The sequence below is a fragment of the Phyllopteryx taeniolatus genome, chromosome 3 (genome assembly GCF_024500385.1).
Source record: "Phyllopteryx taeniolatus isolate TA_2022b chromosome 3, UOR_Ptae_1.2, whole genome shotgun sequence".
In the NCBI taxonomy this organism is placed as follows: domain Eukaryota; kingdom Metazoa; phylum Chordata; class Actinopteri; order Syngnathiformes; family Syngnathidae; genus Phyllopteryx; species Phyllopteryx taeniolatus.
The window spans coordinates 27874183-27929205 of record NC_084504.1 but is presented as its reverse complement, the minus strand read 5'-3'; the positions used below and the strand labels follow the sequence as shown (position 1 = coordinate 27929205).

Genomic DNA, 55023 nt, shown 5'->3' with positions numbered 1-55023 from the left:
ATGAAGTTGGAAGGACGTTGTGTTAAACATAAATAAAAACAGAAGACAATGATTAGCTAATCATGTTCAACATTGAATACACTGCAAAGACAAGATATTTCATGTTCAAACTGATCAACTTGATTGTTTTTTAGCAAGTAATCATTAACATAGACTTTTATGGTTGCAACACGTTCCAAAAAAGCTGGGACAGGCTCATGTTTACCACGGTGTTACGTCACCTTTTCTTTGAACAACATTCAATAAACGTTTGGGAACTGAGGACGCTCATTGTTGAAGCTTCGTCGGTGGAATTCTTTCCCATTCTTGCTCGATGGACAGCTTCAGCCGTTCAACAGTCCGGGGTCTCCGTTGTCGTATTTTACGCTTCATAATGCGGTGCACATTTTCAATTGGAGAGAGGTCTGGACTGCATGCCGGCCAGTCTAGTACACGCCCTCTTTTACTACGAAGCCACGCTGTTGTAACACGTGCAGAATGTGCTTTGGCATTGTCTTGCTGAAATAAGCAAGGACGTCCGTGAAAAAGACGCTGCTTGGATGGCAGCATATGTTTCTCCAAAACCTGTATGTACCTTTCAGCATGAATGGTGCCTTCACAGATGTGTAAGTTACCCATGCCATTGGCACTAACACAGCCCCATACCATCACAGATGGACGCTTTTGAACTTTGCGTCCATAACACTCTTTTCCTCTTTGGACACGACGGAGGACACGACGTCCACAATTTCCAAAAACAATTTGAAATGTGGACTCGTCGGACCACAGAACACTTTTCCACTTTTCATCAGTCCCTCTTAGATGAGCTCGGGCCCAGAGTAGCCGGCGGCGTTTCTGGGTGTTGTTGATAAATAGCTTTTGCTTTGCATAGTAGAGTTTCAAGTTGCACTTCCGGATGTAGCGCCGAACTGAATTTACTGACATTGGTTTTCTGAAGTGTTCCTGAGCCCATGCGGTGATATCCTTGACACATCGATGTCGCTTTTTGATGCGGTGCCGCCTGAGGGATCGAAGGTCACGGGCATTCAATGTCGGTTTTTGGCCTTGCCGCTTACATGCGGTGATTTCTCCAGATTCTCTGAACCCTTTGATGATATTATGGACCGTAGATGATGAAACCCCTAAATTCCTTGCAATTGTACGTTGAGGAACATTGTCCTTAAGCTGTTGGACTATTTTCTCCCGCACTTGTTCACAAAGAGGTGAACCTCGCCCCATCGTTGCTTGTGAATGACTGAGCCATTCAGGGAAGCAATCATGGCAGCCACCTGTTCCCACCTGCGGGATGTTCCAAACACGTGTTTGATGAGCATTCCTCAACTTTCTCAGTCCCAGCTTTTTTTGGAACGTGTTACAGCCATAAAATTCTAAACTCATGATTACTTGCTAAAAAACAATCGAGTTGATCAGTTTGAAGATGAAATATCTTGTCTTTGTAGTGTATTCAGTTAAATATAGGTTGAACATGATTTGCAAATCATTGTATTGTGTTTTTATTTGTTGGAATTGGGGTTGTAATTCATACAGTACATATTTTATGTGTCATAATATACTGTATGTTATGTATACTGTAAATAATATAAAGACATTTTGAGAAATGCAAACGTAGTTCAATGTCCGAAATGACTCTCAGTCATACAAGCATATCTGATGTTGTAAATGTATTGCTTCGAATGCTAGATTAGAATTCCAGATGAGGCTCAATCCCAACAAGTTTGCACTCATGGCGAATATTTGTCATTAATATCGCTATGACAACTTCTTACGGTCCGATGCCACTTTTGTGAGTCATCAAGTTCAATTGAGGAATTAAGGGTTTCGTTTTGCAAAAAACAAACAAACATTTCCTACGGAAGGAGAACTCTGTTCTGATTGGTGACAAAAGAGATTTAAAGCATTGCAGAGAGTTGCGCACGTGCGCTTCTTGTTGTCCACTTTGGCCAATTGCATTCAAAGAGACTTGGCCTGAGTGCATAGAACACTGTCAGCAAATCCTGCAAAAAGTATGGCTTCTGTCTTAATAGAATCATTTAAGATGGGTTCATTTACAAAAAAAATAAAAACCTGTGTGTCCTTGATACGGTGCTAAACCAGCCAGGATGCCGTTGCCAGCATCCAAAGGTCAAAAGGGTCATGTGAGGAGCAGAATTGTGGAGGCCAACATATGGTGGAGTTGTGTGTTCTAAGACGAATATGCTTACCTGCGTCGCCGTAAAAATAGCAAAAACTGCGACGAAGCAGCGCGGCAGAAGGGGCTCGCGTGGAACTCATCTGCTTTATTCAAACAATCATACGGAACGGAGGAGGAGACGTCCAGTCAATAGCGAACTTCCACAACTTCTGCACTGCAGTCCTGAGATTGACGAAAAGTAAAGCAGAGCACATCTCGGGGACGGGGGGCAGTTGGAAAGTAAAGCAGAGCACATCTCGGGACGGGGGGCAGTTGGAGGAAATCCAAGATGACGATTGGAAGAAAGAGAAATTGCACAACTGCGGAAGGAGCAAAGGGAAGCAATCATTGGGATGCACAGGCACATTGAAAAGTGGAAACGGCCCTGTGACCAAAAAAAAAAAAAAAAGGCTTGACAGCTTTGTTACATATTAACACCTCTTATCCCCCCCCCCAAGATATATAATTTCCCCCCAAAAAAGAGGGGTATTCTTTCCATGTTTTCATCCTGAGGAGGCACAAATGTGAATATATCACTGCAGGAAGAACAATAAGAGAGATGCTTGCTATATATCCCATTTCCATATATATTATTTTCTCAAGGTTGCCGCGCCCTCGCACGTGGACATTGTTTGTGCATTTGAGATCACCCGGGAAAGGAAACAGCCCCGTTTGCCCATACAGGGAACATTCTGGAAAAAAACAACAAAACCATAAAGGAAAGACTTTGAAGTTTGGATTGGATATAAACATCTCCATGAAAATATTTGGAGGAAATAAGCTTCTTAGTTTTGAAGCACAATTTTCACGCCGTCCTAAGCCCCTGCTGTGACATGATTGTACATTGTACAGCACTTATTTCTTATGAAATCTGATTGGAAGGCGGTGCAGATATTTCCCCATCATTGATGAAAGTATTTTCTTGCTTGGCGGGAGCCAAAGAGGTGCCTTTCTCTGCTCCTTGTCACGTACTGGAGCCTGCTCTTGGGTTCAGCGACTCCCCACACCTGACACTCCTGCCGGTAAGAGACATTGAGAGGGGGTTTCAGGAAGGAGCCCTAGAGGCCCATGCCTCTAGGGCGAATCACACTTCACCATGTGTAGGCCAGAGAAGCGGCGCCAAGACTCTAGCGAGTGAGCAGCTGCCACTGTTTTCTTCAACGTTGCGTCCCTTATGGTCCATCGTTTTGAAGCGGCCCCGCTTCCCTCTCAGGTGCATCAAATGCACCAAGTAAATGATCTTCGTGTGATTTCCTCAAGGATCTTAAGTCACTTTCTCCCCTCGCTGCCCTTGAAAACAGGTTAGCAATCTAAATGTCCTCATTCACGTGGCGCTCACATCTGTCCTTTCCCGAGCAGCGTAATTGGCTTCCAACATTTAAAGCGTAATTGATTGACACACTGAGGCCCCATTTGTCTTTGGGGGATGATTTCAATGGCGCTTGGATTTGAATATGAGGCTAGTGAGCTGAGCCAAAGCCACGCAGCTGATAGGAGCACCGTGCAGGAACACGGCAATTACCCCGATTACTGATGCTTCGAGGCTTTTCTGACCCCCAAAATCCCTCCCCGCATCTCGCTCCCCTCTGAGCTCTGTCACACATAGCACAGGGGCCCCCTCAGCCAAGCGGGGAGCAACCATGTATAATCCAACGGAAAACAAATAACCCCCCCCGCCCCTTCCCCGATCAAACACAGCCAAGCTTTCAAAGCGGGCCGACGAGCCCGGGCGCCGCGCTGCGCTGCCCAGGCTTTCGCCTTCCGCGCCGGCAGTCGTAACCTCTCGGTTTGTTTTAAGTACCGCTGAACCCCGTTGGCCTCGGACGGGGCGGGGGGGATAATGACGTGCCATATGCCGCTCTGCCTCTGCAGCTGAGTGCGCCACGCACGGATCAGCTCAGGCACAAATCAATTTGAAATGTAATTCCATTATCCTAATATGGCCTAAGCGCGCCTTGTCCAAATTGGGAACCTGGATTACAGCACAGGCAAAATGCATTTTATCAACAGGACCTCGTTAATAGTCTGACACGTATAGCCACAAAAGCCAAGTAACTACTTTTTTTTCTAAGTGACTCTTTCCTCTCTAATTACTGTACTCCTCTCCGCACCTTACAGGAAATCCATGACTATTTGAAAAGTCTGTGTGAGCGAATACGCTCCACTGGCACCGTCACCCAATACTCCCATTAGCCTCGAGGACGGCCGCACTGGTGGGAAAGGCCAGACGGCAGAATCTCCGCCGCCTCGGGTGTCGGCTCTTGACTTCAACGTCACGCGACAGGGTTTAGTGCTCGGATGCAGAAGCCAAACGGAGGGGATTTCGGGACGACATGTATCTGTAAATCTGTCCAAATATTTCGACAAGACCGAAAATATGGCAGAATCAGACCACGGCTGGGGCATTAAGCTGTGGAAACAACACGATTTGCTTTTTATTGCAATGTTACGGAGGTTTACTGTGCAAAATACAAGCTGAGGGGCTTGGTGTTCTTTCGGCCATCAGGACCTCAATGACAGCGGTTAGGGTCTATAAGCACCAGAAACTCACATTTGAAGGCTCAGAGTCAAGAATTAGGTCGACATCTCCTTTTTTATTTAGAAGCGATTGGGGATCGTGACTTGAAGACTTTTCTTTGCTATTGCTATTATTAAGTCCATTGCGTGGATCCCTGAGGGATTAAAGAAGACAACTGGAGACTTTTTGTTTTCTGATTGAAAGCATCACCCGTCAAGCCTCTGCTCGAGGTCCCACAAGCTCCAACTTCCCCGTTGACAAAATAACGACGGACGTCAAAGCCAAGATGTGGCCTCTGGATATATTCTTAAAGAAATTTATTTTACACCTCAAAACAAAACAAAACAAAACAAAAAGGATAGGGATTAGGGATGTGGTACATTGGGAATGTATTGACAACTGTAGTTTACATTTTTTTTTTGTGTGTTTTTTTTTTTTTGGTGTAAGCTCAGAGAAAAAAAAAATGTTCATACAGTCATAATAATTGCACTTCATAAATCTAGACTGATGCCAGTATTTTCCCACAACAAAGCTCCGGCTCTCACTTTATTTAATAAATTGAATTTAGCATTGAAATTCCACTGACAAAAGAAATGCTAATCAAGACCATAGGTCTGCCGCACTGATCCAATTGTTTTCTCTTTCACTTGAATCCCACAAGGCAATAACACATCGCAGTAATTTAAGTGCAGTACATTCAAGGGAATCTCACAGTCATAATAAATATTTCACCGCTCTGAATCATCTAGTTAAGACGGGCCTGAGCTAAATGCATCCCGACCGGGGGCTAAAATGAACAAGGAAAAAGTCATGACCCTTCTCTCATTTCTCATCTGATGCCAGAGGAGAGCAAATGATTGTTTTTGGTTTTTTTGCCCCATATCATCTCTCTCAAAATAGGACTCCCTCGTATCCAAGCTTCCTCTATCGGTAAGATGACACCTGACAGAGAAGGCAGATTTCACAACAACACTTGAAAAGGAGCCAACTACGTCCTCCCGTTAAAAAGGAAGCGAAATCTGCTCAAGAATTCCTGCACATTACTCGGATAGGATTTTATGGGGACTGTCGTCGAAATCTTCAAATGACGCATGGGAAAATAAAAAGTCGGAGGCTTCCGAAGAGCTCCAATGCATACGCAAACACACACATACATTTATCGTCAGGTCGATAACCTCGCAATTCACATTCTTCACTGTAACATTTCATTTTCTGTTTGTTAGGAAAGATTTATTGTTAGGAAGGAGTATTAGGAAGACACAGAAAGACAAAGTCACAATATTACAAAGATGTGCCCTGCCATTGGCCATTGGGCGACCAGTTCCGGGTGTACGCCCGAAGATTGCCGGGATAGGCCCCAGCGGCGCCCGCGACCCGTGTGAGGATAAGCGGAACGCAAGAGACTCTTATTACAAAGGTACCTTCTACAAATATTCAAATGAAATATACATTTCAATCAGTAACTGTGAAAATCTGCCATATATTAGTCAGGCCATAGCAGTCAATATTTGTTAACTTTGGTGATTATTGTCATAATATTATAACTTAACTCTCACAACGTTACGACTTTCTTGTCCTAAAAGCAAGGATTTTCTTTTCTGTGTGGGCCTGATACTCCTTCGTAATTGTGCAGGGTGGGTGAAAAGTCAATTGCTTTGACAATTCTCGGAAATCATTTTAAAACGGATAACATGTTGTTTTGATTTTTGATTTTCCCATTGTCTTATTTCTGGCCAATTTTTCAGATGGCCAGTTACTTGGTCGATGCGGCGGACGCCACCGGTGTTCAAATATGAAGATTTACTTTCATTTTCCCATGTAATAAAGAACAAGTATCATTTGAAGAAGAATAGGGATGACATCACTTTTCGAGTTACATTTCACCCACCCGGCGGTTTCCAGTGTTGGTGAGGAAAAGGAGCGCTCACCAAGCAGGTTCTTACAGAACCAAAGCAGTGACGACGCCTCCGATCAGAACATAAAAAAAAAAAACTGCACATTTTGCTTGAAAAGGAAAAGATTGAAATCATCGAAAACCAAGTTGAAATAAACAAAGCATCAGAGACACTTTGCCCCCATAGCAGCCAATGCATATAATATACCTACAAATATAGAAAACAACACAAAATAGGTTCAAGTTTTTCAAGTTTCTTAAATATATCATATCCAAACTACCCAATTCCAAACTTCAAAGTTAACAAGATTCAAGCAGTGCAATTTATGTATCAATTATAATTATAACAGCAATCATCAATAATAATGTACTATCCTTTCCTAATCAGATGTGATGATTCTTGCGCAGAACACTAGCGTCCTGGCTCTGATTTCACTGAGTCTGTCTTCATCCATCTGCATGTGGTTTTGGATGTGGTGAGCAGCCCTAAACTTTGGTCCCGTGAAGACCGTTGATTTCAGTGACAACCTACACAGTCGCTTCAGTCTTCGTATTTGAAGCGGGGGGGGGGTACATGAAGTGGCGGAAGCACTTCAGAAAGAAAAGAAAACCAAAAAAGAGAGCGAAAAGTGAAACGTTCAGGCAAGTAAAACATAAGCAACACAAAAGGAAACAGGAAGTACAAATAAATCAATGCAAAATTCCTATTGGCAAAGCGCACAATGGATCATCGGGAGAATCTGGAAATTACTACTGCCTTTTCTTATTTGGAATTCTTGAAACCAACCACCGTCGATCGACGACAGCTCTTCTCGCTAAGCTCGCGCGAGCAGCACCTGTTAAAGCCAATCGTCACCCCCACAAAAATGGAATCTGTCCTTTCACTTTCGCAGATTTTCTTTACAAATTCACAACTTGATTCTTGTGATACGGTCGCGCCTCTATCTGTAAACGGGGAGGCGGATGTGTGCGTGCTGGTGGTCCAACAGACGTGGCACCGACACAGTCTCGTAGCCTTTGCCAAGCATCTGCTCCTTTATGCACGGCGGGTGGATGTCGTTGATCAGGTATTCCAGAGACTGCAAGCTGCTGCTCAGCACTGACGTGTTGCACAAGCTCTTGCTGGGCAGGCTGCAACACAGACGGCCTCCGCTGTCGACGGCAGGGTGGTGGTGGTGGTGATAGGGATGGTGCGGGTAGCCCACTTCTCTGTGGCCTGTGGCTGGCCCACCCGTGGAGGAGACCAGAAGCTCCTGAGGGTTGTAGCAGTCACTGTCAGGTGTCACCAGGACACTGTTCCACGGTGGGGCAAAGTACTGACCCACTGAGAAATTCCCATGCATGGCCATGCAGTTCAACGGGGAGGAGCTGACTTTGTCCAGCCCGCTCGCCGTCAGGTGGTAAGGTCTGGACGAGGAGGAGGAGACTTGCCCCGCCAAGATTCCGCCGACCGGAATGCAGCTTTCAGGGGACTTGCTGATGGCCCCTCCCCCTCCGCTGCCCCCGCTGTACATTCGTAGCACTGCCTGTTGTTGCTGCTGCTGTTGTTGCTGCTGCTGCTGCTGCTTCTGCCAGAGGATGTAATCCATACCGTCTGCGTAAACCCCGTTCTTCACCGCCTCGGTGTTTTGAGCCGGCAGCCCTTGGCCCGCGTACACCATGTTGGCCTGCGGACCAAGTCCCACCAGGTAACCGCCGCCCGAGGAGCTAGAGGAGACCCCCATGACAGTGGTGCCCTGCTTGGAGGGACTGGAATTGGAAGGTGGCGCCCCTTGACACACCTGCTGCAGAGCCTGGGCTTGGCAATGCTGGTTGATCTGGTAAATGATGCTCTGGATGGAGGGGAGGTTGGACTGTGCGGGGAGAGGCAGGCCACGCCCCCCTGTTACAGGAATCACTGAGCCAGCTACAGTGACATTGGGGGGTACTGACAACCCAGGGCCTTCTGGAGGCTTTGCGGGCCCCGTTTGATATCCCATCTGGCTCAGGCCAGTGACTAAAGTGCTACTACTAGGTGGGTATGGGGCAACCGCAATGTGGGCCGGAGAGAGCTTAGTCCGTCTGCCTTCGGAGTTCTTGAGAACACCTTTTGCTGAGACAAAGGTGGCGGTGGACGATGATGACGGGGAGGAAGAGGACTTGACAATGGCAAGCAGGCCATGGTAGCCCCCAGTGTGGAAGTGTGGATAGGGGCTGTAGCGTTGGCCGGTGGTGTCATATCCATTTACAGTCCGGTTAAGGTGCTTGTGCTGGGGAACCCTGATGTTGGTCGGGAAGATCTTGATGGACAGAGGGCTGTTGGCCGTCTTCTGAGCGTAGGCATCGAGTTCTGCCGCGGTGGGGTAGCGAGGCGAATGTGTAGGCACCACCAGGTCACCTGTGGGTTGGAAAAAAAGAGAGGAAACAATGAGTGAGATTTAACTCCACGGTGACCATTTTGAATTACTGCACTAGGGCAAACTAGAAATGAGTTCCAACCGAAGAAAAAAACCCCACCGTCATTTGCATATTATGATCAATGTTTTCCATGTTCCGTCGCAACACTCCTCCATTGGAGATTTCTTTCTTTCCATCTTATTTGAACTCCCTAGCCGAGTGGATCTTTTTAAAAACTAATTCTGTCAAAAGCCCGGAACCTTAGGCGGTGTTAAATCTGTGCATTGTGAAATTAATTTGAACTCTCTTTAGCAATGAATTAGGTTAGCCTCGGATACTAAGCATGGAGGGAGTGGATCAAAGCTTATTTAATTGGAGTAGCACATTTGAGAATTGTAAGTGGTTCACTTCTGAACGATATGAACAGGCCCAGTTGGAACTTCTATGGTGTGTCATTCTGGCAGATGACACTCGCTGGCCACAACTTTAGGTACACATGCGCAATCGAATAAGATTCAATATCCCGTATCAAAATCTTTGCCTTTAGACATAATTAGCGATTTTGATTTGTACCGTCGCTAATAAAACACAATTGTATATTGCTGTGGTTGTAGTGTAATTTGCAGTGGTGTAGAACTGAGACCAAGCACCCATTTTTGGACTACTTAAGGGCCATCTTCTCCCCTGTGCGGTAGTCAGAAAAGACGGGCAGCTGCGCGTTTTTCTGGCTCTGCACATTCTACCGTCACATCAAATCTGACATTTACGCACCCTCGTGCCAGCTACGCACTCTAGTGTGGTATATTTTCCAAATGGAACTATATGTGCCCTGCAATTGGCTGGAAACCAGTTCAGGGTGTACCCCGCCTCTGGCCCAAGTCAGCCGAGGTAGGTGCCAGCACGCCCGCAACCTGAGTGAGCAGAAGCTGTGCCTAAAATGGTTGGTTGGTTGGTTGGATGGATGGATGGATGGATGGATGGATGGATTTCCATGGCATTCAGATGTCTCAGAAAAACTCCAGGTTCCAGGAACTACAACTAGCCTCAGACTTCAACGAGTCATGCCTCTTTGGTGGTTGGGAGCCTCTTGCGCAAGGTGCCAGAAGTCGTTGCTGGAGAATGCACAGACCTTGAAGGTGCGCTAGCACCTTATGCAAAATATTAGAAACTGATAGGATGGAGTACAGTGACACCACAGCAAATTAAAACCATAAAAAAAGTGACAAAAATTGAACAAACAAAAAATAAGACCGAAATTGCCACAATGAAATACAACAAATAGAAATATAAAGACTAGAAAAGAAAACTGCCTGGCGGAGCGTCTTCAGTAAATGCTCCGTGGTGTTTGCAATATGAAACGCTCCAATTCCAGAAATTCAATTCAGCAGCCAAGGCGGTGACTGTGAATAGCAATGACCCTTGTTCAATGAGGCACAGCTCAAGGTGGCAAACAGGAAAATGGCAATTTTTCAGGGAAAAAAAACAAAAACACAAAAAACGTCACATGCCATTGTTTGGGGGCTGGTCAAGGAGGTGAGGGGCCATGTTGAGATTGGTTTTAAACAACATTATTCAGGCAATTTCATGGCTACTTAGCCCGGTGCAACAAAAAGTGTGTGCGTGTGCGTGTGCGTGTGCGTTTGGGGGAGGGGAACTGAATTTACAAGTGATACATCAGCTGCCACAAATGACTTGCGACCCCTTCATAAATATATATATTTTTGATGCAAAAGGCAAGCAGACACACATACAAATCAAGTGGCATGACTGCGCTGTCAGCAACCCAAAGAGTGCGTTGCGTGCAGGTTGCAGACTGTGACTACGACTCACAGTCCATTTCCTTTCCAATTGCAAAATCATTTAACAAAAGATTCCACAGCCAAATAGCCTCAATCCTCATTCCTGGGCTTCCATTACAGATAGCGCGGGGAGTTCATTTCAACGACCCAATAGGTCTGCAACTGTGACAATGATTCAATCTACAAGATCCAAGTCATAAAAGAAATACATTTGGAACTGAACTGTGAACATCCCGAGCTGAATTTAGTGCATGACCCAATCCTCCTTCTAATCTGGAATCCCGATATTCAAATTACGTTGTGTCAAATCTGCTTTTTTGTTTTTGTTTTTGTTTTTTTCCCCCCATAATGATTAGAAATCTAAAAGTAATAGCGCCATCTGAAGGGGCGGAGTCCAGTGTGCCAGGCCGGCCCGGCTTGGACCGACCTCGATGAGGTAGCGCTCGGCTTCCCGGGCGACGTCGCCGCCAGACGCTTTGATGCTCTCGCTCACAGTGGAAAACTGACAAGACTTGTTTGCTTTGCTCTGAAGAGGAAAAACACGCTCATTTCAAAGCCCGTTGCTGGGCCACATGCAAATGGGAGGCAGCCCTTTTTTTCTGATCTTCTTTACATGAGGGGGGGGAACCCATCTTTGATCACCACATGGTCCAAATGAGGAAAGATTCTTGGCTTTCAGGCATATCAAGGGCCTCGTGTCCTGCTGCCCTGACGAGCCCCGAGCTGCATTATGCCCATCATTCCGCCTAATTACTGCCTCGTGAGAGGAAAAAGTATATTTAAAAAAAAATGGTGGCTAATAGCAAGGGTGGCTAATTCTTTGCCTTCACACAGACAGACCGAGTTTGCGTTTCTTCCAAAAGTGAGCCTAAAGCCCCCTCTCCCTCTGTCTTTTCCCAGCCTGGCCCTTGTTTGTCAATAGGCAGAGACTTTGGCACACCAAGCTGGCATCAAAGGGCTTCACACTTCACGGGCCACAGGGATTAGAGGCCTTTCAGGCCTACAAAAGCCATCTCGGCTCCACAAAGGCTTCCGGTTATTAGAAATCACAGGCAGAGAGGAAGAAGAGGGGCTGGGGGAGCTAAATGAGCATCTGGATGCTTCTGATTCCAGCGACCTTTTTTGGTTTTTGCCTTCCGAAAAGTCGATTAGCCTGGGTCGTAATGTCGCTCGCCTAGGCACAGTTTCATAGGTCCGCGTGTCTCTTTTCTCCAGCGGCAGGAAGTCTGTTGTTATGTTGGCGCCGTGTGACTTATGGGTTCAGTTTGCAGCGGATCCTAGCGAAGAGCAGCAGCAGCCGCCCCGCAGATGGTGCTTGCTGATAAAAACCCCCTCCGAGTGGCAGCTTGCACCTCCTTTGTGTGCACCCTCACCTCGTCGCAACAAGGTAGGGGCTTTTCCCGCACCTGTGCATGCAAATACCACGCGTGAAAGCAGGAAAACAAGTCGCGCAAACAACACTCACCCACTCACACGCACAAACCTGCATCTGCTCTTGTGTGTGTGTGTGTCTCATTTGACATCAGTGAAGCATGTTGTTATCCTCCGCTCTGCGCTCTCTCATGAAATGTAGGGCAGGGACAACAACAGGTGCCTGCAATGCCTCCTGGGCTAAATGCTTCACACTCGCTTCATTTCGACATGCGACAGCCTTGTAAGGATTAATTATTTCCCTTGAGGATGAAAAAGAATGTGCCTTTTTCCCCCCTTCCTGAGATGATGTGCCTTCAAAATGCTTACAGGAAAAGGAGTAAGAAACTTTAAAAAGTAGTGTAAATAAACAAAGAATATGAGCAAACTGCATAGAAGCTCAGATACAAGTGCAGGCAGACACGCATGTATTAGGGGCAATCACGTGCCGGGGAGCCGAGAGGGCAAGAGAGGCAATTAACGGGCTGACCTTCGTCCTTAATAATCCGATGGCTGGCACACAATGCCCGTGTGTCAGGGCAGCACATCTCTAAATGCCACCCCTCATTAGCACGACGCACGCGGCGAGCGCGGCTATCTGTGCAGCGTTCTACTCTGCAGCTGTCAGACAGGCACACGGAGAGCGGGCTTGGGGTAACGTGGCAGCACGGGGCTGCGATATGATCTGGAAGTCCCATTCCACCGGGAGGACGGCCACTCTCATTTCTCTCCCTTTTTGATTGGCATGGAGCTCCCCAAGCGCAACGTCCTCGGTGTACCCGGTGCTGTCACCGTGATTGCCCGTGTGTGCGTGTGTGTCCGTGTGTGTCTGGAGAAGAGGGTGCTCGATTCTTAACACTCAATTAACACTCCTTTAATTAGCCGGCAGTACATTTTGAATTCTGATGAACTAATTTTCTCGGCGTGTGCGTGCAGGGGGGAGGCCTGCTAAAGACGAGGTCCATTGGGTGCAAAACAGCAATAAAGAGGGAACTGCTTAGATTAGACTGTGACCAAAAAAAAAAAGCCATTCAATTCTTTGGAGCGAGGGGTCAAATTGTGTTGATCACACCAAGACGAAAGCAGATGGCGAGTGTGTGAGGGAGGGGGGGCAGTCGGCTAAGGTGGAGAGGGGGAGGCAGGTATGGCAGATAGGGAGCTGCATCCGATCCAGAGGAGCACCAGAATGCCTTGCATTTTCATTCAGAGGTTGAAATAAGCAACTACCTAAAATGCCCTCGCTGAAAAGGATTGAAGTTTAGGGTGTTCAACAATTCTGGAAAAGTTTCTTCTTGTTAGCATTTCCTTCCTCGCTTCTGCAAAGGCGATCTCTTCACACACTTTGATCCCAGTGGCCCAAATTGCTTGCTTAGATGAAGGGAGGAGACTGTTTGCTTGACTTGCAATTAAGATTTGACAGGAAAGATGATGGCTAACAGCACTCTACTGGCAGAAATGATTAGCACTACTACTAAGAACAACAACCAATGACTCAAGAATATTGCTGATTACATTTGTTTTAACAGGCATTGCTGTGTGCTGTGTGTGTATATTGGAATATTTTGAAGCGTAGCACGGTGTCACTCTTCTGTCTTCCATTTCTTTGGTTTGTGTTAGCCCGGAAAGCACGATTTGGCAATTTATCAACATTTTATAAAAAAATACGTCAATCATACAATGATTTTCGCTGTTTGCTGCCCGGTCCCCTATCTCCAGCAAATAGCCGGGGGCCATTGTAGTTCATTGTCCGGCAACATCGTAAACCGAGGAACTCCTGCATTATTATACATTTTTGTTTTCATGGCTGTTTGCAACCCACCCAAAATGGGTCACCACCCGCCACTTCACTGATTTAAAGGACTGCTAGGACCGAATAGGGATCGTTCACTTTACGTCTTCCGCTGGAGTCCATCCCAAATTGAGCGAGTGTCATGACAATGACTTATTTAAAATGTGGCTTTTCACGGCGACTGTAGCCAAGGTGACACATTTGGCTGATAGGATTATGGTCTGTACGACACTCCGGCCTCGCCTCGTTTGCTGCTGGGAGGAAGAGGCAGAGGCAGCGTGGCATCCTGAACAATACCTGCCTTGTGCTAATGGAGGTGTCATCTGGCACAGGCCTGATTAGTCAGCGATTACAGCGAGGCCTCGATTGCCGTGACAACTGCCGCAAACACAATGGCCTTGATAGAGCCAGCTGTTTGGTCCTCTGCAATTAACCTCACATCCCACTCGTCTCCGGCAGTGCGCTGCCTCTAATTGACTATTGCGCATACAAAGCAGGGGCTGCGGGGCCAGACCCCTGGACGCCGACCCCCCCCGCGCCCCACCCCTCGGCCGCGACGGAGATGATAATAATAGAGGCGTCACGTGGACTCCAGTCAGTCAATCAAAGCCTCAGAGCCCCACAGGAGCTTCCTGAGGAGTGGGAGAGCAGAGGAAGCACATGTATGAGGCCGAGATAGAGCGCCCTCCTAGGAAGGGTGGGGGGGGGGGGGGTGGGTGTTGGGGCTTGGGGGGTGCTTATAGTATGTGTGTGTGTGTTGTAGACAAGTTGAATATGCCTTCAGTCAAAGTACTAATCAATTCAAGTGCATGTGAGGAAACCCTGCTGCTTGCGATATATCAGAAAAGCCATTTTTGGGAGCACTCATCTCTCCCACTGTTCATCTCAAGGTTGATTTTCTGGAAGAAAAAAAAAAATCAAGGCAATTATTTGTCAGGCCTCTGTTATCTATAATTGCAAAGATAAAAATCAAACCGCAATGATTTCTCTGTGGATAGAGCTGTCTGAATTCACAGCTGCTTATGTCATCATAATCTTCATTGTCTGCACCTTACTCCACTCTGCCTGCGCTCAGTTGGGAATATTCATTATTGAGGAGGCTGAATTATCGATGGAATGTTTCTGCCGCACGCCTAATAAGAGGAATATTAAGCATGTTATGTGAATGCATCTACATGTGGATGGAAATGGGAGCTTACTTTTCAGAAAGTGAGTGTCAAACTGTAATCATATCGTTCTTTCCGACTATGTTTCCAGCATGTTACACGGTGCAAAGAGGATCGTGACAATGTTAAAGTGACTTGCACACTGCTCGTCACAAGCGCGCACACACATGGCATGATGTCAAAATTGGATTGAATAATTAACAGAGATTTTGTTCTTTTTTTTGTGGTTTAAATCTTGGACAAAACATCCAAATCTAATCTTTCATTTCGCTGAAGCCCCTCTCATATCAGATGTAATCTATTTCCTGCACAAACAGAGAGAAGAGAAGAACAAAACAAACAGGGAGCCTAATTATGGCGCTCCTTTAAAACAGACTCCATCCAACGTGAGGTCCGAGAAGCGGTCGTTATTAATAGTGACTGAGAGGAGGACTACAGTACCAGTGAGGTATTGCACAAGAAAATATGCACAGGTTCTACGCTGATGCTCCCACATGAACCAGAGGGACACAAGTATGAAGACATCCCTAATAATCAAGGGCCGGACGAGCCTCCTCAAGACTCCCCGTGACCGGAAAAGTCATGCAAATCCTTTTGGTCGAGTCCAATATAGCGGGCAGCTTTCTCTGAATTTGGTGTGCAAGCCTTAAAAAGATTCCCCAGACACGTACTCCAACACCTTGCGGCTCATTAACTCATACAGGTTCCCTCCGAGGACAAGCGAAACCAATAGGAGGCTGCCATGTCGAAATGTTCTCTCCAGAATTTCTCTCTGAAGCCAGATGTCGCTGGATCAGCCATAGAAATGAATGAGTTTGGCTCACGCACCTTCCTGACTGACCTGTCAGGCAAATTGCTGGGAAAGGACCGTTGTGGCTCCCACATCCCCTTGTTTGGGAATTGCTGATAACCTTCAAAAGCTAAATACAGTACACATTCTCCCAAGCTAAACGTCCAGTGGATTAGAGGAGAAAAGCAGGTGGCTCCAAAGAGGGACAAATCTCAGTGCAGTTGCCCTCTCTGACCCAAAAAGCTTTGTAATTACAAACAGTGGAAATTCTTCCTTCACGTCTCTTGATCGTCTCAGTTCTCTCTCTCTCTGTTTTCATCCTTTTTGCTTTCCTCTATCCGTCTCTTCTCTGCTTGTCTCTCCAGGCTCCATCCCTTCTCCTCTGTCTTTTCCATCTCGCTCTCTGAGTAAGTGAGTTTCATCCGGGGTGCTTGCCGGGCAAAATCACCCCGGGGTGAACACTTTATTATCTGTAGTCAAAGCGTCACCGCAAATACCATTCTACACACACAAGTGTCACTTTCCATTTGTCCACACTCTGGCTGCATTAGCCGGCCCAGGGCCTTGTGTCTCCAGCAGAAGAAAGCTAACAGCGTGGGAAAGCACTCGTCCTGCATTCCTGCCCCGTTGACAGCCCCCACGGCCGACCTGCTGCCGCTCTCTTGAGAATTAAAACAGTAACCACAACACAAATCTGACATTGAGCGAGATAGTTTGTGAAATGACAAATAGGGGAGGATAGTTTGCCATCTTGTGATCTTTGTTATCATGAATGAGCTCACGGCAGGTGTGAAAGAGGGCTAAACAAAGGAGGCCCTCTGGTTGAAGCCGCAAGGGTTAATTAGTGATGATCACGAAAAACCGCAGCAGTCGTTTGAGCCACGGCGGAATGCGGCACCCGCGTCGGGGCCTTTTGTGGCACACCCGTGTGCGAAATCAACTAAGGACTGGAACATTACGTGTTTACCACAAAATACACACCGAGCTTAGTAAACACGTGGGTAAAATAGTGAGGGTGGCTTAAAAAAAAGCTCTTTCCGTGTCCGATAGTTGAGCCAGAATAGTTCACGGATGAGAAAAAACATGTTCTCCACTAAAAAGCGCTCTGTTTAATAATGAGGTCTGGCTTTAGATGCGGTTTGCCCTCCGGCCTGCCCGGGCCACCCTCATTGTGCACATTGCACGGCTTTATCAGCAAATACCCCGAGTCAGCACGAGCAGCAGGGTGGTTATGCGTTGCGACTGGCGCACCAGCCGATATTGTCATGTGCGATTAGGCCCGCGCTCGTGAGCCTGTGAACTCATTCCTGTGGCGTCCAAGTCAAACGCGCCCCCTTTATTTCCCGACACTTCTATCCGCCGCTCCTGTGCACTTTCCCGTTTAACGCGATATAACGTCTCTAAACCCGGCGAAGAGCTGAGCTGAAGTGATAAAGACTCCGCAACAGGTCAGAGTGATGCAATTTTAAACAATATTTCCTTCAAAATAGTCAGACAAAGTCAAAGCTAGCCTCTGAAGGTTCATTTGTCACCTCGGCAGATGACAGGGTGGCTGACAGGTGGCAATGAGGTGATATTCAACCTTATGAGCACGGCACAGAGTTTTAGATAGCTTTCCTGCTGCCCTTTCTTTCGGAAAATATACTATAGTGTGACACGGTTCTCTCAAAGGGCTCCATGTACCGCCAAGAGCAGTAGCATTTACAACACAAACACACAAACACAGAGGTCTGGAATAAAAGACCCGAGAGATAGCCGTTGTACGCGCCCAGAAAAATAAGAAAGGAAGCAGAGCTGAGGAAAAAAAGGCAAAGGAGTTGAGAGTATGATGGGGGGGGGAGGCGAAGGGGGGCTGTGCCGGCCTGTCAAAGCCCAGAAAGTGCTGCTGCGCAGGCCTGCAGGTAAATGGGAGAAGAAAGGCGCCTGCAGGCTGCCTGAGGCAAGCCCGGGCCCTTCTGTTCTATCATTTAACAGACAAGTCGTTCACTGATGCCCAATTAATATTTAACACTGCGCAGACAACGAGGCACTCCACTGCGGTACACATGCCAGGAGGAGGCGGAGAGGAGAGCAGCGGAAAAGAGCCCCTTTTTGACCTTTAACAGTCCTTTATGGCTTCTACTTTGGATTTCAGTTCAAATTGGTCAGGACGAGACGAGACGAGACGAGACGCTCTGCATTTGATGCAGACTGGAAATACAACACAATTGTACGAGTACAATCACATCAAGCCAGGCAGCATGTGAACACTGGACGCTGGATGAGATTACAATGATATATATATATATATTCTTTACAAATAGGGAGCTCAGTTTTGCCAGAGTTAATGTTATGATATTTTACCATTTTCTAAACAATATATGTGTATTACTTCCTAATGAACGCCGTTTGCAATGAACTGTATTACATCCAACGAAGCGTTTTTTTCTAATAATACGGTTACATGAGTTAGTTACCAGATACCGTACAGACTTATACCACCGCGAACTCCAACCACAATAATCACCCGAGTGGAAAATGAGTACGTCTCAGACAGTGTCAATCTTGATACAGCTATTATTTATTGGATCTCATTCGATTATTGAGGCGTACCAAATAATGTGTATCCTGGAACACTAAGATTTAATCACAGTAGGTATCTACTCTGCAATGCCCACAACTCTGGTCTTCATAACACGTGGCAACAAAACCAAAAAACCAAAAGAACAACGAAGGAAAAAAAAAACCCCAGATCCGATTGTCACATTGTGCTGGGGCCCTGTGCGTTTCCGCTCACAACGTCAAACAATACGAAACAAAAGAGTGGAAAGAGATGCCAAAGTGCCCTCCGGTCTCGATCACACATGCGCTCACGTCTGGGCTGCTCTCCCCACGCAATGGCCAGACCTCTTGCAACAACATATCCATCAATATTTACCATGTGTGCGTTTCAATCGAGGCTGCTAGGTTAAATGCACGGCATTACTTACTGAAGTGGAAATAAAGATGTGCAGCTTGAACAACCAAACGGACGTGCTGCTGTGTGCCTTTAATGAAAAACCCCTTCTTTTAAGTTTGGATCTTAAAGTAGTGGCAAGTCCTTTGTATCATTGTATCAATGCAATCATTTTGAAATGATATGTCAGGCATCAACATAGCCGGATCTGGTCATCTCCTGCCACAGAGCCATGTCAAACTCAAGGCCCGCGGGCCAGATCTGACCTGCCACATCATTTCACGTGGCCCGCAAAAGCAAATCATGAGTGCCTGCCTCATGTTTTTCTGTACGCAAATTGCAAATTGAGATATATTACAAGCACGTGACCAAACCGCTTTTTCAAATAACATTGACTTCTGATTTCCAAACTAATTATCCATTCATTTGTTGCGTATTACGTAATAGTATAAGGACGCTTCCATGGTTTACGTGGTTCAATTTGACACCCCTGCCATCGCTGAATGGAGGATATGTCGTGATCATTTTCCTTTGTGGCATTTCAGAATTGTTACCACCAGCATAAAAGATAGATCTCTCCCCGTTGCTTCTCATTTTGCCTGCGCCTCCTCGTCACGGTTACGCGCAGCGGCGCCTTTTAGACGTGCTGCTTAAAGATGCAAAATCAGCCATCGCAACTCATCTCAGGTTTGCTAAATCACATTGCACGTGCCAACTTCATCTAGGCAGACGCAATCCTGGGTGTGCCCGGTTAGTAGGGCGGCTTCTGCATCCGTTTGCACGAGCAGTCAACTTTGCCCTTGTTTTTACACGCGCGAACCTTTAGTGACGTCTCAGTGTATCGTTTACCGTGTGAAAGCAAAGGACTGGGGACACTCTGCCCTCTCACTTCCCACCAGCCTCTCTGGCAGGCACAGACAGAGGGCGGTGATGCCTGTACCTGCAAGGATGCCCAAATGCCAGCTCGCTTTGGAACTAGCGCGCTCTTTTTTCAATCCAGTTCCCGCCGTGAGCACAGCGACAGCAGAGCCCCTCTTCCTCGAGCTCACCTCCCATGGCAGTAAGATTGCTTCACCCCCTGCGCTCACAGCAGAAGGCAAGAGGGCAGAGCGAAGGCAAAGCGCGGTGGGTCACCACCAGCCGGAAACGCTCCTCTGTGCGCCAGCGCTGAGATGGCGAGAGGCTACACGGGGCGTGACGGACGACTACGGCCGGTCACGTGGCTGCTCCTCTAAATGCTCAGAATTTTTTAATCCATCCATCCATCCATCCATTTTCTGAGCCGCTTCTCCTCACTAGGGTCGCGGGCGTGCTGGAGCCTATCCCAGCTGTCATCGGGCAGGAGGCGGGGTACACCCTGAACTGGTTGCCAGCCAATCGCAGGGCACATCGAAACAAACAACCATTCGCACTCACAGTCATGCCTACGGGCAATTTAGAGTCTCCAATTAATGCATGTTTTTGGGATGTGGGAGGAAACCGGAGTGCCCGGAGAAAACCCACGCAGGCACGGGGAGAACATGCAAACTCCACACAGGCGGGGACGGGGATTGAACCCCGCACCTCAGAACTGTGAGGCTGACGCTCTAACCAGTCGGCCACCGTGCCGCCCAGAATTTTTTAATATGATGAAATTGTGATAGACACATACGAAACGCTCGAGCAAGCACAGAGATTCCCCCGCAATGAGATTGCATAAGTAGGCGTCCAAGAAAAGAGGTCGTCCGTGGATAGCTGTCAATCACCTTTCACAATGAAAAATACTTCATGACCTGCTGCAATAATCAGAATGCCTACGCGGACACTCTGTAGAATTCCAAATGGGACGTGGAAAGAGGATGGTTCAGTCAGTGGGAAAAGGTCAAGTACATGCAGATTTTTTTTGGAACCCTTTCCCTCAATTCTGCATAGGAGACAGGAAGGAGCGAGAAAAGGGGCCGCTGCAGCGTGTGTAGAATGAAGCAGAGGCAATCGACGATACTGGAACGTGCGCACCGAACAGGCTAGGCTAATGCTAGCGTGCGTGTTGATTTTGTCATTTCCAGCTATCGACCCTTAATTGTTACAATAGTTGCAGGGCTGTCAAATGAACGGCACGCGGGTCAGAAACGGCCCGTCGGTGGGGACAACTGCTGTTGTTGTTGTTGCTAAATTTGTCTACTGGAGGGCGTAATGACGACCCGTCACCAAAATCGGAGGAAGCCTTGTGACTCTGAGCTCACCACGCTGCTCTGTCAACAGTTCAAGTGGAGTCATCAAAATATTAGCATATACAGTACAGTATATATAAAAGTATGAGCATATATCATTTTTACCCAGCGTCTCCTTTTCCCGCACAGGCATGTGCTTGACTTGTCCAGTATTTTTAAGTGGATTTCTGTGTGGCAGTAATCCAAAAGGAGTACCTATTCATTTGAAAACCAAAATAAAATGACCATTTCTTATGAAATGACATCAAATTGGGGTGAATGTGGCTCGTGAACCGAAAGGAATTTGACACCTCTGAGCGAAGCGATGACAAATGTATTCGACCAATAAGAAACTAGCAGTGGCGGATTTCACCGATATGGTATCGCCCTGGCACTCTTGAAACCAATCAGCGCCAACGGAAATGTGGCAATAGCGAGTAGAGCCTTATTGAGCCTAGTAGCCAATCAGCCAGCGTTGTTATTTCTGCTGCTATGGTGACCGCCTATTAATATTCGACTGGAAAGGAAAGGCCGACATCATAGCACTCCACACGATAGACTGCAGTTCTATAAGCTTTCCGACTTCTCTGTTGTGTCTCTTACACCAAATGAAATGAGATAAGCTCAGGTCACAGGGGGTCATCGTGACCATTCATTTGTCCCAGTTAGCTACAAGCAAAGCAACCGTCCAGCATCTCCGGCTTACCCGCCTGCAGAGGAACGGGGCTATTAGGACGATCCCCAGGTGAACCTCCACGCTGTGTCCCGAGGCCGTGTGATTGTCTCTGTCCGTCAATCTGGAGAAGGTTTGAACCTGGCTTGACACGGCACGAAGCGCGGATATCAGGCCTTCTGGGAACGTCTCATCTACACCTGGCTGATTGGCACGCCAGGCCTCGCGGCTGGTGTCACAGGAGGTTACTGCTGCATGTGCGCTCCATCTTCCCTTCGACTGTGTAAGCGTGCGTACGTGCAAATCTGGACTTTCATAGCGGTTGATTAAATGGATTTAACTAGGATTAAACTGTTCTTTCCAATTTGATTTCACTACACACACACGCCCACACAGCTTTCCAAATAAAGGTTAGATAACTGGCCGAAGCACTCCTTTACAAGAGATTTAAGAAAATAGCTCTCTCCCCCAAACCTGCGGCGACATCCGAGTTTGACCACAAATCACCACATAATTAAACCAGCAAATGGAAAACATGACAAGATAATACTTTCGGAAATAGCCAGATCCCCCATTGAACTGTCATGCAAGATTCTGAACCAGTTCTTTTTCTGTAGCTGACATGTGGCAGCGTAATTGCTGTCTGGGCCAGAGAGGGGGCAGGTGGCGGTTGTGTGGGGGGCCAGCTCTGTCAGTGTTACTCATCACTCGAGTGGAGACCTTCCCTTCCCTTCCCTTCCCTTTCCGCTCATGCTCCCCCTCTGCTCCTCTCAGACCTCCAGAGCCACAGCGGAGCGCCGCGATGAAGGAAGAGTAACGTTGGGGAGGGTTGCCTCCGGTGGACGAGCGCGTCCGGGGTCACTTGCTGCTATTCACCTCTCTCCCCCTGTGTGGCCTCTCTCTGTTTCTCTCGATTTTCCTCTCTTTCGTTCTCTCGTCTAGGCACCCTCCCTCTGGGGCACAACACGATGAGAGGCGCCGGCTCCACGGCCGTCTCTGCCTTTCATGTCTCCATCTGGGCCAGCGGTGGAGAAACGCGGCGGACAAATGTCACCCATAAGGAGGATTTAATTAAAAATGACAGCGGCTGGCGCAGGAGAGCGCAGCCACATGTGCGTGGAATTTGGACGCAGTGGAAGCAAGTGCCTATGATTTGTAATTGAAGTAATGCCCTGCACTGCCTTTTAATTCTATGGCCAAAGGAAGAAAAAATATCAAAAGGCCGCCCCTATGAAGCTAATCCAATATGATATTTTTAAGGGCAGCCGGTCAATGGCTTTCAGAAAAAAAGCCGGCTTCTCGTAGCCGCTTCTCTCCCCCCATCTTCCTCTGTGAGGCTGCTGCCTGCTGTCTCTGCCCCGCGTGCCGCTCTACCGCGCCTCGCCCCCAACCCCCCTCGAGCCCGGGCTGTGATAATGGAAACATCCCACTCTCCGCCTCCCGTTTCTCCAGCTAAGCTCTGCGCGCTTGGGGGAAATTGATTGTCTGGTGAGAGCTGATCTGAACGCTTCCAGCTGATGGCAGAGCCAGTTAAGTCCTTTTTTATTGAGGGTATGAGGGATTTTTAATGGGAGTCACATCAATGAACTGTGCAGTCGCTCGGCATCTGCATGCGGGGTCTTTTAGTAAAAGCCTCCTCACACTCCCATTCCAGCCCTCTCTCGCTCGGTCTTACTATCTCTACACATTTTATTTAAAGGACAGAAGAGGCAAATGACACGTTTCACCTCTGCTTCATTGCCAGGTAACCCACCGCCTGCATGCTCACTCACCGTGTCGCTGTGAGGGGTGGACTCTTGTATGGGTGCCTCCCATTGAGAGGCTGGGTCACCTGAATGACACCTGCTGACACTAAATGCTGACACACTGTGCACCTTCTTTGAAGCCATGTTTGAATATTGTACATGCACAGCACAAAAAATAGGTTCTTATGTTGAAACATCCTCATTAAAACACAGTCACTGCCATTGACGGCTTTAGAAGTCAAGTATCCATGTTAACTGGGAAGGCTGGCAGTGAATGAGTTTGCAGAACCTGAAGTCAAAACCTGAGATACGATTTGAATCACTGGCTTCAACCAGGTGGAGATAGACAGAGAGAGGGAGTCCGCGAAGGGAAAGAAGAAAACTGGAGACTTTTCCTCGACTCCCGACTCACACTGGCTGCAGCTCAATAAAAGACCACGAGCGGAAACGGGCTAATCCAGGAAAATTGGGAAAGAAGATGAAGACGACGTTTTAAGGGCCTACTTCATTTGCTATTGCTTTCTTAGCATCATCCCCTTTTGTAATTCCAATTTGCGCAACTTCTCCACTTTTTGTCCACAGGGTTTATAAATCTTTTCCATGGCGAAAGACTAAGAAGCACTTTAAGATCAAGATGAACTATTATCCACTATTTATACTACTTATGTTTACATTCATCCATCCATTGTTTACATTCATCACATCCATTACAGATTCTACTGTGGTACCCCAATTCCAATGAAGTTGGGAAGTTGTGTTAAACATAAATAAAAACAGAATACAATTATTTGCAACTCATGTTCAACCTATATTTAATTGAATACACTACAACGACAAGATATTTAATGTTCAAACTGATAAACTTTATTGATTTTAGCAAATAATCATGAACTTGGAATTTTATGGCTGCAACACGTTCCAAAAAAGCTGGGACAGGTGGCAAAAAAGACTAAGAAAGTTGAGGAATGCTCATCAAACACCTGTTTGGAACATCCCGCAGGTGAACGGGCTCATTGGGAACAGATGGGTGCCATGATTGGGTAGAAAAGGAGCTTCCCTGAATTGCTCAGTCATTCACAAGCAACGATGGGGCGAGGTTCCCCTCTTTGTGAACAAGTGCATGTGAAAATAGTCCAACAGTTTAAGGACAATGTTCCTCAACGTACAATTGCAAGGAATTTAGGGATTCAGTAAATACAGTTCGGCGCTACATCCGGAAGTGCAACTTGAACCTCTACTATGCAAAGCAAAAGCCATTTATTAACAACATCTAGAAAACGGCGCCGGCTTCTCTGGGACCGAGCTCATCTAAGATGGACTGATGCAAAGTGGAAAAGTGTTCTTTGGGCCCACGAGTCCACATTTCAAATTGTTTTTGGAAATTTGGGACGTTGTGTCCTCCGGGCCAAAGAGGAAAAGAACCATCCGGACTGTTATGGACGCAAAGTTCAAAAGCGTCCATCTGTGATGGTATGGGGCTGTGTTAGTGCCAATGGCCTGGGTAACTTACTCATCTGTGAAGGCACCATTCATGCTGAAAGGTACATACAGGTTTTGGAGAAACATATGCTGCCATCCGAGTAACGTCTTTTTCATGGGCGCCCCTGCTTATTTCAGCATGACAATGCCAAACCACATTCTGCACAGCGTGGCTTCGTAGTAAAAGAGTCCGGGTACTAGACTGGCCTGCCTGCAGTCCAGACCTCTCTCCCATTGAAAATGTGTGGCGCATTATGAAGCGTAAAATACGACAACGGAGACCCCGGACTGTTGAACAGCTGAAGCTGTACATCGAGCAAGAATGGGAAAGAATTCCACCTACAAAGCTTCAACAATTCGTTTCCTCAGTTCCCAAACGTTTCTTGAATGTTGTTCAAAGAAAAGGTGATGTAACACAGTGGTAAACATAACCCTGTCCCAGCTTTTTTGGAATGTGTTCTAAGTTCATGATTATTTGCTAAAAACAATCAAGTTTATCAGTTAAATGTCTTTGTCATGTATTCAGTTAAATATAGATTGAACATGATTTGCAAATCATTGTATTCTTTTAACACAACGTTCCAACTTCATTAGAATTGGGGTTGTATAAAATATACAACATACGTATCACAGAAGGTCTGGGCCTTTCCGATTGGGCTCCTCCTGTAACCCGACCCCAAATAAGGATGAAGGATGGATGAATTGCTTTTGTTTATCTGGTTTTAACACAACCCCAGTGAAATAGCTATTACTTATTACTAGCTAATACAACCCCAATTCCAATGAAGTTGGGACGTTTTGTTAAAGATAAATAAAAACAGAATACAATGATTTGGAAATCATGTTCAACTTATATTTCATTGAATACACTACAAAGACAAGATATTTCATGTTCAAACTGATCAACTTGATTGTTTTAGAAAATAATCATTACTTTAGAATTTGATGGCTGCAACACGTTCCAAAAAAGCTGGGACAGGCTCATGTTTACCACGGTGTTACATCACCTTTTCTTTGAACAACATTCAATAAACGTTTGGGAACTGAGGACACTCATTGTTGAAGCTTTGGAGGTGGAATTCTTTCCCATTCTCGCTCGATGTACAGCTTCAGCTGTTCAACAGTCCGGGGTCTCTGTTGTCGTATTTTACGCTTCATAATGCGCCACATATTTTCAATGGGAGACAGGTCTGGACTGCAGGCAGGCCAGTCAAGTACCCAGCCTCTTTTACGATTAAGCCACGCTGTTATAACACGTGCAGAATGTGGTTTGACATTGTCTTGCTGAAATAAGCAGGGGCGTCCACAAAATAGACGTTGCTTGGATGGCAGCATATGTTTCTCCAAAACCTGTATGTACCTTTCAGCATTGATGGTGCCTTCACAGATGTATAAGTTACCCATGCCATTGGCACTAACACAGCCCCATACCATCACAGATGCTGACTTTTGAACTTTGCGTCCATAACAGTCCGGATGGTTCTTTTCCTCTTTGGCCCGGAGGACACGACGTCCACAGTTTCCTAAAAATTTTTGAAATGTGGACTCGTCGGACCACAGAACACTTTTCCACTTTTCATCAGTCCATCTTAGATGAGCTCGGGCCCAGAGTAGCCGGCGGCGTTTCTGGGTGTTGTTGATAAATAGCTTTTGCTTTGCATAGTAGAGTTTCAAGTTGCACTTCCGGATGTAGCGCCGAACTGAATTTACTGACATTGGTTTTCTGAAGTGTTCCTGAGCCCATGCGGTGATATCCTTGACACATCGATGTCGCTTTTTGATGCAGTGCCGCCTGAGGGATCGAAGGTCACGGGCAATCAATGTCGGTTTTCGGCCTTGCCGCTTACATGCGGTGATTTCTCCAGATTCTCTGAACCCTTTGATGATATTATGGACCGTACATGATGAAATCCCTAAATTCCTTGCAATTGTACGTTGAGGAACATTGTCCTTAAACTGTTGGACTATTTTCTCACGCACTTGTTGACAAAGAGGTGAACCTCGCCCCATCTTTGCTTGTGAATGACTGGGAAATTCAGGGAAGCTCCTTTTCTACCCAATCACGGCACCCACCTGTTCCCAATGAGCCCGTTCACCTGTGCGATGTCCCAAACACGTGTTTGATGAGCATTCCTCAACTTTCTCAGTCCCAGCTTTTTTGGAACATGTTGCAGCCATCAAATTCTAAGTTCATGATTATTTGCTCAAAACAATCAAGTTGATCAGTTTGAACATGAAATATCCTGTCTTTGTAGTGTCTTCAATGAAATATAGGTTGAACAGGATTTGCAAATCATTGTCTTCTGTTTAACACAAGGTCCCAACTTCACTGGAATAGGGGTTGTCGTTTATTCAAGCTTTTAGAGCCCTTTTTAATCACTTCCTTCAATGCAAAGCCAATCAGTGTAATGACCTAAGTAGCTAAATCTCCATGGAGGAAGATATATATATCAACAACATAGAATTTACCGTAACTCACATGCGTTTTCAAGCCGTGCATATTGTCCGACTGTTGAAGAGACCCGCAAGCTGTTGTTTTTCAGATGTCTCTCTTCTCTATTAATCAGCTGGGAATGGCTCGTATGGCTGCCTTGGAAAACAAAAGCACTTCTAAGTTGTCATTGTGGAGGCAAAAGCTCGTCTATGTCATCACCAAAGTTAAAACCACTCTCACTTCAGTTGAAATCAAGAGCCAATCAATCGTCTCGATGTCTGATTGCTCCAGCTGCAAACTGATGGCGACTGGTTTAGCAACTCCGCAACAAGTCATCTTTGTCCCTTTGCACCATTTTGTGAGCGGACAGAGGGTGGCGCTGGGGTAGCTGACGCCGCAGCTGTCATGCATGACAGGCGGCGGCGACCAGACACTGTAAATGTTTACAGACCCCTCGGGGTCACACGGGGCCATGAGCTGTGGTAAAACAGTGTAGTGTTTAGCCCTGTTGACACGACCGCACAATCAGCACGGCTAAACAGCCCCACACACAATGATGGGCCAAGCAACACGACAATCGGCCTCTAAAGGGCACATTTACCCGTCCGACTGTTTGGAATTCCTCAGAGAAGCGAGGGATCGCAGTGACACAAAGAGCAGAAACCGGAAAGTCTATTTTACGAGCGATTATTTACAGTCAGGGTTAGCGGTCTGTTTCCATTGTTGGCCCTGACTGATTCACCGAGGGTTAAGCAGACACGATGTACGCATTCCGAGTTTGACGAGCTCAATTCCCGGCCTGCGACGCCCTCCGACGTTTTGTGAACTCACATTTGCGTCCCAGGGCTTGCGGTGGCTCCAGGCTCTTGCTGGCACACACCGGGTGCTGGGGTGGAGGGTTCTGCCTCCTCTGTAGACAGGCCAGCATGGCGAGGTGGGCACAGTACGACAGCCGGGGGAGTTCTGCGGCCAACCTGGAGCGCAAAGATACAAAGTTGAGTGAAACCAGCGGCGTGATTTGAGGTCAAAGCTCGCGTCCGGTAGTCTGCTGGGACGTGGCTATGTGGCTAAATGAGGCTCTGTTTCTCACCCAGTATGCGTTTGGGAAGGCTTGCCTACGTTTGGAGGCTTCTGAGCTGCACGTGTTGACTGATAAACACGCACCTGCGCTGGGGGCCGCTGGGCTGACCCCGGATCAGTGCACAGTGTTACTCCACACAGCTAGTCGAGCATATCTCCTGCCTATGAAACCCTGCTCACAACAAACACACAAGTAGCAGCACTTTAGCACATTCCTCTCAGTGCAGCGTGCATGTGGTGATTGATGGCGTTATCTATGGACGGGCGGAAAAAAAAGAAAGAAATGAAAACAGCAGCCTGACTGCTAAGCTTAGCATGCAGCAGCCCTGGGGGGCTGTCACGGAGGGCCTCGGGGTCCGACTGGTGTCTGCATGTATGCGGAGCTGTGTTCTGTATCGTGTAGTTGTGCGCGTTTATGAACAAATGCGACGGTGGGGGTTTGACTGCCAACTGTACATCACGGCTGGTGACGCCACTAATCAATCTCCCCCCAGGCCATAAATCTCTTTTCCTCCTACAACCACCTTCACCCAGGAAAAGTGAGGTAGTGGCTGCTAGTTTCCACTGAAAAAGCCCATCACGTGACACATATATTCACTAAATGGACAAATAGCTCGACTTTCCACAGGAAGGGAAATTGACAGTTGTTCATCCACCTTTCTGTTTGTGTCTTTTGTCAGGTCTCATTTGCAATCCAGTTCATCCCAAAGGTGTTTGACGGGGTTGAAATTGGTCAAGTTTTCCCACACCATGCCTTAATTGAAAGGACCTCGCTTTCTGCGCTGGGGCATCCAAACTGTTCCTACAAAGTCAGAAGAAAATAAGGTCTTGGTAAGAAGAACTAAAAGGTCTAGCCTGGCCACTGATTGATGAATTCATTAAGGACGAACCCCTTTATGCTGCTTATATATAAACTAACGGCTCCCTCGCCCAAAAGCTCAATTATCCAGCCACACGGAAGCGATCATGCATCAGTAACGTAGCAGTTTCACAACGGTGACTGATTACAAGTCTTCTCGTTGGATTATGTATCGGACGAGGACGGTTCAAGTCAAACCACCGAGGTTCGCAAAGAGTTCTTACTATAGATGATAAGGATTTCTATTCCCACACTAAGCGGAAATTCTTTGGTCTCCAAGGAACAGGCGCTCAGACTGTGGAACATTGGCAAAGTCCACTCACAGCTCGCTAGCACGCACGCTGTGTCTGTAAAAAGAATTGCGGCCTTCGTATTAGCTCGTGTCCAAAACGCATCGCCATGAATCACGAGCTTCCCAACCTCCTTTCATATTAACAAAGAACAGGCGCAAATATTTCATCTCGGCTGTCGGTGGCAGCGTCAGACGTCTTATTGAAAAATGATTTCTCATGCACGTCTCTGAAGTTTGGGTCCTGTTATTTATTTTGCCGGCGAATCAGCAAAATAACACGAAGCCGCCTGCCGTCGGCCCATTACTTTACTTTTAGAGATGACAATTTCACTCGGGAAGAAAGCAATTACAATGATTAGCAAATAAATTGATGCACTCGCTCCTGTTCTCTTGTTAAAATGAATTATGAATAATAGCTTTTTATAATCATCATCATCATAATAATAGTAATAGTAGTGAAACTATATTTGTATTGTTTACGGACAAGGAAGACATTTAATATAAAGATATGTTTTGTTAATAAAAAATGTTTTTAGAAGACATTCCATTTGATCAAAGACACAATAAACATGCAGAATTGCAAGTAAAACAACCATTTGAAGCACAAAGCTGACGCGTACACTGTGTCAAATCATACTCACTGACTACAGAGTCTGTTTCCACTCTCACACACACACACACACACACACACGCACACGCACACCACTGATGGAAGAGAGGGGCCACTCTATTGCTCGCCAGGTGCTTGTGCAAAAAAAAAAAAAAAAAAAGGTCGTGCAGTGTCATTTCCTCTGGCACACAGGCGGGCCTGGCCCAAACACAGTGGCACTTTCAGCTCATTACTGGCAGTTCACATCATCCTTTTCTGTGGGCCCTCTCTACGTGCCCACTAATGTCGCCAGCGGCCCATCCTCACCGACCATTTGTTAAAAGACACGTTGCCAGAGAGGAAGGGTGCACGCGCTGTAGATTGAGACTAAAAGCTAGTTGGTGGTGGTGGTGGTGGGCCAGGGGGAGGGGGTACTTCCACAGTTTTCACTGTCTGAAATGAAAGACAATCGCATAACTGCGCCCCATTTTTCTCCATTTGCCGCTCACCAAATGTATTTTGAGGCATAATGCTTCACTGAAAAAGACCCACTTTTTTCAATTCAATTTCAAGAACCAATTTTCTCCCATTATTGCTTTTAAGAGCAAGGCAAAAGGCTTGTTTGTCATCCCTTCCCCGTAGGTATTGTGCTGCTTAGCAGATGTCGATCAGTGGCAGGAAATGACGTTACAGGCGAAACACTTTGACCCACCGTCGCAGCTGCTCTAAAATAGGCCGTCACGCTTGAATCCATCCCCTTGAATATGCCGAAGAATGCGAGCGAGTAGGCGCCTTCCAACCACCTGCACTTCGCTTGCTCATCGAATCCACTCACAGCTCTCCGATTACACCGGCGCGGCCGTATCTCCGAAGCCAGGATGTCTATCGTTCTGATAACACAACGGGGGCGGGAAGGATCAGTCCCGTGAGACGGGGGAATAAGCCGGAATCAAGAGCCGGTGGGCTCGGCAGAGGGCTATTTCTTCGTTAAAAGGTTCTTAAACGGCAGAAGAGATCAGAGGAGATGTCTCCGCGCACCCAAAGCTGTCTGTCCAGATAAGTATCCCGCAAAGTGGTGGGTGAATAAACTCCAGTGTTTATATTTGGGTGTGTACGTTTTAAGACGTACACAAAGCTGCAAAGAGGAGCAGTGGATGGATGGAGTCCTTCGCAGTCCCTCAACACACGACTGACAAGAAATACATCAGCGCAAAGTATCCCACAAGGAAGGGAACATGTAATTGCTTAGGATATCGTACACGCTATGTACCGTTAAAGGGCGAGGCATTTCACAAAATGATTTTTTTAAAGTAACGTATAAATCGGAATGAATTGTTACTGTTTGGAACGGAGTTTAGCCATTTTACAAAGCCGAAAATACCTCAAAAAGTGCTCAACTTTGCATGGTTGACCTCATGTTGTTCTTTAGAACCCCAACCTATATTGAGAATGAACCATTTCACAACATTTCAACTTCCAAAAATCTGACCTGTGTTTTGCACACAGAAAACCAAAGGACGAGTGAAGTGGTAAAAGTCAAAAGTTCAAAAGCAGTACTTCAGTGACCCCTCTCAAGGCGGACGCTCGTGAATATTCTCATTTCATTCTCAGGGCATTGAATCGATGGCACCTGGACCGTTCTGGTTGTCTTAGAAGACGTTTCACATCTCAGCCGAGCAGGCTTCACCAGTTCATGCAACAAGGCTTACTTACGACAAACGAGCCTTTAAAGGTAAGAGTTTTGATCTGAAGCCAAGCTGAATTTAGTTTGGGAAATGTGTCGGCCTATTAAAAAACAAACAAAACAAAAAAAGTAAAATAAAATAAAATCATTTCTCATTGAATCTCCTTTGATTTTGAGGGAAACATGGCATCAGCTAACATTCCTTCTAGTATGGTCCAATTTTTTTCTCTCGAAAGAACTCCACGTTTCCACAGTGGGACCACTTGTGGACCAGGAGCCTCTCAGAAGTCCTCCGCACCGAGCGGAGGTGGGTGCGGCTTGAGCCCAATCGAATGGCGACCCTTCCGTCTCACTGTGGGACACCCCATGCAGTGCTTTTAACAAGCCGCTGTGTCTCTTCTCCTAATAAGCCCAAACAAGTTAATCCAATCGACACACTCTAACCCTTTCCTTTTCTTTAACAAGGCGCCCCACTACCCCGGTAATCCCTCACCCGGCCCCCTTGTCCGTCACCGTAGTATCACATGAATACACAGAGAGAGAGAGAGAGAGAGAGAGAGAGAGAGAAAGGTTCCATTAGCAGAGACGGGCAGTAAAACCCTTCAGCTCGCCACTTTCCACACGACATCATTTGCTGTACATTCAAAATGCACACGCTAATGCTCCTAGCGCCGGTGTGAGAGCCTTGGGATCCAACGAGCGGGGTTGTGCTCGCTGACCCCGTTCCACGCACGCCAACAACAAAACAACACACAAACCCGATTTTGTGAGGGGACATTTGCCGACAGGCACGCACTCTGGGACATAAAAAAGGGGGCATTGTTAGCAAACCCTCCCAGCTCCGCAAACACAAGCCGCCGATTCCCTAACAATACGGGCCCCTGGATGCACTCACCCACCGAGCTCGCTGCACAGCTTCACAGCAGCACAATAAATAACCTGCACAACAAAAGGCCATTGTGTGTCAAAGCCCACGGTTTAGGCATCGTTGGCATGATACACAGCGTTGGAATAACACGCTGACAGCCGATACGAGGCCATGTGTTGCTTATAGCGCCTCGTATCCCGTGCCCACATATTTCTGAGAGCGGATGAAGGGCATCTTGGCACAGACGCTCGCTCGGCTGCACGGGCTCCATATAGCAGTCAGCTTCGATAGCTTCATCCGCAGGACGAAGGGCGAGGAATGTCTGGCAGTCCAATAGCAGCGAGCCGCCTGTCATCTCTGATCAAAACACGCCTGTCTAGACTAATGTCAACCCTGTAATCGCAATGAAGACTAATTGACTGCACGGCCGACTGCCGCATCTTTGAGCCGTGCTTGATTTGAAGCACGGTAGCGTCCTTTTCTTTTTGGAGCATTCCACAGCAATAAGCTGAACTGCCACAGCGCACAGACAGCATTTGAGCAGGAAATTGGATAAAACAATCAAATAAACATGAACAACGTTGAAGGCTCTGTGGAATCGGTCCAAATTGGGCGATATACTCCGAAATCAAAATCCAATAAAGAAGAGAAGAAAATGCATGGTTTTTTTCAATTCAGTGGTAAAAAGATGCTTCGGGATATTGTAAACAATGTTAAGGATGGGTGTTAAACCAAGAAAGAAAGAGAGCAGAATGTGTCTCGCTTTTAAAGAAGAGAGGCACACTGCACTGCACGTCCTCGTGCCACCAAAACATGACAGAGCCTCTTGATACCAGCCGGAGACTTTGAGCAACGCGAGTGTGGCTTAAACTTGTCAAATGGAACCGCAGGGGAAAGTATTGAGCCGGTCGCATTGTTTTGCAGAGACATCGCCTGTCATCTAACCGCACTTCCACACACACATATCTTGTGAAAGTTGAGCAGAGAAGCTGCTCACGCTAAACTGTTGATCACAGGTGGCAGTCTCCGTTTCATATCCGCATATACCTAAATCCATACCTACTCCTCGTTTTGGGGGGATTTACATTTTCTCTAGGAACCCCAATTACACACCGTTTGTAGAGCAAAAAAATGTCTTATTCCGATGTGGCACAATCTTTCATTGTCCCAGACAGGCCCATTCGCAGCTTAACACAGCAAGAATAAAACAAGGGATCTTTTTTCTTCCCCCTTCAGCCGTCATCCTATGGCTCTCTTGAATAATCAAACAGTTTCATTGTCTTTTCCGTGTTTTGTTCATTGTTTGTTGTGCTGTCATTTCTCGGTTTGGCTCCTGAACTTCAAAGAAAGGCTTATGTCAGTTTACGATGAAATGGAAGGAGCGGGCGAGAGCGATGCATAAAAAGAAATCAAAATGGCCCTGCCTCAGAACGCATGCTTATTAATGGCCGTTCAATAAATCAATGACAAATAATTCAATTCCTTCCCTGGGCTGCTGGTAGGCTGACTCCCCACATTGCTCTCCGCTGGGCCTAAGGCGAGCCCAATTCCTCGGGTCCTTTCACTGGTCCAATACTCAGTCATGCATAACATTAGTGCGCCGCCAAGCCCAGCGAGGCAATCGAGTAGCACGCCGGTGAAATGTTGACACTGAGCCCCGTTGATATATTTCAAGTGTGACAAAGGCGTTTTTGCTCTGCTGGATCTTAAAGGAGAACGCAAGCAAGGACGACACAAGCTCTCACGGCTTCCTGCGGAACGCGAGGATTTCATTCGGCGGTCTTTCCCTTTTTAGCTGCCGTCATCCCTTCGCCTCCCGGACCGGACCAGACACCGTCTGCTCGGATTGCATCACCCGCTGGCTCAAACAACAAAGCGACTCCAGATTCCTTACTTCCGTGTGACAGGTAACGTAATAACTCATCATGCGAGCCCACTTTTTGGGGATACCGACAACCACAGTAGTCCAAGGGTCTCTAAACGCCCTGCGGTCTGAAGAGAATCCGAATTCATGTGTGACGACGGGAAAGGGGCTGGGAAGAACACAAAAACCCGGATGTCCTCCGTTGTTGCACTGCTTCGTCATCGGCGTCTTCTCAATACAGTAGATGCATTTTGAAAAAGCAGTAAGAAAAGCTCATCGCTGAGAAGGTGGCACATGCGCCCGCGTCGACGATTCTTCATCCGTTTGTCGTCGTATATTTGGACTCACGGTCTGTTCCGGTTTCTACTTCGAGGGGAAAGCAGCTGGCATTGCCATAACTTCAAATGATCACACATTGCCAGAGACACTCATTTGAAGTTTCCAGCAGGATACACAGAAGATAAACCCTGCTATATTTGAGTTGGAGTGAGCGTGCAACTGTCAGTGAGATCAGGTGCAAAGCCTGTTAGCGTTTCTCTGAGCTCCACATGAAGGAACTTGGTCAAAGTCATTTAGTTTATTGATGTTTCCTGCAGAGATTTTTCATGGCACTCAAGCTTCCAAACACATCAAACATATCCCCCCCCCCCCCAAAAAAAAAACAAGCAAACAAAACAAAAAAAAAATCTATTTAAAAAAACCAAAAAGCCTCCGAGACATCCCTCTTCCTGCACACTTGCAGGCAGATGAGCTCCTTCAGCGCTGCCTGCTCCTGCATCAGTGCCTGAGTTTGTCCTTCACAAGAGACAGGTAACACTGCCAAGACCCGGTAATTAGTGCAGATGGAGACTGGAATACTTGCTTCGCCTCCCTACAAAAAATGCCAAGGGAGGCAATCTATAAATTCCTGCATATTAATGCAATTTAAAACCACTCCAGACACCTTGCTGGAGGCAGGTGATAAAAACCAAAACCCCCCAAAAAGGCCGACTACTTGGCGCACAGCTGCTGATACGATATGAGCTCTGTCTCAGCAACTTCCTAACCGTACACCACTTCCCCCGACACACACGCACGCACGCACGCACACCAAGTAACTTGATAAATGTATAAGCCCATTCCCGAAAATGTTCTCAAAATCCTGACCTTAGGCTTTTCAACTGCGTCCCTATCAATAATTAACCGTTCATCTAAAAACCTATTTTAGTTGGGTCATCTTTTTTTCACCATTGTCCCTGCTCCTCCACCCTTCCCTTCAGTAAAATCTAGTTAGAGATGCCATTAGCATGAGAAAGCAGGCTGGTAATTGTCTTCACCCCACCGAGTGATCCCTGGATAGAGGATTAGGCCGAGAGAAAGCCCTTTTTCAACCGGGAGCACAGATGCTGCCCACGGCCACCCACTCCAGATCAGATCAGATCAGATTAGATTAGACTGCAGCGGGGTGAAACCCAACAGTCATGATAAAGCGCGGACAAATAAGCCTTGACTCAGCAGCACCTGTTGGTCGAATTTTGGAAGGTGGTCCAAATACTTAAAATGCTTTTCTCCTGGGGGAAAAAAAAAAAAAGAGGACTGGAGGAAATCAGCAGAGAATGTCCCCCCTCGTCTCTCCCTGATTTTCACAGAGTACAGTATTTAGCGCTACATCTCCCTAAATCATTCCCTTGGGCCACCCTGTCCGTCGCTAATCTGCTCGCCACCACCCACTCGTAAGGAGGTGTCACATTTCTGGCGCTTCCGCAAGATAAGCGCTTCAAACGCCGCGGCCTCTCCTCTTGACCTTTCCACGGGGATGATCGATTAAGCCCATTGGATTTATTCCATCAACAGGCAGCCATCACATCAAAAAGGCAAGGAAGTTACCTCAGAGGCACACCTAAAATCCATATAAGCTTCGCGAGGGTTCCATTTTTTTGATTGGCTTTGGCAATCCACTTCTCACAGAGCAGTAATAAGCACTTTTTTTTTTCAAAGGCTGTTTGTTATCTGAACGACTGCAGCTCTTTAATTACTGAAGCAAATGACAACGGCAGCAGAGAGGCGTTCTTTTGCAATCTGTCGTCCTTTGATGCTGTGATGCAAGAAAAACTGTTTAGCGAGCACTGCTGCCAGAAAAAGGACTGAAAACTTCCAATCCAAACAATGGAGATGACAATGGCGCAGACCTCTGCCAAGGTTTCACTGCACAAATTGCTGAGTGCGTTCGGGCTTCTTTGTCTGACCTAATTGCGAGGGGCAGTTTCTGCAATCAGCAGCGTGCCGTCTGACAAGAACACGGCAGTCCAAGTGACATGAATGGCAGACTTTCTGAAATGCGTTATGGTTGGCAGAAAGGTTCGGGAACATGCGGCCACTCTGCTTTCTTGATGTCCGGGAGGGCAACTAAAAAAACAAACCACAAATAAATAAATAAAGAAATTAAAAAAAGCTCTGTTGCACTCTTGTCGCCTGTGAGCCATTAAAATACAAAACTGCCGACTTTCAATTTTCCCACTTCAACATCTTGACATGCTTTTTTTGGGGGGAAAAGCAATAAAACCAGCCACTCTAAAGAAACAGAAAACACAAAGAGGATTCGGACACATTACACATCACTTGGAATCCCATCTGTGGACTTGAAAAGGGGAAAGAAGCACAGAATTGCACCAGTTTCATTCCACCGGATCTCCCTCAGAGGAGCCTCCTCGTGCTCATCATCACAGCAGCCAGTTATCGCTTTATGCTAATCACATGCTATTAGAATAATGAGCAAATGCCACCAATCCCACTTGCTCATTCTGCCTGCATCCTTGACTGGAGATTCTCTGATAGACACACATTTCTTCTCCATCTATAAAGCTCCTCTCATGCATTTTTAATAGAATCTATTACTTTAGGATTCAATTATAAAAGACCGTCCTGTTTAAATTTTTACTAGTTTGCATAATTGGTACCAGGGTCTAAATGTGAACCAGAAAATAGCCAGTTGGTACAGGAAAAGCGGAGACGAGCCAGTAGCCTCACAAACAAGTCCACAGCCATCTTAGCGCCCGGCCACTTCACCGATCCATTTTTAAAAGGGAAAGATATTTCTCGCAGCTCGAGGCAGACAAGCCGTGAGTGAAGTGTTTCATCGGCCTTTTGAGGGCAAATGTGGCATCGCCTCGAAACTGCAGCGCCCTTAGAAATCCACGCACGTCACCATCCCCCAAATTAGCACCGCAGGGACACCCTCATCACCGCCCCCGCTTTGGCATATCTGTAGCAGGGGAAATATTTCACACTGCATGAATTATTAAGTGCGGGGCCAGTGCTAAGCAGTGCGGAGATAGACCCGTTATTCACGGCTCTATTGGGACGGACGGATGCGGCGTGTAGCCGGGCCGCTCGCCTATCAGATCGTTTGTCACCGGCGATAGACAATTTACAATGAGAGAAGTTTTCAATTTATTCATTATGCTGTCACTGCAGTTTTCTGCCTCCACTCATTCCACTCCTCAAACGACTGCCTCGTCGAGTGAGGCGCTCCACACCTGAACCGACCACTTATCTGCGGCTGATACCGCAGTTCACTTTGTCTTTTTTTCCTGCCCGTGGAAGAAAGGTGGAGCTGAAACATACGCGCAAAAAGACATAAGCAGAGCAGTTTAATCATCTTAAGTGGAGGAAAGGCGTGGCGGGCGGGCACGTGCTGCGACAGCCGAGGGATTCGGCGAGCCTGCGGCGACACGGTGGATGACTGCGGCTCCGTGATAAAAGAAACAGGAAACAGAATATGAGGGCATTTAGTTGTGCTTCTTCAGAGTAGAAAAGGCAGGAGGCCCACCCCGTTAGATGCAAACTAAGCAAAGAACCCGACTCAACACTACTTGATGTATTTACAAAGCCTCGAAAAGACAAACATGCATTCATTTGTTGGACTAATTGAACCTCATTGTGGTTTGAAATGCATCCCGCACGCGAGGTTTTCTTTTGGTTGCTGGAAATTTGATTTAGTAGCAAATAAAGTCAGTCAGACTCGCAGTCAGACAGTGGACCTCAGCACAAGTGTCTGGCAGACTGCGGCTTCCACATGAATGACTGAAGGTGAACCAGCTGTCACAGCAGCCACATATTTTGCCTTGGAAGCAGATGCGCCATGGAACAGGCAGGCCTAGCAAGTACAGCGCCGCCCTGAGATAGGAGTTTAATCCATTCCGTCACCACGCTCAGAACTCAAATGAGCTTTTCCCATTGAAATGAATGGAAGTGCCATTAATGCGGTCCAGCCTTCCTCCAAATAAACAAGCAAAATGGTTGGAACGTGTATTGTAAATGAGGCCAAACGGCACACGGCATATTGCACTTCATAAACACATACAGTCATGACATAATGAAATACAACGAAAAGGGATTGAACAGCCGCGACTGGGAGCGGCGTTTAACGGCTCGAAGCCTCTTTTTTGAAGACTTGTCCACTGTTTGCCAAGGTGCTGCTGTTGTCAAGTGAATTGAGTGCCCGCCCCGCCTCCATACTAAAAAATCGGCCGAAGGACAGCCGTGGAGTCACTCGCATCTCTCAAGGCGCCGCAGTACCACGCGGTCCTCCTGCACTATTTGAACAAGCGGCTGCTGTACGCTTCAAGTCCAAGAAAACTAGCAAATGACATAACCAGATTTGTAGCTATAAATGCTCCGAGAGAGCTCTTTGCCTCGCAGCGGTACCGTAGTTTCTTGCGCGCGAAGAGGCTGCACTGAAGAGGCAGAGATTTGACACAAACGCCTTTGCCCTCTTCCTGAGGACGCATTCTTATACCAAAAACGCTGAGCACCCCCTTTCACATACCCATATATGAAAAACATCGACACACATTGCCCACATTCCCACTGAGGGCAACGTTTGTTTAGGGACAAGGTGACCCTGTTGCCTAGGGGGGCTGCGAACAGGCACAATGAAGGCCTCTCATCCCGCACACACCCAGCCGGTTGTGTTCAGAGTGATGACGGGCGGGTTGAGAGAGAGCGCATGGTGACACCCTGCAAATGCGGCGTTAAAACCCCTTTCAGGAAGCCCCCTGACATAGCCCCTTTTATACCCTCGCACAGACGGAGCAAAATCCCCGGTTGTAACCCCGAGTCACGCAGTCAACAGATGGAGCGGCTATTGAGTGAAGGATTGCGCCTCATCCGTCCCCGCTGGAAACAATGGGGCGGCGGGTCAAGAGTGCTTTCTCCAAGAGGAGGAGGTCGGGGGTCACGGTCACGCTTCCACACAGAGTGCAGCGAGGCTGCAGGGACACAGACAATCTTTCTTGGATGGCGGGCTGAGGCGAGAGGCTGGCGGCAGCGGGCACGGCTCTCTGGCTGCTTGCTGGGGATCATACTGAGGCGTGTTGCGAGGGGGGGGGGGCTTGTGTGAGAAAGTGGGACAACCGTGTTTGTATTTAACCTACAAACAGACTCACAGCGAAGCACTTAAAGGGGCAAGGCGCCTAATTTGGCAAACGCGGTGGGTGAGCCTCTGTGGGAAAGTACAACCATGCAATTTCTTCCATTCATTTAGCAAAGGAAAACAATAATACGAATGATTACGTATTTTCATAACTATGCTTTTTTTCTATAACAGTGGTCTCCAACCACCGGGACGCGGGCCATGTGGTACTGCGCCACACAGATAGGTTTGAAATGATTATTCATTCATTCATTCATCTCCCGTTCCGCTTCTCCTCACTAGGGCCGCGGACGTGCCGGAGCCTATCCCAGCCAACTTCGGCTGAGAGGTGGGGTGCACCCCGAACTGGTCGCCAGCCAATGGCAGGGCACATATGGACACGGACAACCATCCGCACTCACAATCACACCGTCACTGAGTGGGAGCTGAACCCACGCTGCCTGCACCAAAGTCAGCCGAGTGGACCACTACACCATCAGCGGCCCGCCTGAAATTCTTATTTATTTATTTATTTGCGGAGCGGGAGACAGGGCAACCCCCAACCCCCAACCCCCAACCCCCCCCCACCCACATGTTCCACTCCGGTCTTGTTGGTGGAAGTAAAGCACTTTATATATTGGTTATGCCAACTGCCAAACAAATCGTACATTCTGAAATGCATTCATTTTCTCCGGGTGGTCGCGTTTGAGCGGGAGCTTATTGCAGCGGACTTTAGGCGAGAGGCTGGGTACAACCTGGAACGGATGCACGCCAATCACAGGCGGAGCTGCCGGCCACGTTGTGCCCCGCCGCTTGAATGACAATTGAGGAACGTTCGATTTTCTGGGGCCCCTGTCAGTCACGGGCCCTAAATCCTCATCGCTTTTCTAGCATTCCAGCAGTCGCGAGCACAGAGCACAATACAAGAACGTGAGAAGCCAGAGTAGCCAGCCGGAACAAAATGCCAACTCCGCACAGGCAAGGCCCGAGTGGAGATTCAAAGCCCAAATCTCTCAACTCCGTTCCAAGATGGCGCAGCATTTTTCAAAAAGATTTGTATTGAACCAGTTTTGTTTTTGCCCGACCTTCCACCACAAGTCGCACTTCAATGCTTCCATGCGCTACAATACGATGTTGTCCTGGAGTCATTATGAACAGGTCCAGGGCCTATTGTTGTCAAAATGGAAACGGGGGCCACAGACATGCTATGAATAGCCGCACGACGCGCATGATAACGCACACAACCACGAAGGCGCTCGTAGCTCTCTGCAAAGGAAAGTACATCATTTTCCACTGACCAGCAGTCTTGCTATCATGTGGCTCTGACCTGAGAGTCAAATAGTCATCTAGGTTGCACTGCCTCTCTGGGTTTCCGAAGAAACCACACGAAGAAACAAAGAAGGTGGGTGCACACTGATTCCACAATTTCAGGTTCTTTATACGCCACTGACATCAGAAACGCTTCATACTGCTGCCACGTGATGCACGTCCTTTAAAGTTTGGTTTATGAGGCTATTTTGCCCAGGAAGGCGTCCATTAGAGCCCGAGGTGTCGGCAACATTGCGGCAATTGGCAAGGAAGCGCAGACTTCCTACCACTTGGGAAATGTTCACAAATCACACCTAATTCCACACAAAACCTCCGTCCATGAAATTGGAGCAGAAAAAGCCATTCAAGTTCAAGTCTAGAAAGGTTTTGCAAGTCGTTAAAACACTTCAAACAATTGTTGTTGTTAAGCGCAAAGGGGCAAATGGAGGTGTTTTCCTTTTCCCTCCTTTGGAACAAACTGCGGTTGAAGCTCCCAATTGAAACAAACCCAAAAAGGGATCACTAGATGTGCTGTCACACAAAATGTCCATGGAAACAGAGGCGTTTCTATTCTTTCAAGCCGAGGATGAAAGCCCTAGACTGCAACTGGATGCCACAAGAGAACCCGCAGAATTCGCAGCTTGGGGTGGGCGGGGGGGGCGGGGGTGTATTCCGACATCAACACATCTATCCCAGCAGCAGCTATTAAGAGTTCTAATATTGTTCTTTTTTTTCATTTGTATTGTTTTGTTTTTTTAAAGGAGGTTCGGCACAATGAGACCGATTTGGCCCCCCAGTTGTCCCCTTTTTCCTATTGGACGTAGTCTCCCGAGGTCCCCTTGGTTTTGCACAAATAATGCAGCCGGGCTCTGGCCCTTGTTTCAAAGATTAATAGTATGCTGTCTTGGCGGAGAGGCAATCAGTGAGAAAAATGTGAAAACAAGGCAAAGAGGAGGGCGCATTGTCACAGTCGCCATCGGCCCGCCGCTGCTGTCAGTCACGGCAGACCCCAGCAAAAAGAGCGAATTTGAATGATGCAACGCAAGTCGGGAGGGAGCAGGCCATTTCCCCGCCATCGGCTGTTTGCTTCGACTTGGCCGCATGCATACGGTTCTTTTTATTGGGCTCTCAATCATGACTCTAATCTGTCGTAGAAAATGTATTCCTCGAAGCCGGGCTCTGTTTACAACAGAAAAACTGTTGAATATTAGCGATGTTCTTTATTCCGCTTGTCCATACGAGTGGCAAAATCATTCATCCATGTATGCGTTCATTAGAATGAGAATGTTTAGGTTTGACGTTGACATCGGTGAACTTGAGTCGCCAATAATTAGCCCTGCGAAATATTCAAATGAGTGAAGAAATGGAGCTCTATTTCCGACAGCGGAATAAGGGTGGAAAGCTTTAAGTGAGGCTACTTAAGAAAGCCAGGCTTTCTCTGGGGTTCAACTGACGTTACCTAGTTGAATGCGCAACTGCCTCTTGTTATCATTCGAACAAACAATAATCCAAAAGGCACAAGGATGACTTTGTGCGACGCTCTCAAAAGTGCAAATGTTCAGCTCATCCCTGTTTATTGCCGCAAAACAGCACGACAGGCGCTAATGACAGCCCCACAAGAGATAAAGGGGAATACATACAATAAAACGAGCTTTCTGCTGAAGGACTAAGAGGGGAAAACAGCTGCTGTCTCCCTTTTTCCGTCTGCTCATCCCACGAGAGGGTCCCATGCGAGCGCCCTGATCCGAGTTTGTGTCTGACAGAGGGGACCCGGGCTCTGTTCATCTCGCATGGCAACCCTCCTCCTCCTACTCAATCCCCGCACCGCCGCCTCCTGCCTCGCCGGGAGGGGGAGCGTGGGGCGGAGGGGCGTGGGCGGGGGCGGGGGCGGGGGGCTACATCAAGGAGAGACTCTCCCAGTGGGTTCCCGTCAGTTCCGGGCCATTGCACTTTGCTCGCTGGGATTTTGTGGAGACACACACCCAGGTGTGCGCACACACATATCCATGCACAAGCAAACGACTATTAATACGCAAGATAATGTGCCATGTTTTGTTTTTTTTGCCTTCTGGTCACATGCTTAAAAGTAGTCTCGGTACTTGGAACGTCTCATTGAAGACTTCCTTGTGAGTGTGAAATGAGAAGAGAGAAGAAAAAAAACCCCATCTCAGAGAGAGAGCTTGTTAAAGTGGCTAAAATGAGTTGCTAACGCTAAAAGCAGAGGCAGTCACACGCTTGATGCGGCCAAAAGGCATGACACACTTCCACGGTCTTTGGGGACAAGCTGAGAGCGACAAGCTGCCCTTGCGCGTTCGCGCTCTACAGATGTTGCCTCGGAGAGAGGCTGACTGGCTGGCTGCCGTGACAGCTGGACAGCTGTTCTATAGACGTAGGCGCAGAAGCATGGTGTGGAAATACGAAGGGGGCTTATAATAGCGTAGATCGGAAGTTCCCAGGACGTTCAAAGCTGTCACTTCCACCAATGGTGCGTGAGGAATCGGGAGAGGGGTACACAGCAGACTCCATTAACACGATCTCAAAAGGCTACGACGATGGAACAGATTTTGCAAACGACTTGTCATTTGTCAATCCATGAACACTACACCGGCTACTTGGCGTCAGCTGAAACATTTCATTGACTCCGTGACGTCCGTTTGAAGGCTCGTGACTTTTCATCATAAACATAAACCACTGGCATGCAAACATCGCAGAAGATTTCGTGAAAGAAGCGAGGAAAGAGTGCAACGCCAGAAAGGACAATTGGCTGACTATTAAACAAGCACTGACGTCCTGTGACGCAACGGAGGTTAGGTTGAAATGATATACCTTCATCCCCATACAATTGAAAACAAGTCAGCGGTAACCTGCTGCATAAACAAAGTACAGATCATGAATTGAACAGCGCGGAATGACGCCAGAACCTTCGCTTTTCCCGAGCATTCATTTTGCCGCTAAAGGTCGGCGATTTGTCCGACTCAATACAAATGTTCCGAAAACCAAGAGCTCGCAAGAGGGACGCTCCGCTCCGGTAGCCTGTGATCGCCCATCGAACTGCAAGCATGTGAACATGCAGGTTTGGCAGAGTTCAAAGGTTGGAAAACAGCAGCGATGTGGAGGGATACGCGGCGGCCCCGCAGTAATCCCGCTCAAACTCCACCGACTGCCGGCAAATGTGGAAAGTCAGCTGAGCTGACCTGCTCAATTTGAATGGCACTTTTTAATGGATGACAGTTGACTCCTAAAAATATACACGTGTTATTTGGGAAGAAAAAAGTCATTACTGCGGATGCACGATTGGAAGTGGATATGATATGGGCCGGTTTATTGCTAAGCAACCGCTCATTATCCTCCAGAGTGGGGCGAGGTGACCGGCCATCCGTCTAACTCTGGTGGCTCGTCTAGCTCCTGTGTGTGCCCCCCCCCACGGCCCCCCCTTACCCCATGCAACCGCATCCCCGCTCTCGCCCTCTCTGCTGTCTCCCCGTCCGAATACAAACAGAGATAAAGAACGCCGCAATCGCTCTTGACACACAAATAGGTTAACACAATAAAGCCGGCTTTGCCTGGCTCACTCGAGGGAGGAAAGCAATTCCAGCGGCAGGCAGGAGGTAATAAAACAGGGCTAGGGGTGTGTGCGCGCGTGCGCGAGCGCAATACATGTCCTCGTGTCAGTGTTCCTATGTTTTTGTATGTGAGTGGAAGCAGGCACCCGAGTTCTTTGGCCTCAGGGTCCAATATCGTCTGGATTTCCAACCTTTTCCTTGACACAAATTCCAGGCTCCTCCATCATTTCGATGGAGGAAAATGGAGTTTAATGCCGCCGACAATATGGCTGACTTGCACCAGTCCAATGTAAATACATAAATGGGCCCATGTGGGACTTTGAAACAGTCTCCAGCTTGGTTCAACTTCACCAAGTCAACTGAATGGCTTTTATCCCCGCTCCAAATCTCCGGAGGTTTAGGAAATGGTGCCGCATTCACGCTCAACTTCTGGGAAAGAAGCGGTGTGGTGGCTTCTGCGATGACACCCCATACCAGAAAACCTCCTTTTCTGCAGTCAGTGGAAATTTCAATCGAGTAATGGCCTCTTTTTGCCACAGACACAAACTGTCTGCGGGAGGTGTGTCACGCGTTGGGAACAATATCAAATGCAACCAGCCAGCAACGGTGCACCCGCTGGTCAGCATAATTTGGCGATACGGAGCGAGCGAGAGGAGAACATTGAAGTCAATAGCTAATTCCTACACTGACTGCAGTATAATCAAAGGCGTTGAACCTTGATGCATCCGTGCGGCGCCTGTTTCTCCCTGCGGGCGAATATAGACGGATGACGTGGCAATACACGGCGGCGTGAGGGCGGACAAACCCCAATTAGAGCATCTGCAAATGTGCGTTGTTGTTGTTGTTGTAATATTTATGACATATGGAACAGGACGGCCACTTGTTAACGTCAGCATCCTCCCCATTCTCAGGTAATCAAACGGCATAGATTTTGTCAACAGGGAATCATTTACAAAAGCATGAAGAGGAAATATCTTATCTGTCTGATGTATTTCCTGCTTCTGCAGAAAGATACAAAGCCTGAGGGGGGGGGGGGGGGGGGGGGGGGGGGGGAGCGGCCGGCCAAAATGCAGCGAGATGGAGATTAGGGTGATGTGCAGTTCCTTGTTCCATTAAAGTTTGATCTTCCTCAATAGCCGAGGAGAATCAGATATCACCCATTCAAGATTAAAGTACACCACCACAGAGGGGGGAGATTAATCGGAGGCCTGCAAGAGATTCAAAAATGTTTTTTAAAAAAAAGCAGCCTCGCTTCTGGCACGGAAAAAAACAGGGGCAACAAAGAGTTTGCCAGATAATGTGAAACACAGCAGGGCACAACGGTGAATCAAGCAGCACGTATACGGGCCTCCACAAAACACGCGTGTGTGTCAAAGCGTAGCCTTGACTGAGACGCAGTAGCCGGAGAGCAGCGGCGGGGCCAAAAGCGCTCGGGGTCGAAGAGGACACGTGGGGGATTCTCCCGCGTCGCTCGCCGTCCTCGAGCCTCGCCGAGATCGATGATTTCGCAGCAGCCCGCGCCGTCACCCGGAACAAATCAATGTGAGCGTGAGGAAGGCGGGAGAGGCATTGTTTTTAAGGAGAGCAAATTCGCAGTTGGGGAGCGTGTCAGATTGGTTTTTATCCTTCAGCCGGGAACACTTCGGAAGGAGCACGCCCGCCGTGCCCTTGCCTGGCTCACTGGGACGGAGAGGCAGCTAAGATCGCTCAAGCTCTCAAGCGCATCACTGCACCTGAACGAGTCAACGAGCTGGTACGCTCAAAGGTACAGACGTTTAGGCGTGAAGAAGAAAAACAAATGTTACTTTGGGGCGTCTACTGATTAGCCCTACGGAGGTGATTGTACCATGAAGGAGGCACATGGCCTCATCTGAAAAGCACACGAGCTGTTTTAGACGATACAAAAGGCACCTTTCCATATTAAAGGCTACACATGAAGCGAGAGGTCCGCCGGGACGTGACTTCCATTCAGCCAGACGGAATGCGAGAAGGGAGGGGAGAGGTCAGGGGCTCGATGTGCGCAAACGTGCCAATGGACGACCGTCATCTGGAGTGCAATTCCCATTCTTGTGCCCGCTGTGACATGTAGCTGATTTGTTTTCCTGCCAATGTCCAGTATAACGGCACTGCACCGCACCGACTTGTTAATAGCTAAACGGTCAGAAACAAGAAACATTTCTTGGTCCGACGGAGGTACGTTCTACACCGCACTAAACACCAAATCTTTTCTGTGGCCTCACAAAAGCTACCAATCGAAGCGGAATGGCAAACCCTCTGATTAGCCCAAGAAAAACTTGGGCTGCTGACAAAAATACGCTTCGCTCGCAGCGGCCCCGAAGCGGCATTTGACCCCGACGTCCCGGAAACACCGAGCATATGGGGCGGAGAATCCGAGGCGCCGGTCTGAAAGCGCAGGGTCAAGCACCCGCTGCTAAAATGGAGCTATGGCGGTGGAGGTATTGCCGCTAACTATGCGTAGGACAAGGCAACGATGTCGTGTCGGGTTGCCTCTGCCTCTGCCCCTGCAGCTGATCGGAGGAGACCTTCGCAAACACACAAACACACAAACACACACACACACAACCCACCCATGTCAGCTCACATCCTGATTTCCCGACGGCCGCTTGAAGGGTGTGTCGGTCCCACCGCGGCGATGAGTGCGTAATGCTTTTGTTGTATGCCTTTGCATGTCTGTCTGTCTGTATGGTGGAGAGTTATGGGAAAATCATACAGTAAAAAGAAGGGCAAGGACGTGTGTCTCTTTTCTCTTTTGTCTTGGCTTTGCCTGTGTGTGAAAGTTTTCAGGAAATGAAACCCTTTGATCAAGAGTCTAATGAGCTGCTTTGTCTGCTGATGTTTGCTAGTTAAAAGATATATTTCCGCCCGCCCGCTTCAACGGCGTCGTGCTTTCCGTGATGTCTGACGTCTCGAGAATGTACGGACAACAGATGCGTCCTCAACGTTATTAATCAGCGTTAAAAAGCGCCGTGACTATTTTCGTCATCTTGATTGCGAAAACGAGATCGGCTGCCTCCGGGTAGCTGTTGAGACAATCGAACCGTGCGAGGATTAAAAGAAGAGATTCATATACAGAGCAGGAAATTCAACTTCAGCAACTTCAACGACATTCGAGAGTGCTGAGAGTCTCTTTCCACTGCAGGCGGCGACATTAATAAGCACGGAATATGTTAAGGCGCCCGAACTATCAATCAACCAAACTGATGTGTAATTGAAGAAAAGGCGCGGCTTCTTCTTTTTCTTTTTAGCGCATTAACTTGGTCGGTGTGCTGCTCAAATATTCTCAACGGCAGATCTCCGAGATACGGAAAACCAGCGAGCGGGACGCTTGCAAAAGCGTATTTTGAATACATTATTTGGGGAGGACATGTTTTTTTCCAGCGTTTCGATCGCAATGGCCGAGATTTGGAAGAGCTCCGCTTTAAGAGCAGTTGTACAAAGTGTGTTTTCGGTCTGCAAAATGAAGCGTACGAGTACAACAGAACTTCGTCTCCTTCCGTAGGGGGTCAGGGCACAACTGAGTTATGATACTGCTTTTCATACGCTTGTATGATTGACGAAAAATGGCGCCGCATGCCGTATCGAAACGCTACAAGTATTATTACATCGCGGTTCATTTTTTTGGTCACTTGAATAACAAGTCAACAATGTGACTTGTTACATTACCTTTATAGAGTTCATAAAGGCTTTCCGATGGCAACAGATCAATTACATTTCCATGAAAAGAAATGGATTTTTAGATCAGAAGGAATCGGAAAGCTGACCGGCATTTGTGGAGAGCAAAACGAGACACCGGTTGCAGCGGTCGGCCACCCGAAGCTCTGGAGTGAGCTTAGCCAAGAAAGGTAATTCAGTGACCTAGATATTACAGCTTCTCCGTCACGCTGTAACAACCATCGTGTTGAGTTAAGACAGGCGCTATGCCGGGGAGACGATTTGTTTAGGTGAGGAGCAGCCGCAGAGCTAATATGAGCACAATTTGCTCAGCGGGGTCGGAGGCGCAGAGTGGAGGAAGTCAATGAGGCAGTGCAGCCCCCTGCCTCATACATCACCGGATGTTTGATTGTTAATGCGGCCAGGAAGGCTCCGTGGCAGGTGCCCTGCGTGGCCGGGGGGGGGGGGCATATTACATATTACAGACCCGCTCCAGTCGTACTGCGAGGATAATGTTCGAAGGTGTGTGGAGCCTTTTTCACGGCATAAGGAACACTTGCAGCAACTCATCTACAGTGCAGTTCAAAAAGGCCGCCTGGGCAACGAGCATACTGTGGATTTCGTTCGGTGGGCCTGCCTGCCTGCTGAAGTGCTCGCAGGAATCTCAAAATGCTCACGAGGTCTTCGTCGCGAGTCACACATAAGGACGCATTGGAGATCTATGCTCATCGTCGTCATCGTCATCGTCATCCTCCTCCTTGGGAGCGAGCGAAAAGTTTGACAGTTGGACGCGCACATCTGCCGTCCGAATGCGGGGAGGCGATAAACGCACATCCGGTGGGTCCGCGAACACTCCGGGTTGATGGCAGCACGAGCGTGGCGCGTTCGGATCGGTACCGGCACACTTCGGAGTGGCTCCTGGAGCCGTCCGATTTACGACACCAAATCATATTCTTATTATTATGATGATGATGATGATGATTATTGCGGTGGAAAAAGGGGGAGCCCTCGAGGCATGATTTAAGATTAAGAATACAAATGGAATATATTTACCATCAATTGTTGCGCCGTGCAGACTAGAGCTCCATGCAGACGGAAAACATTGAGCGAGCAAGCTGTGCGCTCCCAATTAGAAATGCTTCCTTCCTTCCTTTTTTTTGTTGCTCAAATCCAGCAGCGTCGATGTCAAACGGAGATGAAGTTTATCCTCCTCTTCCTCCTCCACGACCCGTTGCGATTTCAATCCCACTCTTGACAAGCTTTTTGAACATTTCTCGGATCGTCTGCCAATTTTGTGTTGTGTTTTTTTTTTTTCCCAACGGAGGGCAAAGGGTGCACAAACAGGTCCTCGGCGGAACAATTGCGCAGCGCAAAGTGCGCGTCCCTGGGTCGCGTTTACATTTCTCTCGCCGCTATCTCCACACGACGAGGCAGTTCGCGGATGTGACGCGATGAGCAGTATTCCGGCAATTCCAAGAGAGAGAGAGAAAGATCCCAGCTCGTTACGCGTCGGTTTCAAGTGGTCTAAAAATGATTTAGTCAAATGTGAGCAATCCCGTGCGAACGGCGCAATGACGCAACTCACAATCGAGACTGCAAAAAAGATTCGAATAAAAGGAGACTCTTCGAGCGCTGGTGGGAAAAGGAAAAGGAAAAGGAAATCCCGGTGATCCGTCTCCGCTCGCTCCGTCACTTTCTCCCCTCGAAGATGTTTTTTGCCTCCGCGTCCAGCCGCTCTCGGGCACTGACCTCACCCCGTGCTGCTTCTCTTTGCTGCGTGAAACCCATCAAGTAGGAGGGGTGGGAGGGGGAGGGGGAGGGGGATGGGGGGGAAAGCCAATTTAAATTTAAAAAATAAAAATAATAATAAATAAATTGGATTTGGCAGCTCCGGGATGCTGCGATCCCGCCCTGGTGCCGAGCTGCTGAGACTGACAATAACCCGGAACGCTGCAGCCCGTCAGGCTGCACGGACCGCCCACCGACCAATCGGCGAAGCCGGCCAACGCAAACGTTCCCACGGCTCGGCCAATCACCGATAATTGACGGCTGTTACCATAGAGATGCATGGCGTCCGAGCGTCTGAAACCACGTTGTTTACTGGCGTAAAAAAATCCAAATCAAAACATTTTTAAAATGCGATGCGTCTAATATTAATTGGTGTGGCAGAATGCAGATGGAGATCTTTAATCAGCATTTTAGAGCGTCATCCATCTTTCAGCAACACTTAGGTTAACTGTGACGTCGTTTATTGGGGACAAGACCGAAAACACAGAAATAAAGGACTCCTATGCAACCGCAACCGCAAAGCAGCCAAATCCGGCTGCCCAACACGTGAAACTAACTCGTTTTAAACTCACAAATAGAGCCTTTTGGGGGTTTTTTTTGCACATAGGTTGCGATATATTTTGAAAACATTCTGATTTATTGACCTCGAATACAAGTCCTGCGCATCGGGCCTTTACGAAGCTCGTTACTACGATTGGCGTATTCATCATTTCACGATGTTTCGGCTATTATTGTGGTGGCAGTGGCCCAAAATTGCATTCGCATCATTTTGCTCTCTGCCAGCCTGAGCAGAATTTGTTGCGGGGCCGCCCTCCCGACATGTTCACGTGTCCAAACACAATTCTCGTGCTTTTTGTGGGACCCTCAATGGCCACTGGGTCCCGAGGAGCGGCGGAGTTTGCTTGTGCCTCTGCTTTTGTAAAGTGCATTGAAACAAACGGAGCACCGGTATTGTTAGAAATATGAGTATAGTGGTTTGAACATGTGTTGAAGTCAACGAGTCCTGTAATATAGGGGAATCATTCTCTGAATCAATTCTAATTTTCAAGTGCACTACTTAAAAATAAATGGATTCACCTATAATGTGGTGGAAATGAAGGTTTTGTTTGAAGCAGAGCCAAAAACATGTAGTACTCAAGTAAGTCCAAATAGTCAAATAGTACTCCAATAATACACATAATCCCAGGTATTCAGTGAAAAACTACTAATGTACAGGAACTTGTAACTTTGCGTGAACATCAAACAGATCAATAGATCAAATAGGAATATGCAAATTCACTGTTTTTTACATTTTTTAAACTCAAATCAACTAAATTCATCCATAATAAATCGTTTGTTTACACACAGAAAAGGCGGATTCAGCCACATTTACCCATTTGACTTCTGCCAACTTCCATCTTTATCTTCAGCGGTGTGCATGCATACATTGCGCAACGCTTCCCACGAAGAACTCCAGCAGGTCCGATTGGGTGGCAGGAGCGCCAATTTACAATTCCCGCGCTGTGCTCGTCCTGCCGGTTTTATCACACGGATCGTTCCATTTTGCAAACGCCGACCAAGGAAACTCTTGCGTACGTACGTTTCTCAAGTTCCAAGTCAAGACACAAATGACAGACGCAGGATGTTGTTGTTGTTGTTTTCCCCCATAGAGCAGCGCATCAATCCATCCATCCATTTTCTGTAAGGCTTCTCCTCGCTGAGGTCACGAGTGAGCCGGAGCCCATCTGTAAACATTTTTGCCGTGTTTCATTTTGAAAACGTTCGTGGTCATGTGACTGCCATGCTGAGTTTGATTAGTCCATCAGTGACTGTAACAATCGCATTTCAAAAGCCCGTTGCATTAAAACTATTCGGACAAGTACAGTTTATCCCAAAAGTTACTTAACGAAATGTAAGGGGCTAACTTTAGCTTGTTACCACCCACCTCTGATTTAAAGGTGCAAAATAATGTGATGTTGCTGGACTTTTCTAAAGGAAATTCCATCCTACTTTGGGAATGACTTCCAAAAATGTGACAAAACTACGACTTCACTTAAAGTTGCAAAGTTCCATCACACACACACACACACACACACACCTCCGTCCCCCCCCGCCCCCAAAAATGTCACAAGCGGCCTTGGATGCTTTTTATCTTCGTCGTCTCCCGTCCACCGCACTGGGCCGCAGACGCCCAGGGGGGGGGGGGGGGGAAGGACGAGCGATCACACGTCACGGCCTCATAATAAGCTGACGCCGGGAAGTGGGTGATGCAGCACTCAGCTTATGCCAGCGCTGATAAGCGCCTGAAAGTATTACCTCGCTCCAAGAAATCCATTGTGAGCCAGGTCATCAATTCTGCCCTATCTGATTGCTCCCCAATGCCGGCCGGGCACAGATGCATGTCGACATGCATCTGGCCTCTCTGCCTTTGAAATTGTCTTTCGGACTTGCACTTTCATGTAAAAGCAGAACCTCTTAGGAGAGAGAGCGCTCACACGTGTCGCACACGGCCGTGGTATTTTCCGAGAAAAAGTCAAACATGAAAGGTGGGAACATTGGCAGAACAATAGAGTGCCCACGTCCGAGCCGTATTAGCTTCGATCCTGCCTACGCCCTCCTTGCTGCCGAGCGTATAACCAAGCCCGCGGATTCCAGTCCTGTCACATATCGTGTGAGGCTTTACCGTACATCGAACACATGAACAATCAATCGACAAGTCATTTGATTAGCTGAGAAGCAGATGAGTCGACAAACATTCGAGGCACGTGTACGATGGTTTGATTAGCGCACGGCCAATACGAAGCAGATTGGACACAAATTCGCCGTGAAAACACTCAGCTGTTCCAATCCCCCGAGGCGGCATGAGGGCACATAAAAACAATGAATTATTTATGGGGGAGACGAGCGAAACATCACAGTGGATAATTGACTGTGGGCTATATTATAAATGGAGCTTTCAAAAGAATATATCTGCCAGATATCGTTGCTGGTGACCCGCCGCAGAGCCTGCAGATCGGATGGGAAATTGTAATGGATAGCGATGAGCTTTTCATTCGAACAACAGCATGAGAGCGAATTGGGCCTCCTTCTCTCATGTGATCAAAGCCACCGCTGGCTGCTTTGTCGCTCGCTGTTCAGGTATCAGAATGAAAGCGCTTCCAATCGGGGCAGCATTGGGCATGCCTCTATTTAAAAGCGAGCTCACAATAAATCCATTCAACACATCCACTCTAGCCTCTGTTTGAACAGCGCATCTCATAAACAAAGCTCTTTTACACCCCATCCAGGGCCAACATTAGCGTCTGGCCTTGAACTGCCTGCCTAGTGTTGTTCCAAGTGTGTTCCTGAAAGTGAACTCGCTTTAAATGAGCAAACTTTCCACACACAGCAAAGTAAATCAATGGCAACAGAGGCATGGGAAAAAGAGATAGCATTGATTTATCTGCCATTGATTGTCGAGGACCGCCGCATTGTGCCCCGCGGGCCGAGTGCGTGCTGTCTGCCAAGGGGATGAATCTGTAAAGGTGTCAGGTGGTTAGAGGACACGAGAGGTTGGAGGCTGAGCTTAGGGCACCCACGGGTGGCAGGCAAGGAAAAGTCGCCTGGAGTTCCCGCTCCCACAAGGGCAAGGGGGATCGAGCAGAATACGACTCGATAAGACGGTATATGGGCAAGGGATTCGATCTTCGTGACGTTCCCTTCAGTGTCAACATTGAGAAAAGAGCTTCAGATAGGACAGATATGAGGTTTTTTTGATATGGCTGGAGGAGGTCTTCATTATGAGAAATTCCTTTTTGATTTAGTTGAAGAAAGTTTTCTCACATCAATTTCCATGTCTAGGATAGGCAAGTTAATATGTGGGCACTGTCTCAGAGAGGTGTAGAGTTTGGTGTCATCTGCATAGCAGTCAATACCCCCCAAAAAATCTTTCCTAAGGGAAGCATTCAGATGATGAATAAGCAGGGATCTAAAGTGGACCCCTGGGGGACCCCGACAGAGCGGGGAGCAAGGGAGGAGGAGGCTTCACCTAACCTTAACCAGAAAGGTTGATTTGACAGATACCATGTAAACCAGGGTGCCACGGTGACCAACTGGTAAGCACAGTTCTGAGGACCCGAGTTCAAATCCGGCCTCGCCTGTGTGGAGTTTACATGTTCTCCCCGTGCCTTCGTGGCTTTTCTCCGGGTACTCCGGTTTCCTTCCACATCCCCAAAACATGCACGGTAGGTTGATTGAAGACTCTAAATTGTCCGTAGATGTGAACGTGAGTGTGAACGGTTGTTTGTTTGTATGTATGTATGTGCCCTGCAATTGGCCGGCGACCGGTTCAGGGTGTACCCCGCCTCTCGCCCAACCATAGCCGGGATAGGCTCTAGCACGCCCGCGACCCGAGTGAGGAGAAGCGATAGCGAAAATGGATGGATGGATGGATGGAAACCAGGCCGATGCCACATCACTGACACCAGTACTGCGTCACTGGCTTTGGTCAATTGTTGGCTATTGACTTGTACAAATGCTGGCTGTTGGGTTTTCGTGGCATCAACTATTCACATACCATATTTGGTTATGCCAAATTTCTGAAACCTCAAATATATTGTCCGTTATCTCATCTGTATCAGCCACAATAGGGCAAGCAATGATCGATGATCGGTATCAACCGAAAAAGTAGTCATTGTGCATTACTACTTATGATATTAGGTGGCTACATCACATATGTA

At 47.6% G+C, this 55023-nt stretch overlaps 1 protein-coding gene and 1 long non-coding RNA gene across 7 annotated transcripts; one reads left to right on the top strand and one right to left on the bottom strand.

Moving 5' to 3' along the window:
• Window positions 1-4990: 4990 nt before the first annotated feature.
• fam222aa (family with sequence similarity 222 member Aa) lies at window positions 4991-50452 on the bottom strand. Of its 5 annotated transcripts, XM_061768223.1 has the most exons (6): window positions 49592-50452; window positions 29104-29249; window positions 28458-28619; window positions 28199-28341; window positions 27413-27523; window positions 4991-8959 (listed from the first exon to the last, which is right to left on the bottom strand). In XM_061768223.1, the coding sequence occupies exons 4-6, from the start codon at window positions 28293-28295 to the stop codon at window positions 7524-7526; spliced, it is 1644 nt and encodes a 547-aa protein (XP_061624207.1). In that variant the 5' UTR covers window positions 28296-28341; window positions 28458-28619; window positions 29104-29249; window positions 49592-50452; the 3' UTR covers window positions 4991-7523. The 5 variants fall into 5 exon arrangements, with proteins under 5 accessions (XP_061624207.1, XP_061624208.1, XP_061624206.1 ...); XM_061768224.1 differs by lacking the exon at window positions 29104-29249; XM_061768222.1 differs by lacking the exons at window positions 28458-28619; window positions 29104-29249.
• LOC133475416 (uncharacterized) lies at window positions 29132-40607 on the top strand. 2 transcript variants are annotated; one of them, XR_009787815.1, is made up of 4 exons: window positions 29132-29278; window positions 31799-31919; window positions 34452-34646; window positions 40299-40607. It is a non-coding gene; the product is annotated as an uncharacterized LOC133475416 (long non-coding RNA). The 2 variants fall into 2 exon arrangements; XR_009787816.1 differs by lacking the exon at window positions 29132-29278 and adding an exon at window positions 31167-31716.
• Window positions 50453-55023: the final 4571 nt, after the last annotated feature.

What these genes read in the sequence shown, in the direction of transcription:
- fam222aa (XM_061768220.1), bottom strand. An exon ending in GCAAGCCCTGGGACGCAAAT is followed by an intron (nt 27,520 to 28,198) that starts GTGAGTTCACAA and finishes TTTCCAAGGCAG; the next exon opens with CCATACGAGCCATTCCCAGC. An exon ending in TGCACGGCTTGAAAACGCAT is followed by an intron (nt 8,960 to 27,412) that starts GTGAGTTACGGT and finishes TCCAACCCACAG; the next exon opens with GTGACCTGGTGGTGCCTACA.